This window comes from Mirounga leonina, unplaced genomic scaffold (assembly GCF_011800145.1).
Source record: "Mirounga leonina isolate KUSES-001 unplaced genomic scaffold, KU_Mleo_1.0 Mir_173, whole genome shotgun sequence".
Lineage (NCBI taxonomy): Eukaryota > Metazoa > Chordata > Mammalia > Carnivora > Phocidae > Mirounga > Mirounga leonina.
In genome coordinates, this window is record NW_023270447.1 from 76,564,085 (window position 1) to 76,635,335 (window position 71,251).

At 42.8% G+C, this 71,251-nt stretch overlaps 3 protein-coding genes and 1 pseudogene across 14 annotated transcripts in view; 3 read left to right on the forward strand and 1 right to left on the reverse strand.

The window, feature by feature from the left end:
- Positions 1-3,543: 3,543 nt before the first annotated feature.
- Positions 3,544-4,302, forward strand: LOC118019632 (annotated as a pseudogene).
- Positions 4,303-19,378: 15,076 nt separating this feature from the next.
- On the forward strand, positions 19,379-32,114 carry SRSF10 (serine and arginine rich splicing factor 10). 5 transcript variants are annotated; one of them, XM_035019494.1, is made up of 6 exons: positions 19,379-19,555; positions 21,202-21,306; positions 24,868-24,971; positions 26,225-26,387; positions 26,621-26,674; positions 30,243-32,114. In XM_035019494.1, exons 1-6 carry the CDS (start codon positions 19,491-19,493, stop codon positions 30,301-30,303), a joined length of 552 nt encoding a protein of 183 aa, XP_034875385.1. In that variant the 5' UTR covers positions 19,379-19,490; the 3' UTR covers positions 30,304-32,114. The 5 variants fall into 5 exon arrangements, with proteins under 5 accessions (XP_034875385.1, XP_034875386.1, XP_034875383.1 ...); XM_035019495.1 differs by having other exon boundaries at positions 26,624-26,674; XM_035019492.1 differs by having other exon boundaries at positions 26,808-31,800.
- Positions 32,115-33,842: 1,728 nt separating this feature from the next.
- PNRC2 (proline rich nuclear receptor coactivator 2) lies at positions 33,843-38,238 on the reverse strand. Of its 3 annotated transcripts, none has more exons than XM_035019498.1 (3): positions 37,893-38,238; positions 36,190-36,395; positions 33,843-35,914 (listed from the first exon to the last, which is right to left on the reverse strand). In XM_035019498.1, the coding sequence occupies exon 3, from the start codon at positions 35,894-35,896 to the stop codon at positions 35,477-35,479; it is 420 nt and encodes a 139-aa protein (XP_034875389.1). In that variant the 5' UTR covers positions 35,897-35,914; positions 36,190-36,395; positions 37,893-38,238; the 3' UTR covers positions 33,843-35,476. The 3 variants fall into 3 exon arrangements, with proteins under 3 accessions (XP_034875389.1, XP_034875388.1, XP_034875390.1); XM_035019497.1 differs by lacking the exon at positions 37,893-38,238 and adding an exon at positions 37,291-37,505; XM_035019499.1 differs by lacking the exon at positions 37,893-38,238 and adding an exon at positions 37,005-37,242.
- A 21,920-nt stretch (positions 38,239-60,158) lies between these two features.
- CNR2 (cannabinoid receptor 2) overlaps positions 60,159-71,251 on the forward strand; it is a 30,420-nt gene continuing 19,327 nt past the window's right edge. For 2 of the 6 annotated variants that reach the window (XM_035019502.1, XM_035019504.1), the window contains exons 1-2: positions 60,160-60,532; positions 68,001-69,552. The gene's annotated coding sequence lies outside the window, so the exon portion shown is untranslated. Of the gene's footprint in view, positions 60,533-68,000; positions 69,553-71,251 lie in introns of all 6 variants that reach the window. The other 4 variants (XM_035019503.1, XR_004681768.1, XM_035019501.1 and 1 more) reach the window with 4 other exon arrangements.

Sequence of the window (71,251 nt, forward strand, 5' to 3'; positions counted from 1 at the left end):
CCAATCCTCTTCTCAATTTAAAGGTCCTTGTCTTGATACAATCCAAAATAATAGGTGGGGGAGGGTTGGGGTAGGGAAGGAAATGCCCTTAATGCCCTCCTTGCTGGTAGACTTACTTCCTTGAACTGGCAGGTAATTCTTACAGAAAGTCCTCTTGAAAGGCCTGACCCTCTTTTTGGAGGACTTTGCTAAAAGGGACAAGAAATCACCAGTACACAGAAACTTTCTAATTTTTTTTTCTACCATTTCCTCTACTTTTGATTGTCATGACTCTGTCCCAGTGTATAGCAGAAAATTGTTTGACTAAATGCCACTAACAAGGGTCCCCAGCTTTCCCGTCTGCAGTGGTTAGGACCTCATTAACTACTACCCTGCCTCCTCCAAGTCAGTCAATTCTACAACGCAGGGTCTGGAATTTCCAGAAACTACCTTAAAATACTAAAATCTAGAGATTCCCTACTGTATGCAACAGAAACTGACTCTGGCTGATTAAGCAGAAAATGAAAGCATTAAAATGACATCAAGAGCCCATAGAATTTGTGCGAAACTAAAAAAAGAAAAAAAAAAAATTGGGGGTTCCAGATTAAGCTTCCAAGGAAAATATCTAAAACCAAAACCCTGGCCTCAGGAAGAAACTGCTGCTTCAGGGGCGCCTGGGTGGCTCAGTCGTTGAGCGTCTGCCTTCGGCTCAGGTCATGATCCCAGGGTCCTGGGATCGAGCCCCTCATCGGGCTCCCTGCTCCACGGGAAGCCTGCTTCTCCCTCTCCCACTCCCCCTGCTTGTGTTCCCTCTCTCGCTGTGTCTCTCTCTGTCAAATAAATAAATAAAATCTTAAAAAAAAAAAAAAAAAAAGAAAAAAGAAACTGCTGCTTCTGTCACTGCCATGATGCCCTTTTGGCCATCATTGGTGCTGCGGCCGGCATGTGCCTGACTCCAACCGTCACTGTGCCAATAATGCTGTCCCTTCCATGTCAAGAACTCAAGTCAACTTGCAACTACCGCATCCCTGAAAGCCACTCACCTCTGCCACCACCCTGGCCAGGAAAAAGGCATCCACTCCAAGCCTCCTTCCTCAGATTGCTCCCTCCTGAATCGAAGCCTCACATGGCTGGGTCCCACTGGCACAGAATAGTTCACCGACCTGAAGCCTGACCACAAAAGACACTGGGAAATACCTTTCTGGGTTCCTTGGTAAATGGGACTCATGTGGCTGGAAATTCCCCAAACAATAAAAAATGCTGAGAAGCCAGAAAACAAAGTGTCTAAAACAAGGTTTATGTGGGTCACTCAAGTGGAGCAATCCTGTAGATGATAAACATGCATATCTGTAGTTCAGGAGAGCGAGGGAGCATAGAGATGGTGTTATGGGTTCAATTGTGTCCCCTGCCCCCATATTCATATGTTGCTGTCCTAACCTCTAGTACCTCCTTACAAATGTGTCCTTATTTGAAGATAGGGTCTTGGGGCGCCTGGGTGGCTCAGTTGGTTAAGCGACTGCCTTCGGCTCAGGTCATGATCCTGGAGTCCCTGGATCGAGTCCCGCATCAGGCTACCTGCTCAGCGGGAAGCCTGCTTCTCCTCTCCCTCTCCCACTCTCCCTGCTTGTGTTCCCTCTCTGTCAAATAAATAAAATCTTAAAAAAAAAAAAAAAAAGCTATTAAAACTGTTGAATTCAAGTAAGTATATTATAAATTTTATAAAGAAAAGTTTGGGGGTAAAAGTAAATTTGGTGAGCTGGCCAGTAATAGACCTGTTTGCTGAAAATCTCTCTGAGCCTTTTATTTATTAAAAAAAAATAGAGGGGCGCCTGGGTGGCTCAGTTGGTTAAGTGACTGCCTTCGGCTTAGGTCATGATCCTGGAATCCCTGGATCGAGTCCCGCATCGGGCTCCCTGCTCAGCAGGGAGCCTGCTTCTGCCTCTGACCCTGCCCCCTCTCGTGTGCTCTCTCTCTCTCTCATTCTCTCTGTCTCAAATAAATAAATAAAATCTTAAAAAAAAAAAAGACCCATTAAAAAAAAAAAAAGATAGGGTCTTTCCACAGGTAATCAAGTTAAAATGAGATCATTAGGGTAGCCCTAATCTAATATGACTGGTGTCCTTATAAAAAGGGGAAATTTTGACACGGGAAGAAGGCCATATAAAATGAAGGCAGAGATCTACAAGCCAAGGAGCAACAGAGATTGCCAGCAAACCACCAGAAGCTAGGAGAGAAGGACAGAACAGATTTTTCCTCACAGCCCTCAGAAGGAAACAATCCCTTGATCTTAGACTTCGAGCTTCCAGAATATGAGACAATAAATTTCTGTTGTTTGAGCCACCCAGTCTGGTGTTTTGTTACAGCAGCCCTAGGAAACTAATAATAGATTGTGACAATGCAAGAGCATAGAGCGGGAAGGCAAGGGAGGACCAATATCTGGTGGACATAGTGAGGAGAAACCATCTCTTCCTTTGTGATAAGAGGAGGAAAAGCTGGGCGTGGATTGTCTGAGACTGGATTCCCCAGAAGCCACCCCTGAGATGAGGACGCCTGTGCAGGGATTTACTAGGAAGCATTCCCAGGAATAACCTGAAGGGAAAGGGGAAGAAGGAGCAGGAAGGAAAGGGGGGAGCAAGAATGCAATGACAGCAAAGGGTACTGAAGGGCAACCTGACGTGGGCTCACCCCATAGGGGAGCTCTTACACCTTAGCGTTGTCCCAGTCTGAGGGTAAGTTTGCTGGAGTAGCTAGCTATACTCCCAAGCCACCAGTCAGAGGTTAAGGGCTGCCCTTTGGAAGTGGGAGTGGGGTTAAATTCCCAGCCACTTCTAGTTCTCTGCAGCAAAGCGCTTCAGGCAGCCCGAGGGCAGTCCTCAGAGACAGAGGTGCAGGCTGGGCAGTGAAAGCACAGGGGGAATTGGTGTGCCCCCAGATGATCAAAGAATCCAAAGCCACACAGATATGGATTGGGAGACCATTAAGACATTAACACATGAAAGGTTCTAGATCCCCTTCTGTTCTATATAATGAAGGGGGGTTAAAGTATAAAAGAGAAAGCTGACAGGAAACCACAGAAAGATCACCAGACAACACTGAAGACCCAGCTGAGAGAGACCATGACCTTGTTATAGCACCAAACACCAACAGCAAGCAGGTGTGACGGGATAATGGGGGAAAGAGGAACTTAGAACAGAGAAAGCGAATAGAGACAACAGAGAGGCCAGGTGGCTGGCAGTTTTGGTTTTAACAAATTTGAAGAACGGGTCTAATGGGAACAAGTGGGTGGGAAAATGGGGAAGGGTGAGAGGGAGTGGCCAGAGGGAGCTGTGTGTTTTTGAAAGTTAAGAAAGGAGTCCTGGGTGATGGAAGGCCCAGGGTGTGGCCATGGCAGTGGGTACCTTAGGTGGAGCAGAGGTGAAGGTCACTGGAATTGAGGAGGTCAAAGAACTAACAGGCCACCCTTGCTGCATTGCTGCCTGCCTATGCCGCCCACTCCTCCTCACCTCTCCTCCCCCTGCAGAAGCCCAGAGGACCAGAGCGAGAAGCCAGGACCGTGTCACAACCATGTCACAACCAATTGTCAGCTTCATTTGCAGCAAAGATGACACATAATTTAGAAACTTTATTATTTAACTCAAAGACTTTATTATTTAGCTCATAGGAAATCAGACTCTACAAGACTGAAGACAGAAGTAATTTAAGAAACATCCACAGCAGTGATGGGTCCAGTTTCTTTGAAAAGTATCCCAGAGATGTTAACTGTCCTTTCAAGATTCAAGATGGCCAAGAAGCAACAGACTACCTTCTTGGTTTAGCTGTTAGACTTGAGTATGGAGATAATGCTGAAAACTACAAGGACTTGGTACCAGATAATGCAAAACATATTGACGGTGCAACTAAAAACGTGGAGCCATCTGTCAGTCTGGATGTAAAGAACCCTGGTTTTAAGGCTGATGTGCTGGTTTTGGCTAACCATCTTCGGGAAGTCACGGTGAGGACCTGGTAATGCTTCAGGCAATTTGCATTTTTGTCCAAGAGCTCCTGGAAGCAGGATGCAGTTGCCAAAGCAAATCAAACAAAAGAGGTCTTTGCCTGGTGCCTTAGTCAAAAACATCTCAGAACAGGAGATGCAGTTCTTAATGAAGTGGCTCAAATTCTGCTATTGCCGCACATAGAGGAGCTCAGAGAGCTACAGACAAAATGCATGAAGTCATAGCAGCTGCTCAGGTGATTCTTGCTGATCCAAAGACAGACCAAGGACAGGGGCGGGGGGACAGACCAAGACTGGGGAGACTGGGGAAAGTTGGAGGACGAACATTGTAGGATTTCAGCTTCTCACCTACTTCGTACAATTGGGAACCACGTACGCTCTGGCATGTGTCTGGAAATCAAATGCCACACTTTCAAGGGAAGGATCCAGAAGATTGATGAAGTTCTAGTGATTTGCCATCATTGCTTTTTCTTTAATAAAGTTCAGGAAAGCGGGGAGAAGAAAAAGGAACAGGGGCACCTGGGTGGCTCAGCTGGTTAAGTGTCTGACTCTTGATTTAGGCTCAGGTCATGATCTCAGGGTCCTGGAGCCAAGCTCCACATCTCCCTCTCCCTCTGCCCGCTCCCCCCCAGCTCACACTCTCGTGCTCTCTCTCTAAAAGAAAGAAAAAGGAACTAACAGGGTGGATTTGGAATGGATCATCTGCATGGACACTAAAGACTCAGAGGAAGGTTGAGAGCCAGGTGCGGAACACAGCAACACTGACCCTAATAATAATCACTAACATTTTCTGAGTGCTCACCATGGGCCAACGCTGTGCTGAGTGCCCCCATATATCTGTATCCCATAGAGTCTTTCTTCTCTTCCTTCGGGTCTCAGCTTAAGTGGCACCTCCCTCCCCAACATAGCCCCTCTTTATTCTCCACCTCAAGCCCTTCACAGAATATACATCAATTTATAATTATTTTAGGCTGTTTACTTTCTAGCTGAATGAGTGTTGGGTGCCAATAACTACTCTACAAGGTGGTTACTATTACTATTCCATTGTACACCTAAGAAAATTGAAGCCCAGATATTAAGTAAGTTGCCCAAGATCACATAGCTACATAGTGGCACACCTGAGTCTGGACCCAGGAATACGTGACTCCTAAAGCCTACGTTCTTGATGATACCAGCTCCAAAAAAGTCTTCAGTGAGTGAGAGGAGATAACCAGGAAGTTGGGAGAGGACGGGGCAGAGATGGGCATATTGGGTGATACAACAGTTGTAGGAACAAGGCCTTTGTGCTAGAAATGGTTCAGAAGTAGCACTGGGAAGGAAGGAGGTCTCCTAACCCACCTCCTGCCCCCAGGTGTTGGAGAAGTGGACAATGAGGACCATCCTTTTGAAAGAGCTGCAGAGAAAACTTTTAGAGGAGCAGTCAAAACCTCACAGCTTAGAGTTTAAGGACCTGCCAAGCTAGACCAAAGTTCCTTTCATGATTTCACAATATTCCATTTGGATCAATCCATATTTTATGTCCCAAATGCATCTTGTATGTTTCTCCCACCAACTTTGAAGCTTGTCATTCCTCCCACCCCAAATACATTCCCCATCTCTTCTTCACTCCCTCCTCTGCTGCAAGCCTACCTAATTTCCAAGTCACGGCTGAGGTTCAATTCCTCCACTAGCCCTCTCCTAAAGGCACCAGCTTCAACCAGCCTCGTGATTCTTTCTATTCTCAGAACTCCGCTAGCCTATGCCACCGACAAAGACCAACTAGCCTTCCTGGCGTCCCTGCAGCACTGACTGGCATGTTGCTTCCCACATATCCATCTCCTGGCTGATACCTGGCTGTGGAGGAAAGGGAAAACGAATTGGCAATGCATAGCTGGCTATTAACTGGAAGTCCAAGGCACTTACTGCCCAGTATCAGCTCCCAGCAGCGTCCCATAGGCCCCACGAAGTTTCTGCCTATTTGATTCTGAATTATAATTTGAAGCAGTTTATCAATTCTTTTTTTTTTAATTTTATTTATTTATTTGACAGAGAGAGAGAGCACAGGTAGGCAGAACAGCAGGCAGAGGGAGAGGGAGAAGCAGACTCCCCGCTGAGCAAGGAGCCCGATGTGGGGCTCGATCCCAGGACCCTGGGATCATGACCTGAGCCGAAGGCAGACGCTTAACGACTGAGCCATCCAGGTGCCCAGTTTATCAATTCTGCTCAGCAAACTTCAAAGGAGTTCAGTTGGCCTCCAGAGACACTGTTCTCAGATTAATACCAAGCTAACAACCTAGTTGGGTGTATTAGTAAACTACATAGCTGGCCAACTAACATCAAGTCAAAAACAGAAGCAAGCAAGATGCTTTCACGAGCTGTTGCTCAACAGGGATTGTTTCCCGAGAAAACTTTCAAGACACTGAAGTGCAAAGACCCAGAACTAAATAAATTTCTGCTTACCTATCCTGAGTCTGTTCCTGGCAAAATTTAGAAGAAGCAAAGCAGCTACAAATCTTCTTTCTCTATGGAAGTTTTAAGATATGGTACAGCATGACAACTCCTATCAACAAAGAAAATTATTCATAAACACAAAGGGCAATTAGTAAAGAACCTGGAGACATGATTCTTGTCCCAGTTCTGCCCTGGATGATGCCTGTCCCTTTCCCTCTCTGGATCTGTTTCCCCACCTGAAAAGTGAGGAAGTTGAACCATATGATCTCCAAGGGACCTTCCAACCACAAAATTCTTTAACTGCTTTCTGCTTTCCTTATTACAAAACATCCAATTATTCATTGAAAACCATTAAACATATGTTATCCTCAAGGCCACCAAATATGACTGTTCAAGTTGTACATTGAATGAATCCAGAGGTCCACCATTCACATTACAGTCTGTGTAAACTATACCCACATATTGGGTGGTGCACAACCTAAACATCTGTACATCGCAACCTTGATTATGCTCTTCAATCTTGTAAATATTTAATGTTTCACTTTTTATTTTCTTAATACCCATTGTTTCCCAACCTTGGGTTCCTACCAGCAGGGATAAAACTACATTAATATCTGGTACTGGGCAAAGTACTCTCTTATGGATTAACTCTTACTTATGGACAGGAACTGAGGATAACAGCACTAATACACTCAGTTTATTGATCACCTACCATGTGCAATACACTTTACATGTATTACTACATATACATATTTAATCTTTATGAAATCCTATGAAGTATAAATTATCATCTTTATCCTTGGATTAAGTAAGGGAGATTAAGTAAACTGCCTAGGGTTCATAACCATAGCTAGAAAGGGGCTGGGACAAGGATGCAAATCCACCTCTGACTCCAAAGTTCATCCTTTTTTTTTTTTTTTAAAGATTTTTATTTATTTATTTGAGAGAGAGAGTGAGAGAGAGAAAGAGCACAAGAGGGGGGAGCGGGAGAGGGAGAAGCAGACTCCCTGCTGAGCAGGTAGCCCGATGCGGGACTCGATCCCGGGACTCCAGGATCATGACCTGAGCCGAAGGCAGTCGCTTAACCGACTGAGCCACCCAGGCGCCCGCAAAGTTCATCCTCTTTTAACTCCACTATCCATTTCACCTGTCATATGCTCCAGAATCCCCCTACAAACCTGATGGTCTTGTGACATCAGTGAACAAGTGCAAGTAATTAGAACATTCGGTTAACTGGAAACAGCAGTAACAGAGCATAATCACACTGGAAAGAAAGCCAGCACTCACCAAATTTCCACCTTGATGTCACTAACTAGAGATGTATTCACCTCTCTGTGGGTCTCAGTGTTCTCATCTGCCAAATAGGGGTGATGGCTTGGGTCCTTTTTAGGATATTCAAGTATCAGCAATTCCTATAGCAACAACTATTTAATTATTTGCATTCTCTGACTTTTAAAGTTTATTAGTTTTTTGGCCCCAATTAAACTCTTGTGCCACTCTTATGACCACTTTAGCCACCACGGAGAATTCCTTGTAGTCCCTGCTTCTTTGAGCCTCCCTAAGGGCATTCATTCCTGTACTTTCCCCCTTGCTCTCAAGACCCCAGATTTGAGAGTTTGTTCCATATAATTTGTAGCCTTTGAGACACTTGCTTATTATCATCAGCATCCTTGTTTCCTTCCCTCTCACGTCTCTAGGTTTTGGGAGATCTTCCCAGTGAGTCATGCACTGCATTCCTATAGAGGGTTGACGTGAGAGTTATGGTCAAGCAGGGGTGAACTGGAAGAATGGAAACTGTTTGCTCTTCACAGACCCTGTCTTTTGACTCAACATCACTCAACAGAACTAGAAGACATCTGAATGAGCAAATGCACAAATTTCAGATCCAGACCAGGATCTGAGGTTCCTGGTTAGGATCCGAAGTTCTGAATAGTCAAGTCACTGTGACTCTGATTAGGAGGGTGGACACAAACAGAGATCTAAATAAAATTAAAACCTGTGCATTATTTCCCAGGTATAGCTAATATTTTATGTTCCATAATACTTAGATGCAAGATATAATCCTTTCCTTTTTTCTTTTTTTAAAGATTTTATTTATTTATTTGAAGAGAGAGACACAGCGAGAGAGGGAACACAAGCAGGGGGAGTGGCAGAAGGAGAAGCAGGCTTCCCGCAGAGCAGGGAGTCCAATGCGGGGCTCGATCCCAGGACCCTGGGATCATGACCTGAGCCCAAGGCAGACGCTTAATGACTGAGCCACCCAGGCGCCCCCTTTCCTTGTTTTTCTACACCAAATTATATCTAGCTCTGAACTCTTACCTATCTGGATGGAAAAATGTAATCCTTGTTGCAGGGAGGCCTGCATCCTTCCCAGAATTATACTTGGGTATCAGGGCATTCAGGCAATCCTGAAATTTGGGGGAAGATTCTCTGATCTCATTACCCAAAACCATATGGCCCATTAAAAGATGTCAACCCAGGGCGTCTGGGTGGCTCAGTTGGTTAAGCGACTGCCTTCGGCTCAGGTCATGATCCTGGAGTCCCGGGATCGAGTCCCACATCGGGCTCTGTGCTCGGCGGGGAGTCTGCTTCTCCCTCTGACCCTCCCCCTTCTCATGCTCTATCTCATTCTCTCTCTCAAATAAATAAATAAAATCTTTAAAAAAAAAAAAAGATGTCAGCCCAGGGGGGTGGGGGGATGGGTTAGCCTGGTGATGGGTATTAAGGAGGGCACATATTGAATGGAGCACTGGGTATTATAAGCAAACAATGAATCATGGAACTCTACATCAAAAACTAATGATGTAATGTATGGTGATTAACATAATAAATAAAATAAAATAAAATAAAATAAAATAAAATAAAATAGGGGCACCTGGGTGGCTCAGTTGGTTAAGCGACTGCCTTCGGCTCAGGTCATGATCTTGGAGTCCCTGGATCGAGTCCCGCATCGGGCTCCCTGCTCGGCAGGGAGTCTGCTTCTCCCTCTGACCCTCTCCCCTCTCATGTGCTCTCTTTCTCATTCTCTCTCTCTCTCTCAAATAAATAAATAAATAAATAAAATCAAAATAAATAAATAAATTAATTAATTAAATTAAAAAAAGATGTCAGCCCATAGCATCCACTCCCTCCATGCCCAGCCCAGCCATGGAATGGAGACCCCACTCACTCCCAAAACTCCCATGATGCTTAGGGTTTGAACCTCGGGGCTCCATGCAGCACTTACAGCAGAGTTGCTCTCCGTCCTGGAGTGCTGAATGGTGACTGGCCAGGCACTGGTTTCTGCCACTCTTGAGACCTCAACAGCCACGCGGGAGAGTTCTCTGTGGTCCCTGCTTCTTTGTGGCTCCAGCCTATGCTGTCCAAGTCCTGAAAAGAGGTGTGTGGTGGGTGAAGCCTAGATCACAGGTTCATACCTTAGCTGCAAGTGATGCTGGGAAAACAAGCCGTCGGGCTCTGTAGTATCTAAACCATGAGGCAGGCTTTGCCTCTCGCCAAGACACAGGAAGTGGGGAATCCCCCGAACAGGGCATGGGCAGGAAATAAGAACAGCAAATGTCTACACAGCTTCAACCTGTGGATCCTGGGAAAACCCCTGTCCTCTTTAAGCCTTCGCTCCCTCCACCAGAAATAAGGATAACAGCACCTACTTCCCAGGGCAAAAGTCCAGGAGACAAGGCAAACCTGGGGGTTCTGGCCTCACTGTCTCATGGGTATGGCAAGATTGGGGAAAAGGAGATTGGATCCCAGGAGGGGGATGAGCCAGCTGTAAGGAGCATAACTAGAGGTGATTATGTTTTTATCATCAGGGCGAGGAACTAAGACGAAATGCCCATTAAAAGTGGATATGGTCCAGGAGTGCCTGGCTGGCTCAGTTGGTAGAATATGCAACTCTTTATCTAGGGGTTGTGAGTTCAACCCCCATGCTGGGTGTAGTACCTACTAAAAAAAATTAATTTTTTTAAAGATTTTTTTATTTATTTGAGAGAGAGAGTGAAAGAGAGAACATGAGCAGGGGGAGGGGCAGAGGGAGAGGAAGAAGCAGACTCCCTGCTGAGCAGGGAGCCCAACTTGACTTGGGGCTCCATCCCAGGACCCGGGGATCATGACCTAAGCCGAAGGCAGATGCCCAACCGACTGCCACCCAGGCGCCCCCCCCAAAAAATTTTTAAATAAATAAAAGTGGGAGTGGTCCAGAAGTCATTCCTTTCCAACAGTTATCAGTGAGCAAAGAGCATTCTAGAAAGAGTCAGACTTAAAGAAAGGAAAAAGAGAAAGAAAAAGATCCTCTAAAGTGGGACACACTATGCATAGGAGTCAGGACAGAGAGGAAAGTCGAAAGATGGGGCAGAGGTCATCTTGCCCTAAATCAGAACCAGGTAACACCTTCAACTTCTCACCAAGGACTCCAAGTCACCTGATCTTCCCACATGCCAGCAGGCTGTGCGGTAACCAAGTCATGCAGCTGTGAGTACAGTGAGAGTAAATCATTAAATCTCTGTGTCTTTGCTTTTCATGCCTAAGGTCTCTCTGTGTGGAGAAAAAAAAAAAAACCTAATGCAATTTTTCCCCATAACAGTGTGCCTCCTCTCGTGTTTCAGGCACCAACATAAATAATAATTGATTATGAAATATGGTTCCAAAAAGAATGTTAACAAACTTGTTTACTGGTATTTTTTTTAATCTCTCCATAGTTTAAGCCTAAAAATAACAAGAAAACTATGATTACTCACAATGAGTGTATATGTGTGTGTATATTTAAAAAAAAACTCTGCACAATACTCTGCTGCCATATATTTATATGCCATAATCAGAATATATGTAAATATATACAAATTCTATATTACATATGCATATATGTATACATACATAAGTACATGTGCATACATATACACATACATGCATATGTATACAAACTATACATTTTATTTTAAATCACTGAATTGTAGATTTATAATGAGCATTATTTTATAGTATGTAAATTAAACCTCAATAAAGCTGTTTTTAAAAACCACCCTGCATGAGATTTGAATGCAAACTACAAACTAGCTAAATATATTTGCCACAAAAATAACTGAATAGAGCCATCCTTACAATAAAAAACCCCTCAGGGGTGCCTGGGTGGCTCAGACAGTTAAGTGTCTGCCTTCGGCTCAGGTCTTGATCTCGGAATCCTGGGATCAAGTCCCACATCAGGGTCCCCGCTCAGCAAGGAGCCTGCTTCTCCCTCTCCCTCTGCCTGCTGTTCCCCCTGCTTGTACACTCTCTCTCTCTGTCAAATAAATAAATAAAATCCTTAAAAAAAAAGAACCCCTCAAAATACTAAGAAAAAACCTTTACATCCCAACAGGGAAATGGGCCAAAGAAGAAATACAAATGATCAATAAATATGAGAAAAACCATCTTCTCTAGCAATCAAATATTTTTTTTAAAGATTTATTTATTTATTTTAGGCAGAGAGAGAGAGAGCACTTGAGTGCACACACTAGCACCAAGTGTGAGTGGGGGGAGGGCCAGAGGGAAAGAATTTCAAGCAGACTCCTCGCTGAGCTCGAGCCAGATGCGAGGCCCCATATGGGGCCCGATCCCACGACTCATAAGATCATGACCTGAGCTGAAAGCACCAGTCAGATGCTTAACTGACTGAGCCACCCAGGTGCCCCTCAAATAAACATGGTTTTAAGAAGTAAAAATTTGGGGACACCTGGCTGGCTCAGTGGGAAGAGCATGCTACTCTTGATCTCAGGATTGTGAGTTCAAGCCCCACACTGGGGGTAGAGATTACTTAAATAAGTAAATAAACTTTTTAAAATATTTTATTTATTTGAGAGAGAGCATGAGTGGCAGGTAGGGGGAGAGGGAGAGGGAGAAGCAGGCTCCCTGCTTAGCAGGGAGCCTGACGTGGGGCTCTATCCCAGGACCCTGGGATCATCACCTGAGCCGAAAGCAAATGCTTAATTGACTGAGCCACCCAGGCGCCCCATTAAACTCTTTTATTTAATGTTAAAAAAAATAAGTAAAAGTTTTAATTTATAAAAATGGCAACTTCCTTTTTAAGGTTCTATCCAGAACTGGGGAGGGTGACTGGCCCAGCCTGAGAAAACTCCTGGGTCTCCCAGATATCATCTCCTTTCCCAACCAAGACTGAATTAAGTTCTCCTGCTCACATTTCCGGGTCACCCTAAATTTATATCTATTATACCTTCTCATTACTGGCTGTTACATGACTGCATCACCGAGTTAGATTTCAAACCCCTGAGACTGTGGCTTATTCTTCAGTTTATCCCCGTGGCAGAGTATAAAACCCCACACATATTCGCTGTATGTTTATTGAATGAATAAGGAGGGTGAACTGATACAAACTTTGCAAAAGGTATTTCGATCAAATATATTAAGTCCTTAAATTCAAATTCTTTGACTCACCAATTCAACACTTAGGAATGTGTACTAACCAAAATGTATAGAACGTTGGATATACAGTGATGTTCCTCTCAGGGTTTTAATAATGGAAATTTGGAAAAATGCAAATATCCAGCATTCAGCAATGGATTAAATTTTTTTCTATCTTTATAGTCTGTTTTTTTAATTGTGGTAAAATATACATAACAATTTGTCATTTTAACCATTTTAAAGCATATTCAGTGACATTTAGCACATTCACAATGTACCACCATCACCACTATTTAGTTCCAGAATATTTTTATCACCCCAAAAAATCTTGGATCTGTTGAGTAGTCACTCCCCATTTCCCCTTCCCCATCCCCCGGCAACCACTATCTCCTTTCTGTATAGATTTACCTATTCTGGATATTTCATATAAATGGAATCATACAACATGTGGTCTTTTCTGTCTGGCTTCTTTCCCTTAGCATCGTTTTCAAGGTTCACCAATGTGAAAGCATGGATTGGTACTACACTTCTTTTTATGGCTGAATAATATCCCACTGTATGAATATACCATTTTATTTATCCATTCATCAGCTGGTGGACATTTGGGTTGTTTCCACTGGTCCTGGGAATAGTGCCGCTATGAACATTCATGTCCAAGTTTTTGGTTGAACACCTGTTTCCAGTGCTTTGGGGTATATACCCAGGAGTGGAATTACTGGATCATATGGTAATTCTGTGTTTAATTTGTTGAGAAATTTCCATATGGTTTTCCCCAGCAGCTGCACTATTTTACATTCCCATCAGCCATGCACAAGGATTCCATAGATTAAAATTTTAATCCACAGTTTTGCAGTGCAAGCCATCCTGGCATGAATAAAACAAAGTCCCTGCTTTTAAGAAACTGACATTTGGCCTAGGGAGTCAGGGAATAAACAAGTAAATATATATTAATCTTCTTCTGATTTTTTTCAACCATTTAAAAATGTAAAACCCGGGCGCCTGGGTGGCTCAGTTGGTTAAGCGACTGCCTTCGGCTCAGGTCATGATCCTGGAGTCCCGGGATCGAGTCCCACATCGGGCTCCCTGTTTGGCGGGGAGTCTGCTTCTCCCTCTGACCCTCCTCCCTCTCATGCTCTCTGTCTCTCATTCTCTCTCTCAAATAAATAAATAAAATATTTTTAAAAAATAAAAAATAAATAAAATGTAAAACCCATTCTTAGTATGCAGATCACACAAAAACAGGCTGCAAGCCCAATCTGGCCCAAGGTGCTATGGTTTTCTGACCCCTGGCAGATTCCCACATCAAAGCTGACCCCTGATATGATTCCTCACAGTTGGTCACAATCTACCCTATCCGTAGGAAGAGGTAGGGTTATTATTCCACCACTGGGGGTTGGGAGGAACATGTATGGAACCCAGATGATCCAGTTAGATCCCTCTGGATATCCCTGGACAGTTGTACTGTGAAGGGGCAAGTGCTGTAACCCTGACCTGAGAAGGGCATGGTGACCAGGGGCTCAGATCACCACTGGGTAAGCCATCAGGATTTGAAGAAGCACTAGTGAGGATGAGGATAGAGGAGGAGGGAGAGGATGAGTACCAGCTGTGGCTACAGGGGCCCTGGTTCATCCCAAAAGCCTCCCTCTTCTAAGTTTTCCCCTTAGTAAGAGACACCCCTGGGACTTACGAAGGAGCTGCTATGCAATAATGTACAGAGAAGGGGATCTGCATAAGGCTTGAACTTTGGCCACCACGGAAGTGTGCCACTCAGATCTCCCATCAGGGGTGACCCTACCCCAAAGGGTATAGTTAGCGGGCAGTCTCAGGCACTGTGGCTGAGATCCACTGCAACGTTTGATCCGAGGCCGTGCTCTTCCCAGGCAAACCCAACCAAAGACTGAGCACAGTGGGGATTCTAGGGCCAGGCCATTTCTCTCCAACAAAGGACTCCTCCATGGGCGATGAGTTGATAAAACTTTCTCTGAGCTGTACTTCAGTATGAGGTGCTTCCTAGTCCTTCTCTTCCTTCCCCCTTTCTTTTCACAGGGTCAGATCTGGTCTGAAGACCTTCCCTGCCCTCTCCGGCTCCCTTTCCCCTTTTTATTTCACAGGCATTAGCCCCAAGAAATCTCTTGCATTTCTCACCCCATCTTGGTAACTGCTTCCTGGAGGACATAACATATAACCCAGCAACTGCCTTTCTAGATATTTACTCACGAGAACTGAAAACATATATCCAAAAAAAGACTTGTGCACAAATGTTCATGGAAGTTTCACTCATAATGGCCCCAAACCAGAAACAACCCAAATGTCCAGCAACAGGTGAATGGATAAACAAATTATAGTACAGCCATATGTGTTAGTCAGGGTACTCCAGAGAAATAGAACCAATAGAACGTGTGCATGTGTATTTATCCATTTATTCATGTATTCATTCATATAAAGAGATTTATTATAACAAATTGACTCACCTGATTGTGGAGGCTGAGAAGTTTCAAAATCTGCAGTTAGTAAACTGGAGACCTATGAGAGCCAATGGTGTAAGTTCCAGTCTCAGAGCAGGAGAAGACCAATGTCCTAGCTCAATCAGACAGGCAGGCAAAATTCCCTCTTATCCAACTTTTTGTTCTATTTCAGTCTTCCACTGAGTGGATGAAAGCCCACCCACATTAGGGAGGATAATCTGTTTTACTCAGTCTACCAATTCAAATGTTGGATGAGATCGTCCAAAAATACTTTCACAGACACAACCAGAGTAATGTTTGACCAAACGTCTGGCATCCCATGGCCCAGGCAAGTCGACTGTGTTTGCTTACTTCATGTGTTTCAAACAGTGCCTGACTACAGCTCAGTGATACTCAGTGATACTCAGTGCGGAGTCTCCTTGAGATTCTCTCCCTCTCCCTCCCCCTCTGCCCCGCCCCCTGCTTGCTTGCAAGCTCTCTCTCTCTGACAAATAAATCTTAAAAAAAAAAAAACTATATTTACTAAAACTAATGGCCAGGGAAGATATTCTTTTTTTTTTTTAAGATTTTATTTATTTGACAGAGAGAGACACAGCGAGAGAGGGAACACAAGCAGGGGAAGTGGGAGAGGGAGAAAGAGGCTTCCCACTGAGCAGGGAGCCTGATGCGGGGCTCAATCCCAGGACCCTGGGATCATGACCTGAGCCAAAGGCAGACACTTAACCGCTGAGCCACCCAGGCGCCCCGGAAGATATTCTTTATAAAATATTTGGTGGGGAAAAACACACATTATAAAACTGTATATACGGTATGATTCCAGTTTTAACAACTACATAAATGCATAGAAATGCATAAAGGTTTAATAGTAATTAGTCCTGGGGTGCCTGCGTGGCTCAGTCGTTAAGCATCTGCCTTTGGCTCAGGTCATGATCTCAGGGTCCGAGGATCAAGCCCCGAGTCCGGCTCCCCGCTCCGCGGTAAGCCTGCTTCTCCCTCTCTCACTCCCCCTGCTTGTGTTCCCTCTCTGTTTCTCTCTCTGTCAAATAAATAAATAAAATCTTAAAAAAAAATAGTAATTAGTCCTGAGTGGTAGGATCGCAGGTGATATTTGTTTCCTTTACAGTTTTATTTCTGAAATTTTAAAAAAATAAACACTGGACATTGCTAAGTAAGGAAAATGTTATTTTAAGACATTAAAATGAGGCCAAGATAGAACAAGTGATTTTACCTTAAGCAAATTCAAGGTAGCAATCTACATGCTAATAGATCATCTAAGGAATATAATGAACAAATGTGTGTATTCACAGTGAATTCACCCACAGAGAAGAACTAGTGAAAGCCAGAGGTTAAAAGAACCTCAACTCAAGTAAATTGATAGTGTATTATGTTTGTGCTATTAAGTTTCCAACACACAAGTAAGGAAATGTCTAAGCTATATCCTCCTCAGTCCAGGGAACTTGGCCTGTTGCCTACTCATTAGTAAAAAGCCTTATAGGAAACATCAGGAATGTCTTATTAAATAAATTTAAAAAGCATGCTCCTAATTGTTTGCCCATGGAGACAGAGACCCAGTGCTGAGTACTGTCTGTGACAATTGCCTGAATTGAACGGTTGTACCAGTAAAATTAATCTTGATATATGGCTCAAGGTTTTGGTTCTGCTTAGGGAGACAGGCTCAGAATTCCAAGGTTTTAACACACAGAATTTGCACCAGTGAGTCTCCCTCTAGCAAGTAGCACAACTCACTCAGGCATGATGTCTGTGCTACGGCGCATAAATTTTTAAAAAAAGCTGTTTCAGGATCAAGGAAATTCATAGTTGTTTATTTTACATTTTGGTCTTATTTGCGTGTTTCTGAGAATACTATCCAAGGCAAGTCGTTTTCTGACATAAATGCCAATGAAACATAATTTCTCCAAGAGGTGCAGTACCAACAGACCGTTTTCAGAGATTAACATTTGGCCTTGGGAAAAATTACCAGCCCTGGTATTGTGCTCAGAGTGAAATGTGGCACTCTTAACCACACCGGGCAGCACTTTGATGAGGGAGTGTTGTACTTCCACAGTTCCTCGGTGTAGCTTTCTTCTCCCCCACCTGCAGCACATCTATAGTTTGGTCAACTGCCCAACTCAAGCTCCAGCTGGCCAAAAGATGCTTGCTGTTTCTATTTTTCCCAATATCATCTTTTTCAAGGCTCTGGGATCCTCAAGCACAAAAAATCAAAGGGGCATTTGGTATGTGAAGCAGAAAGCAATTCCAGTTAGTAAATATTTGTGCGTCCCTTGTTCCTATTATTTCTCAATCATTATGAGTAATAACAGTAATTGCTAACATCTAGAACAGACTTCATGGGCATGCCACCTGTGCGGGTTACACGGGGCACCACACTCCAAACAACCCTGCATTTGGCTTAGTGCTCTGCTACTGCCATCTTCATAATTTTTGAAATTTTTCATTTTGCACTGGGCCCCAGAGATTATGTAGCCAATCCTATTAACATTGAGGGCAGACTCTGTTTATAAACCTTTACACATACTAAACTGAGTGGTTGGAGTACCACCTGTGTAAATTTCCCTCATCTCTTAAGGTAATCTACAGAAGGCTGTTTTCCAGGTACTAAAAAATGTCTAACTCAAGAGGGGGGAGTGCTCAGCAAGACCTTCCTACACAACCTACACAACCTTCTCTTTAAAAAAAAATTTTTTTTTAACTTTTACACTGCTGTCTTATATCACAAATCTGCAATTACTTCCGTTATTTGCTTATTTTCTATGAAAACCTAAGTTCCATGTTTTTCATCACTGAATTTCCAGCGTCTAGCACAATGTCTGACACATAATGGGTAATGAATAAATGTTTTAATAAATAGTGTCCAAAGCTTCTTGGAAAACATAAATATAGAAAAACAATAGCTCTGCCATCACCACCCATGTCAAGTCATGTAATTGCTTTGGATGCTGACTGATGCAAAAATACTGCTTTTATGGCCTTTTGTAAAATAAAAGCTCATTTAATTAAACAGTACTTGAGTCCCTGCTATCTGCTTGGCATTGTGCTACATGCCAGAGACATTTTAATAGGTGATCCCTCATCTCCCAAAAGTTGAATCTGATAGAGCACGGAACGATTCTTAATCTGTGGTCTGGTAAGGGTCCCTAGGACCCTTTCAAGGGGTCAAAATTACAGTAAACATGATTTGCCTTTTTCATGAGCAGTCTCTCCCAAATACAGAGTGGAGCTTCCCAGAGGCTACATGATGTGTGATGAAGGATAGTGGAATGTGTGCTTGTGTGTTATTACGACCTAAAACTTTCTTCATTTTAAATTCTAGTTCACCAAATATTAACAGCTATAACCCACATAAGCAGAACTCTTTGGCGTCTTCCATAATTTGTAAGAGAGTTAAGAGGTTCTGAGACCCAAAAGTTGGAAGGACCGTTAGCAACAAAGAATACCTGTGGATGACTATGGAGACTAAGATGTGAGGTCTGGGTTCCAGTCAAAAGGTTGAGAGTGGCCTTTAATCAGGAGGAATAGGATGGACTGGTGGAGAAAATGACCGAGAAGGGTGTGAGCACGGGCAGCCCCGGCACGGGTCCTCCGGGAGTGCTTCCACGACGTGCAGAAAGCCCTGGGGAGGCAGGCCCACCCCTCCGCAAGGACTCATGCCTCCTTCCCTTTCACACCCAATACGAGAGGATGTAAAATTCTTCCCTTGCTAGTCAGCGATCTAATAAAAGCCAGGGCATAAGTTGGACGAGACAGGAAATCATACGGCGGTCTCTCAGATTTCTAATGTTTAAAACTCTGGTTAGCAATAACTGTAAATTTTAGCGTAGGGGTTAAAACGTCTGCTTCCTGTCTTGGAGGGGGAGGTAGGGGAAAACCGGTGCAAGGCAGAAAAGGGCGGGAAAATAAAGCACTAAAGAAAGAAAGAGCGGGCTTGGGGGAGGGGGAAGAGGCCGCGCAAGAAGCCAATGAATGAGACCGAGGCTGCGGCACGTAGCCCAGCAGCCCGCCTGCGCAGGCGCACGCCCTGTAATCTCGCGGGAAATAACCGTTGCCGGTCCCGGCGTTGAGCCCAGGTAGGAGGGGGGTGGAGGCGGGAGTGAAGTCTCGCGAGAAGAGGCGGTTTCGTAGCGGAGCCCTCTGGCTGAGTGTCTGAGGATCCGCCGCCGGATCCACGGACGGTTTCTGAGCCCGTTAGTACCCCTGCCGAGACTCACGTCGCCGTCATGTCCCGCTACCTGCGCCCCCCCAACACATCTCTGTTCGTAAGGAACGTGGCCGACGATACCAGGTGTGTACAGAGGAGGGACTCCAGGCCTACCCGGGGAGGCCGCAAGCGCTTGGGGAGGACCCGTGTGGCGGCGGCGGCGGCGGCGCGCTGGGCCGGGGGAGGGGAAGGCGAAGATGGCGGGTCCCGCGCGGGCTTTCGGGCCCCAGCTAGGCCGCGCCGCCGGCTCAACCGCCGCGTGGGAGCGAGGGCGGCTCCCCTGGTCCTTCCGCGGGGGAACGCGGGCCGCGTGGCGGGGTTTCGGCCCCCCTCCCCCGCCGCACTTCGGAGCCCCTTCCTCCCCGCTTCCTCTCGGCAAGTCCAGCCCCCGCCGCGGCCGAACATCCGCTCCCCATTGATTTGAAGTTCACGTTCTTTGGGGTACACGCCCCCTCGGCCCCGAGATTTTTTTTGGTTTTGGTAGTTAAAAAATTGGGAAATAACGGGATCGGGGGAGGGGCATGTATGGCAAAACATTCGCAACCCTTTTTTTGTCGTGTTATAGTTCTGATTTTTAAAATGTTGGGAGATGTTTGGGGCGCCTGCGTGGCTCAGTCGTTAAGCGTCTGCCTTCTGCTCAGGTCATGATCCCAGGATCCTGGGATCGGGCTCCCTGCCCCGCGGGAAGCCTGCTTCTCCCTCTCCCATTCCCCCTGATTGTGTTCCCTCTCTCGCTGTGTCTCTGTCAAATAAATAATAATAAAAATAAAATGTTGGAGATGTTTGGAGAGAGGGAATGTCGAAAATTGAAAGATAAAATTATTCCAGTTAGACGGTGCGAACTAGTTCTTCCCATTTCCCGGAAATAACTGGTAACCCTTTCAGAAGTGAGGTTTAGGAATTCTCTACCATTTGGATGTTGATAAGCTAAATTGATTAATCCAGACCTGCCTTTGTTCTCACCAATTGCCTTAATTGCTTGTAGTTGCCGTCAGAATTTTTTGGAAGAGATCGTATCACTAGGAGAGACGTTACGTTTCACAATCACTCTAACCCCCCAAAAGTCAAATTGTATTTTTGTAGCCTTGTGTTATTTACATTTTTCCGTCCTAACTATAAGTAGGAAAGTAAACATCTAGAAAATTTTTCCCTTGTCATTTTGACTTTTTATTATTTAAGGAGTTACATATATTTGTGACTTCTATTTTTCAAACCTTTATCTACCTCCTACTAAGTGTCAAACCCTGTCGCTAAAATTTTAGGATGAAAGTGCTAGGTATTTTTCAGAGTACTAATCTTGGTTTGATACTATAAAAGCAAAACATTAGTAATACTTATTCTATGGAACCTAATGATACCATGCCTTTTATGAAAAATTAAAGATGTGGTTAGAAACAATAGATAAATTTATGACCAAGTTTCCTTAGATGTCTTTTCCTGTTGTTAATGTAAAATAGTAATAGATTTTTATTACAAACTGCATTATCTCCCAGAAATCTTGGATCTTAGCATTCCTTTTTCAAAAAGATAGATTGCCGGCATATTTTTCGTATGTTCTTACAGTTGGCTCTTGATGTTGAGATTTAGAAAGCTTGTCTGTTTCAGGTCACCCGGGGATACACAGTCCCTTTCATTAATTGATAGATTTCAGAAAGATACCTATTTCTTACAAAGAAATTATTTTAAAAGAAGTGAACATAAAAATTGGGGGTCTTTTTATGATGTTTTAGGTCCGAAGATTTACGAAGAGAATTTGGTCGTTATGGTCCTATAGTTGATGTGTATGTTCCACTTGATTTCTACACACGCCGTCCAAGAGGATTTGCTTATGTTCAATATCCTTTCTTCAGATGGCTGATTAGTGAGGGGTGTTGAAGTTTGAAATTCAAGTTTATGTAAGAGGTAACATCTAAAAAGTAGTTTACTTTTGTCCTCTAATAAATGTTTAATGTCTTCAAATTTTTGAAAATTAATTCTGACTCACACATTGCTCTTAACTATTTCTTAAAGTTAATCCAAAAATAGTAAAATATTTCAATTCCCATTCATGCTGCTGAAACTCAAATCAGTTGATTATAAAATGTGATTTAAATTTGAATACACTCTGGTTGCTACCACTTTTAATGTAAGTCAAATTAAAAGTTAATATGTTCTTGTGCTTAGCAATTAAAGTTTGGTATTGTCTGTTAATTTGAATCACTTGATCAAAAACAAATTGTATAACAATGAGGTAAACTTCTTTAATATTGTCCCCTAATTTGCTGTCCTCTGTTGTTACCTCAGAGAATGTAAAGCTGTACAGTTATGGCGACCCCAAAGAGAAAGCATGAAAGAACCTTTAGAGTAGAGTTCAACACTTAAGGCAAGTAGACAAGCCAAAGACCTCTTAAGGATCAGGCTTGAAGAGAAGGGAGAGTTTGGGAAAAGAAAAAATAAAGAAAAGCTGGAAGAAGGACAAGCCTAATGGGAGACAAAGCCTCGCTTTATCTACAAAAGGGGGAAAAGGTTGTTTTTCAAAGTTAAAGATAAAGCCATCTGTCATATTTGGCCAAGCATCTCATGACAAGTCCTTCTGACAAGCACTTAAAGAGTTAAAGGTCAAGATGAAGTTGAATGATGGCCAAGATTAAAGGAGTCATACCTGATGTATCCTACAGAATAACTATTTTCCTTTTTGTTTTTTTTTAATGTTTTGTAAGCAGTTAATTTTCAAAACTATTCTGGTTTGGTCTAGTGACAAAACCTGTAACTTAATTTATGTGGGCCTTTGATGTTGTGATTGTGGTCTTGTATAAATGCACTCTCTCTTAGCTTGTCAAGTTAAAGTGTACCAGGATATAATGTTGTTAAGCTTAAACTCAGCATATTTCTGTTTTGGACCAGATGGTCAGATCCCATAGATAGTAGGCAGTGCTCTTTGGAGTAGCATGAGGTTCTGGGGTCAAGCTGACTCCACAGAGCCTTGCTTAAAGTGGGGACAGGTGCTAGCACTGGGAACTACTTAGGAACAACTCTGGTGGTCTTGTAAGGTCAAATCCACTGGAGATACTACCTGTTTATAGATTTTAAAGTGGCTGTGGTGGGGGGGTGGCCACACACATATTCCAGACTTCTAAACTTAGCTCTGTGAAGCCTGCTGGTCCTGCACTGCTTTAGCACATACCATTAGTTTGCCCTGAGTGGATTGCAGAAGGCCTTATCCCTTGTATGGGTACCTAATCAGGATCTACGGGAAGTCATTTCCTGACCCAGAGTTTAAGGTGACATCTTCAGTGAGACAGCAAAGGTTTGGGCTGTTGGCGTCGGCCTAGGAAAAATTGTTACTGCTTAAATTCAGTGGGTCTCTTGAAACTTAGCAGGGGTCCTAGTGAGACTTAGGGAGAATGTTGAAAGCTGCTACTTCAGCAAAGCTAGTTATCAAGGACAGTTGGGGGAATTGGTTGCAAAGCTCTGTTACAGAGAGGATAAGAGCAATAGATGGCTTGGTTTAAAAAAAAAAAAAAAAACGATGCTTTCTGGCTTACAATGTTGACCTGATTTTACTGGTTTGGGGTGGCCTGGGAATCAAGATCAACAGTAGTTTGACTCAAGAGTATGTGATAGTTGGGCCAGAAGAGAGTCGTCATCTAAAGGCGATCTATACTTCTTATATATATATAGTCTTTCTATGGTCTTAAAATAGTTAAAAAGAAGTAGGTCTCAGGATTTTGCAAAGATCCCGAGTACAAACTTCTCCATAACTAGCATCTGAGTGATATTTGACCCTGTTCCCAATTAGCCTTCTCTTGACATGTATAGAACTTTGCCATGGTTCATCCAGCCCAGGATTCTGTTTTTGAGGGTAGATCCAGAGAATGAGTTAATCTCAATAGTTTTTATACCTTTTAGTTTTAATCCTCTAAAAAGTAAATTATATTTTGCCTCTTGGCATAGTAAGTAGTATACCCATTAAGTGAACTTTTTCTTTAATATTTTAGAGCCCAACTACATTACCCTTGAGGGGTATTCAGTTTATAGCACTCAAGGTTCTAAACTCCCTATCAGCCTTGGCCTTTTCATGTTGAAAGCCCCATGATTTAGGACTTGGGGAAACCTGTCTTTCATTAACATACACATAATAGCTTCAGGAAGAGAGAGCTAGGAGCTTGCTGTGGTCCCTCATTCCTTTCAAAACAAAAAATAGGAAATCTGGTGAGGCAGACCTTTTAATATCTGGAATAAACAGTAGTATCAGTCTTAAATGGAGTGTGTCTCTTCAGGGGTGTTGTTTAATCAGCTCAAGATCGGCACTCTTGTCTCTCAAATTTGAGAAATATAAATGGACAAGTTAGAAGAGTGATTTTTAGGATAGAATGAAAATCTACACCCAGACTTAACCCAGTCCCCTTTCCAAAACTTTTATGTCAAACACTGCTCTGAATATTTGCTTGGCTTCCATCAGAATGGTGGATTTAGGAAAGGAGCTAAATTTGGGCAGAGTAACTTTGTAAAGCCAAGAGTTCTCATAGTATTACACTGACCGTGAAGGAAGAGGGCAGGCAAGGCAACAGCCTCTCCAATCAAAAACCAGTACCAGCAGTTCCTTTGTCAGGTTTATAAATGTTATCTTGAAATTCTCAAGTTGGAAACGAGTCCCAGACCCACTTCTTTGCAGGGAGCTGAATGTTTAGTATTAGGATAGGGCTTTCCAGTCCAGGAATATTTAGAAATGGTCTGTTATTTCTTGACCGCATGCTTTTATAGTCTGTGCATGGGTGTAATACGCTTTTGGTATAGTGATATCTTCAGTATTTATTGCTTGATTCTATCTTGATATCCTCAAGTGGATAGCATACCAGTCTTCCCCGTATGGTAAAAGGAAGACAACTACATAAAATAAAAGTGTTAGATATATCGGAGAAAAACAGCAAAATAAATTTGAAGTTAATGCTTTATCTCTTGTAAGGTAAGGTATATTCTGCTTGCTTACACAAGAACTATTGGCATTTTCTTTTTTTCCTTTGAAACAAAAATATGAGAAACAGTTTTGGTTTTATTTTAAGAAATTTTTGTTTTAGTATACAACATAGAACTGACATGTTTTTCTTTTTTGTTTTGTAAAACTTAAAACTCAGGAAAATTTTTTGATAGGATTACTTGGTAGTTCAGCTATAACAGATCTTATTTTAATAACTTTATAATATGTAATCACATGTGTTTTCAAATGTATGCTAAGGAAATCACAAGTGATTTAATGCTGTGAAGTGTCTATAGCTGAATCAACCAACCTAAGTAAGTGAGGTCTGGATGATTTTCTAGAATAATACTGAGAGACTGAATTGTTCCAGACTTACCAACTGAATGTTCATTCATTATCAAAGTATGCAAAACTTCCCAAGCCCCTTAACATTTAGCACATTTGAGGATGTCCGTGATGCCGAAGACGCTTTACATAATTTGGACAGAAAATGGATTTGTGGACGCCAAATTGAAATACAGTTTGCACAGGGGGATCGGAAGAGTAAGTACCCTTATGCTTAATATATGTATATGTATGTCATTTTTAAACAGTGCTTTGATACCTCTTTTTGGAAGTATTTGCAATTTGTCCAAAATCTAAAAAGAGTTTTTGAAAAGATAGAGTATCTCACATGCTTTGCAAAAACGTAGAACGTGAAGATTAGAATGCCTGAAATGTGTTGGACTTTTTAAGAAAGTGGTTCGATACTATCTGCTGTGACATGTTTAATATACTGGGGGTGAAATGAAAAGGGAAATAATTTGGAAAGTATGGGGGTCTTTTCAGCCATTTCTTTTCATACAGAGATCTTCAAGGTATAATTGGGTATTTGGATGCTTGGCTGTGGAAATGAACAGATAGAATTAAACTGAGAAGGATTATGGGTGAAACCTAGAATCGGTTTTATATTAGTCTGTGGTTTTTATTATGCAGGCAAGCACCAGGTGTTAGCCGCTAATGAGGCAGGAGTACAAGCTTTGGAGTCAGGTAGACCTGGGTTTGAATTTGGGCTCAACCATTTTGTTACCTTAGGCAAGATACTAAAAGATAGAGGTGAAAATAGCTGCTGAAGAGAGGAGGAGCATAGAGGTAGACACTAGCTACCAGTAATTCTCTGGCTCTTGGGTTGGGTGATGGGTTCTTGGATATTTGCTGTGGTATTTATATAAACACACACACTTCCAGTATCTGCTTCATAGAATCGAATGAGATAACAGGAATTGAGGACTGTCCAGGGATGCTGGTATGTCTAAGGCATCCAATAAGTGCTCTTTTCTACTTTTGTTGTGATCTCTCAGACCTGTATAACCATATATCACTGCATTTTGATACTAAAACATTGTTCGTAGGCTACCAGTGTTTTGTCATTGTTAATTGTGTTCCTAAAAAATGAAAACCAAGCAGAATAATTCCAAGTTAGCATATGGTTCATTCATATTTTAATTTGGAAATTTTAATGTAGTAAATTTTCTTAATGTTGAAGTAGTTGGCTTATTTTTGGACAACAACATTTTCACCGTCTGAAAAGGTCTCTGAAAAAAATATTTGGGAAGATAATTGAGAGTATCATTTTTAACATAAAACGGTATTCTCATAGACATCCTCAAAAACAAATACCTTTTCCAAGATTTAGTCACCTTGACACAATTTGGGGGTATAAGGGAAGAGAATACAGAAATTTTTCCTATAATTTGAAGACTTAAAATAATAGGTTTTAATGTTTCTAAATATTTCTGTTCTATGTATTTCATTAGCTCCAAATCAAATGAAAGCCAAGGAGGGGAGGAATGTATACAGCTCTTCACGCTATGATGATTATGACAGATACAGACGTTCTAGAAGCCGGAGTTATGAAAGAAGAAGATCAAGAAGCCGGTCCTTTGATTACAACTATAGAAGATCTTATAGTCCTAGAAAGTAAGTGTGATGTGTAGTACAGTAATCTGTCAGAAAAGATTTATGTTTGTTAGCTTTTAATTTTTTTAATCTTTTTGTACACTTTAATTACATACGTTGTATGCTTCATTGAAACTAAAAATACTTTAGTGCTTCATTTAAAAAGCATTATGGCTCACTTTTTTTAATTAGAAACTTTAGAAGACTGTAAATAGACATTTGTCACTGTTTGCTCTTTCTGATGTACTTTTTAGCAGTAGACCGGCTGGAAGACCACGGCGTAGCAGAAGCCATTCCGACAATGATAGGTAAATAATTTTGCTTTGAAAAAGACTTAAACGTTTTTCAATTTCAGAGTGAACTTTTGCTCTAAAAATAACAAATTTGATTAATATAGAATCTAATTTTTACTCTAATTGTATTTCTCCTCTGTTTTGAAAGATTCAAACACCGAAATCGATCTTTTTCAAGATCTAAATCCAATTCAAGATCACGGTCCAAGTCCCAGCCCAAGAAAGAAATGAAGGCTAAATCACGTTCTAGGTCTGCATCTCACACCAAAACTAGAGGCACCTCTAAAACAGATTCCAAAACACATTATAAGTCTGGCTCAAGATATGAAAAGGAATCAAGGAAAAAAGAACCACCTAGATCCAAATCTCAGTCAAGATCACAATCTAGGTCTAGGTCAAAATCTAGATCAAGGTCTTGGACTAGTCCTAAGTCCAGTGGCCACTGATAGTATAAACCTTGATATTTTTAGGCATGTATCATTCATTTACTCATAGTTTGGTTTACTTAAATTATCAGGAATACAATGTTGCAATGATGCTTAAAAAACACTTGTCAGTTTTCCCTGTACCAGGCAAATGGTTATAATTAAAATGATATGCTGTTGAGAAGCCACTCTTAAGAGTCCAGTTTGTTTAATGTTATGGGCAGCTACCAATTTGTGGTGTCTCTGTATATTTTTGTAAAGATTCTCATTTTTTATGCTTGAAGTATTGGTGAAAAGATGTTGGTTGACCATAATTTGCAACATTGTCTTATTAAAAATAAACTTTCATATCCATATTTGGTAGAACTGTTAACTAGAAATGTAGCTTGCTAATAAGATAGAATGATACAAAAGTGAAGTTGTAGCCACAGTACAACACTGACTGATCAGACACATTTAGGTTCAGGGTGGACCTTTTTGTCTTGTTAAGATGTCTAGGCCCGTGATAATAGTTAATTTATAACAGAGCGTGGAATAGTTCTTTTGTTAACCCCACTGTCTTGGGGAATGATGCCAACTGGGTTAAGTAGGATTTGGGGGAAGATTGAGTTTTTGACTGAAACATGGAGCCTTCACTGCTTTTTTCTGGTTTCTTTGAAGATTTGGAACATATAAACATCAGAAGATCTCACCTTAAAATTTGAGCAGGTCAATGATGGCAGAAATAATTTTAAGGGGGGAAAAAAATGCTCTCATGTAGTTACTCTCAACTTTAAGGAGCATTGTTGGTCATATTGCTTAGTTTTCTTACTGCTGTTAAAAAGCAGCAAGTAAATTGTTTCAAAGTAGATTTTGTTTATGCATATGCATAGTGTAAAAGAACTGAATTTTGATGCTTGTAGCACTCGGTCTGTGCATTTGTATCAAAATTTGCCTACCACTTTATGAAGGAGGCTTGTTCTTCACACCTCAGCTTATTTCACGTGAGGCAAGTTGAAAGAGAACACTCCCATTCTAGGTGATTCTGTGGTGCCATGAAATTTAAAATATTTTGGAAAAAGATTAATTAAGAGTCACATCTCTGAGTTTGATTATCAATGTATAGTACCTGGCAGTACCTAACTAAAAAAGAAAACAAGACCCTAACCATTTATAATTCCTAGCATTTCTCTGAGAGATCGTTTGGGGGGAGCAATAAAAGGGAAACGTCCAATCTCATTTCAGAATAAAAGCTAGCATCTTTAAAATTTTTAGATTGCTTGCTTGCAGGTATAAGTAAGAAATATTGTGGGGAAACGATTCCTTTTAGAGGATTACTTTTTTTCAATTTTGGTTTTAGTAGGCCTTGCCTGTAAAGAACAAAAAGATGGTTTTTAAATACTGTTTGTGGAATGTGTTTAAAGGATTGATTCTAGAACCTTTGTATATTTGATAGTATTTCTAACTTTCATTTCTTTACTGTTTGCAGTTAATGTTCATGTTCTGCTATGCAATCATTTATATGCACGTTTCTTTAATTTTTTAGATTTTCCTGGATGTATAGTTTAAACAACAAAAAGTCTATTTAAAACTGTAGCAGTAGTTTGCAGTTCTAGCAAAGAGGAAAGTTGTGGGGTTAAACTTTGTATTTTCTTTCTTATAGAAGCTTCTAAAAAGGTATTTTTATATGTTCTTTTTAACAAATATTGTGTACAACCTTTAAAACATCAATGTTTGGATCAAAACAAGACCCAGCTTATTTTCTGCTTGCTGTAAATTAAGCAAACATGCTATAATAAAAACAAAATGAAGGAAATAATGATTAACTGGAATTATTATAGTTTTGAATGAGATTCTAAAATAACAATGGAAACAATTCTTTGTAGATTTAGGAATATTTTTAATCAGTGTTGCACTAGGCACAACTAACTTTTCTTTGGAAGCGATAGAACTTGCCAGAAAGGTACATCTTTTATATACTACTTAAAAATTCCTTATGTAATGTCAGAGTTGTTTCATGATTGCTTATTAAGCCCCTTGGGTTAAATAACATAGAGATTATTGGTAGTATTAAGATAAGTATTAAAATGAAATTTGAGTCAGCTAATTGTAAATTTATATTTTCATTATTGGATGGACCAGTAATTCTGCTCTTCCTGTCCTAAACAAGATGCATTGGGCCTTATATTTATGGCTTGATTTAAAATACTTTTGCATTGAATGTCAGTGAGCAGTTAATACACTAAGTGATAACCACTTTGGGGAACTGGTTTAGGTATTTTATGGTTTGCATTCTAGCTACTTTATAATGACAACAATTATAGCTAATACTTCCTGAGTATTTATGATGTGCCAGACACAGTCCTAAAACTTGATGTGTTAACTCATTTACTTTTCACAAAACCCTAGGAGAAAGATACTTTGGTTTACCCGATATCACAGAAAAGGAAATTGAGATACAAAGAAAAGGCTATAAAAGGCAGATCTAAGTTTTGAGCCCAGGCCTGGTCCTTATTGATTTTTTTCTTTTAATGGACTATAATTTGAGGAAAGTAGATTGAGGAGATAGCCCATTGAAATTGTTCTCAGTCTTTGTGTAGAAACAGAAGGCCTGATGACTTCATTTTTATTTATGTCACTTAATATGACTCACCCTGTTTCCTTGAGAACTTTATAGGTTACTTCTAAAGTGACATACCCAACAGCTTCAAAAGAACTAAATGATAGTTGAACCCGTGATCGATAGGATCCTGCTCATACTTGATGAGGATCCTTATACAGTGCTTTAATTTTGGGCTGCATAGTTCACAATTACGGAGTATCTACTGTGTGTCTGGCACTGTTGTCAATATTAGAGTAGATCATATGAAGACTCAAGTGAGGACTGACACTTCACCTCTATTTTTACTTAAGATCTCTGCATTTTGTTTTGTTTTGTTTTGAAGCCAAGTAAGCAAGAAGAAAAATGACAGATAATGCTTCAGTGAGAAAGGAAAGGTGCTACATAGAGTATGAGCTGTTAAGTTTACAACCCGGGGAAAAGACCTGGGAACTATTGTACTATTTTCTTGAAAATTTGGCCCAGTAAGCTGCTACATCCAGTTCAACTAACAAAATCCTGTATACCACAGAGAAGAATAAAGAAAACCAAACTGACAAACATCCTTCTTTTATTTAAGACCAAACTGCAGCTGGAATACCCAGTACAGTTCTGCTTACTACACTTCAAGAAAGATCTGAGAAAGCGGAAAAAGAACCAAAGAAGGGCAGTTCAAGCGACCAAAGGGTGGGTGGAAGGTGCTGCAGTATGAATACTGTACGAATATTTTGACTCTGGTCTGAAAAGATAAAAGAATGTTATCGAAACTACATGGAATAATTGAAGTCCCTTCAAGTTTGAAAGTAAGCATTTTAGGACAAATAAAAGGAAATTCAACTTTGTACTTGTGGAAACTAATCCCTAAATCTGAATAGGTTTATATTGATTCATGGGTAACAGGTCCATAATAAATGAATGGAAACTAGGATGTCTGAATATCAAGGAAGACAGCCATAGTCTCTTACAGTGCCTCTGTTGGTCTGTCTCAAACGGAAGTGGGTGAGAAAAGGCATGGTCCAATATAAACTTTTTCTTGGTTGTCTCTTAAAGTCAGTTCCATTTTTGCTATTGGCAAATCTTGCCTTTGTTTATTCCAGTGCCAGTGTTTTTCTGCTTAATGATTTGCTTTGTTGGCATCTAAGTTTATTTACTTGTATGCCATGTGCAGTTTACATCTTCCTTATGTTCTCTTTCCCAGGTAAATTCCAGTTATAATACTTGACATCTAGCTAAGAGGGTCCATCTTGTCTCACCTCTGTCCTAAGTCAGTATATTCAGCAAACATTTATTTACTGAGCCCTTACTGTGGGCAAAAATTTTACTGGGTAATTGGGGAGAAAATTCACTTACTTAATGTCTACTGAGCACAATCTAGTGAATCATTACAGTATGGCCTCATTGTTTTGAGGTGTATTCGTAACTGTTTTACACCATTCATATCTTAATGTAATTATAAAACCCAGAATACTATCAAAGATAATTTTGTGATTATCTGCCATTTAAAAGTATCCAGTATTTCTGTTTGCATCCCATTAATACAAATAATGAAAAAATGTTTTAATCTGTAATAAACTGATTTATTGTGCAGTGACTGTAATATACTAGAGTTATATTAAATTGTTAACTCTGCCTCCTCAAACACATATTAGGAAATAATCCCCAAAATAAGTATTTAACTTTGCATTAGATATAAAGGAGACTCTGGGTGCTATAATTAGATTATTTTGAGGCAGACAGAGAGCTGTTATCCCAACTGATTTAGTATGTTCTGTAATTGAGAAAATGTTCACCAGATTATACTTTTTAGTGATTTACATGTACATTTTATAGGGGACATGTTCTGTGTATAGTGAATAAATAACTTTTATAGTATCACGAAAATGTTTTGGATTCCTTAGTTCCTTATTAGGATATGAAGTTTATCTATACGTTGACTCTTCCATCACTCACACTTGATTTTTGTCCTATTTCTGCCACATATTTTAAGCTTTTCGTGTAAAGTTATTCATCTAAAAGTACGGAAGTGTTTAAGCCTTTGTTAAAAATGTTGAAAATATTGCAGAATACACATAACTATGGGAGATACGAAATGGAGGCATTTTTACCCCCGTTTGATTAAAAAATTTTTTTCAAACCTGCCTAAGATCAACAGCAAATAAGTGGCAGATGCAGGTTAGAGTTCATGGTTTTTTTCATTTGGTGGTTCCTGTTTACTGTTTTGTGCCTTTTTTTTTTTAATCAAATGGGAAATTTTTTATAACAAAAGTAATATAATGGACTATAGAGTTCACGACGAAGGAAGATTTAATAGATTTATGAAAAATTTAATACCAAAAATTATTTTGTTTGTAATCTTTCTGGATGAAAAAGAGGATAAATAGAACACGAGATCTCACAGCTATTGTGACTCAGGCTCTCCATCCTGGCTTTCCAAATTTCAATCTCCTTGTATTGCTTTTTGGCCATATGGTTTACAAAATCCTGAGATACTTTGAAAAAGGGAGGCTATGATTTAAGACAGTGCAGTGAAAGCTGAGGAATAATCTTAACCGCATTTCTGCCAGAAGGTCAGAGCTTTTTAGGAGTAAACGTTTCCATTGATAAATGAAGTAAGCAGCCTATTTTCATTCAACTATTGACATCTGTAAGATGGAAGTAGTTGCTATAGAAAAGTTTCCTTCTCTTGGGTTTTTTTCCTCTGCCCCTCTCCTCCAACAGTGTTGGTTATGTTTATTGCATTCTGTTTCTATGTATCCCTAACACTTGTTTCACCCTATTGAAGTCGGGACTCTTATTTGGAATAAAAAGCAAGGCATGTAAAAATTCCTTTCATTGATAACTGACAGAGTAGTTTGTAAAGAAGTGAAAAAAAGGCCTTTGTGTCTAGTTTTTTGTAGATCCCACCTCTTTGAATGCTAGAGTGAAATAAACTTGGTCTAGGAGCCAAAAAATTTGTTTTTTTTTTTGTTTTGTTTTTCTTCCCTTAGTTTAGCTCTGCCTTCCATGTTTGTGGCTGGGTAGGCTTTCCTCATTTGTGTTAAGAGGCTTTTGAGATGTACTCTCCCTCCTGTTTTACAGTGAATTGCCAATGAGAATGCAATTAAAGAAACTAGAAAACCAAAACCCTTCAGTTTTTTTTCCACCTTGTGCTTGCTGTTGGGAAGAACAGAACTTAACCAGAAATTAAATCTAGGATAGGTCATGGACCCAGATTCCATCATACTATACACTGCCATCAGAAAGATAATGACAAATTAAAATTCTAACACTGAAGACTCACGCTTTGACTTCACCTTAGGTTCTCTAATAACTTTGGTTCTCACAAGTACAATAGTTTGGGAAATTCCTGTAGGCTAACCAAAACTATTAGTACCTCTCCAAGGAATGAGATGTTGATCTGATGGTTGACCTTTTCTTTAGGGTATCCCTAGGTATTGAAAACTTTATGGTTAGTTAGCTTTTTGTACTCCCATCCTCAAGTCTGAACACTTTTATCACTTGAGTCAATCCCAAACCAAAAACCTAATATATATTGTGTCAGTCCAAAACTAACACACATGGGCTGCAAACTTAAATCCAGTGAAATTCCAGTGCAGTTACAGAAAAGAATTTAACAGTCCTTGGCACTGTTCATAGACCTTACACTGGGAATAGGACAGGGAAAAGACTCAAATTTTGGTTTCCTCCAAATTATTTCCTATGGTTTGCATGATAATGTAATGGCCTTACCTTGGGGTTCACCACCTATTGAACAAGTTGGAACGTCTTAGCAGGTGTGGTTCTTGTTACACGTTTTTTCCCCCCAAAGCCCCCTGGTGGAAATTATGCTTTTATATATAACATACAAACATCAATCAAGGGTTCTTGTCAATTTGAGGAATTCTTTTGTTTTCTATAAACCTCAGTCACCTTAGAATGTAGAAAAAGGGAGGAGAGGCAGGTAATTAAACCTGCTTTATTTGACTTGATAATGAATCAGAAGCTTAGTTTCCAAAGTATTCTGTGGCCTTTTACTGTTAAACCTGCTGGGGGTGGGGGGGATCATGATAGAATGTCTCTTATCAGGCACATTGGTTGCCTCGTAAAAACCAACAGTCCTTCCATTTTTTCAGTTGGGTTAAGTATGCGCATTCTAAGAATAAGATAGTCATAAGTTTTTTATAAAATACAAATAAGCCACTGGGGGGGAAGAAGCAATTTTATTTTAATTTCATGCTTGAAATTCACATGTGTACATTAAGTACTATGTAAACTTGAATTTAGGATAGCATTATTTGACTTGAGCAATATTATTACCTCATCTAAGTTTACTTGGAGAAATACAACTTGGCCATTCGGCTTTAAAATGTCAAAAAGCTGCCAAATTAGAATAGGGCACTTATAATCAGAAACTTTAAATTGACTCGCCCACACACATTTGCAATTTACTGTTGGGTTAGCTGTTATACTTAGGTAAAACATGGTATCAACAAGGTATTATGCAAGAAATTACATCTTTTGCATAAACGGTCCCCTGGGTTGCACTTTGACTAGTAACAAAAAATATATATACTGACGTACACTATATTCGTTATAGATTACAAAAGTTATTGAAAGCCAAAATGAATCTTTAAGGTTGGAGGGACCCTTTAATAGTTAATCTTTGGGCTTAAGGAAGAAAAATTAAAACAGTCCCATACTGCATTTCACATCTCTTAAAAATAGGAAGTGTTTTAGCAGCTTAAAACCTTTACAGTTATATAAACTTATTACACTAGGATTTACTTTGAAATATAGTTTACAACCAGATCAATTATACATACACTGGCACTTTAGCACAAGGGCAAACTTTAAAAACAAATTATTTTGGACCTTTAAAATCAGGCCATAGTATAAAAGAGTCCATGGTCTTACATTCAGCAAATTCATACTAAAATATTCTATTTTTGTAGGATAAATGCCAACAAAACTTTACATATGCTACAAGTTTATTACATATATTTACATGGCTCTTTCCTAGGTACTTAAAACTTTCACATTATATAGCTCCCCACTTTTAAGCAAGCTTTGCGGGGAATGATTTGAGACCAGATCACTGTCAGAATAGCTTATGCAGTGCTGTAATACAAAAATGTATTTTGAAAGCTACTCAGTGACCACCAAATACTGTCTCTGTAAAAAATGGTTTTGGTGCTTTAGTTGGCGGATACCCACTGCATGAAAGAAAACGGCCATTGGGGTATGTGGTCTCCTTCTAAATGAGATAGCCCCTCGTGCCCTTTCCACATTCACCAGCACACAGTTTACTAAAATGCAACCGTTCTCTAAGAAAAATTCACATTTTCTTTTTGGCAGTGCATCAGGTTGTTGGCATTATTACTGGTTTGGGTGGTTCTAGGGCTTTAAACTGTCAAATATTCAACTACTTTTCAATCCCTGTATGTCTTTTAACTGGATGCTTATAATCAGATTGACTAGCTTTCAACAAGTAAATCTGATCCATGAATGATATTCTTAAATTAGTACTTTTGCCCAACAAATAGGAAAAGCTGATTACCATTCCCCAAATCTAAACTTGACAGGTTTCATTTAAGAGTTACTCCATTGAGAACACAATATCAAGTACAATTACCAATAATTTAGTTAATTTTAAGTTGCACTGATACTATCATTACAACACAGTGCACACAACATGTAAAACAGGTAAAGATGAAGTCTATATTTTCTACATTAATTAGCAGTTTTACAGATTAATACCCTAGTGAATTTGGTCTGGAACAATGGACAACTACCCTTAAATATAACTAAATTTAAACATTAGTATTTTATCTTATTTTATACCTGTACTTTAAGTAAGGTTTTAAGTTGAAATGTCATTATTTCCTTATCAGAAGGATTAAAGGAAACTGGAACCCAGTGGCTTGGTGGTTTAGGAAGAACACTTGGTGATGGTGGCTCACTAAACTTGGCTCCAGCGTAGTTCTGATTAGTTTGAGACTTAAAAAGTAAGCTAGGACTTGATAAGCTAGAGTTCCAGTTTTGACTATTTGAAAAATTTTTGTTCTTCCCCCCATTTTGCATGGCCTGCCGTGCAGCTGCTGATGAGGTATAAGTATGTCCTCTTTCTTTTTTCTTATGAACAATCTTCATTTGGGAATTCTGATCCTTGGTCTTCTGTCTGTTAAGCTGTTGCTGGTTCTTACTAACGTTTCTTGATTGAGGGGCTGGAATGTTATACCTCTCTCCGCCACCCATCTTCAGCTTCTTTGTCACCTATAAGTAAGTGGAAGTGAAATACTGAGGACAAATCCAGTAAGAAAAGTTCAAAACTTTAAGAGAAGGTTCTGCAGCCCCAACTTGTAACTCCAGAATCGTTTTTGAAAAGACTCAAAACTGCTATTCAACTGCTTTAACTTCACTGTACGTTCACAATTCTATGCACAACCTTTATTACCTTCTTTAAAACGCTTATCTGCAAATTTGAATAATCACCTTAAAAATAAAAACAATTAGTTTAGGATGTTTGCCCCATAACATGAATTTTATACCTTTCAGTCTGCTTTTCGGATTGCAGGATTTCCACTACCTGTCCCCTTCCTTGCTGCCAAGCCCAGGATAATAGATGTTGCTTTCTGCCGGATCCTTTCCTTTGTCTCAAAACAGAAGTTTTCATGGGCCGATCTGCTGAGTTCAGCCTAGGAGCTGAGGCCAACATCTGAGTCTCCTCAGCACACAAGTTTGAGAGAAGTCCTAGCTAGAAAAGTGAAGATTATTTCATTACTTCAATTAAAATAAAATTTAAAAAAAACGGGGAAAAGCGATCATTTATATATATTTACTACAGAAATAGTTTAGAATGGCTACTTCCTGAACGAAGACAGAAAATAATCTTGTAACTGTCATCATTTAAGAACTCTTCTCAGCCTTGCGATCCGGGAGCTGGGGAACTGGGGGACGGGGGTTTGCAAGTGCCACAACGAGTTACCTTTTTCCCGGGGGAGGTTTTCAGAATTTCACGCAGATTTTGTCCCCAAAATGTTCAAACCAGGGAAGCACAGCTTTCACAGCCATGCCAAGAGACACTTAAAATGAGTTTCCTAAGGAGACCACGTTTTAAAAATCTTACTCGAATTTTCCAAACTTGCGACACATTACATATCCTTTTTCAAAAAGCCTCCTCTCCCAACACGTCTACGTCATGAAAAGTGTCTCCTTTAGTTACTCTCGACTCCTCCGCATCTTAAAAGTTTTCACAGGCCATAACCTAAGCCGATTTTCCATCTAAAATATACCCAAAAATGCCTCCTTTGAGAGAGGATTAAACATTCCAGGTTTCATTTACTATCCCAAGAAATCGGTTTACCAAACAAATAAGCCGCCTTCTTTTCGGAAGGGTAAGGGCCTTGCAGACTTGTTTTAACAGCCCTGGAGTCCTCCACCGCGCGAGCCCAGAAAGTTCGGGGCTTCCGACGCGGCCTGGCTTCCGAGCGGCTCACCGTTCTCGAGCCCGGCCCGGGGCCCGGGGCCCGGGTGCCCCCCGGCCGCCCACGCCCGACCCGGTTTCCGGATCTCGCCTCCCCTCGCCTCCTTCCAACAATGGGGAGCGCGGCCGCCAATATGGCCGCACCCGCGGCGCCGCCGCCACTCACCGACTTCAAGCTCGGGCGGCGGCGGCGGCGGCGGCGGCGGCTCCTGCTCGGCGTCGAAGCCCCCCTCCCCTTCCAGGGAGAGACGAGGCACGGAACGAACAAAGCCCACGGACACCGATGAGCTAGCTGCTGACCACCTCGGCGTCCCGACCCGACCTCCTCCTTCCGCCTCTACCGACAAAATGGAGGTGGCGACGAGGGCCGAAGCAGGGCCGGGAGGCACGGCGGCCAATCAACACACGCCGACGCGCCGCCCAGCCAATGATACGCGCGCCACCGCCTGTTGCTGGGGCCGGCCGGGGCGAGGGAGGCGAGCTTGTGGCCTAGGGTTTGAAATCCTCCCCCGAGAGGAGCATGTCGGGAACAACTGCTGCGGCGCTGGCGGCCGCCCGCCGGTCCGCGGACGCGCCCGCCCCGGGGCTCCCGGCCCCGCAGGGTGCGGCGGCGCCCGCGACCCCCGGGGCCCGCCTGGCCCGCGCGCGCTCGGCGCCCCGGAAGGGGCGTCAGCCGCCCTCCCGGCCCCAGCTCTAGCCCGGGCGCCCGGCGCGCGGGCCCTGCGGCCCTAAGAGCCCGACTGGTCCCCAGCCCCCCGGGGGCATTACCGAAGCAGCCTTGGTTCCCCAAGTGGGTTCGCTGGGCCGCGTGACCAGTTTTTACAGCCAGAAGATCCTCAACAAAGTTGCCTCCCGAGGCCTGGCCCCTGCGCACTTTGCTCCTGGCGCCCCGCTCATTCTCCTCGGTCGCGAGAACTTCTTTGCTGCCCCCAAAGCTTGCGGTTCCCCCGCGGTTCCCTCTTGAGTCCCCGACCCCCGCCAGAAACTTTCCGAAGTGGCCTCTCCTGTGAAGGCGTTTCCCACACATGCGCGGATCAAGCCAGTCAGTTCCCCCTTTGTGTCCCCACTGGTCCTTAACTTCAGTTAGAGCCCGTCGTCGTCCCGCCTGATGACTGCTGGTGTCCGTATCTGTCACCACCCCCCGCATCACCACACTCTCGAGGGGCGAGGCCGGGTTTTATTTTTCTGAACACAGTATGCCGTACATTGTCAAGTGCGCAAGAAAAGTTTGTTGAGAGAACGGGGGCTCCCTTACTCCCCTTTCTGCCCAGTTCTAAGTGGAAAGGGGGAGTAAAAGCGATAGTTCCGTTGATTATGCCAGCGAGGTGCAGGGAAGAGGGAAAGGGCAACTTTTTTTTTTTAATTTTATTATGTTATGTTAATGACCATATAATACATTGTTGGTTTTTCATGTGATCCACGATCCATTGTTTTCGTATAACACCCAGTGCTCCATGCAGTACGTGCCCTCCTTAATACCCATCACCGGGCTAACCCATCCCCCCTCCCCCCTCCCCTCTAAAACCCTGTTTGTTTCTCAGAGTCCATAGTCTCTCATGGTTCATCTCTCTCCGATTTTCCCCCCTTCATTTTTCCCTTTCTTCTCCCAATGTCCTCCATGCTATTCCTTATGTCCCACAAATAAGTGAAACCATATAATTGACTCTCTCTCCTTATTTCACTTAGCATAATCTCCTCCAGTCCCATCCATGTTGATGTAAAAGTTGGGTATTCATCCTTTCTGATGCCTGAGTAATATTCCATTGTATATATGGACCACATCTTCTTTATCCATTCATCTGTTGAAGGGCATCTCGGCTCTTTCCACAGTTTGGCTATTGCGGACATTGCTGCTATGAACATTGGGGTGCATATGGCCCTTCTTTTCACTACATCTGTGTCTTTGGGGTAAATACCCTGGAGTGCAATTGCTAGGTCATAGGGTAGCTCTATTTTTAAATTTTTGAGGAACCTCCACACTGTTTTCCAAAGTGGCTGTACCAACTTGCATTCCCACCAACAGCGTAAGAGGGTTGGGGAAAGGGCAACTTCTTTGGGGTAAATGGATAAGCCGCCCAAAATGAGTGTTTTAAAAGAGACGCCAAATTCTATGAACATAGGAACATGTTCAGTGCAGGATTTATATATACTTTTTATGGGTCCCACATAATTCGTTTTTTAATCTTCAGTTTTTTGCTACCATCATCCCCCACCCCTATGTCTTTCTAGCCACGGACCTTAAGTTTTCTTAAGAAATCTTCCTTAAGCTACTGCATTTTTAAAAGAGAAGTTTGTTAATCAAATTAATTTGGTAAAATATATAGAAGAGATATTTTTGAGCATGGGGCTTTCTGGTGCTAATCATATTGTAGTCAAATAAGATGTGTATAATAAGCAACTGCCAGCTTACTGAAAGTGTAATCTGTTTCCTAAAACTCAAGAAGCTGGCTTAGACATCTGGCCAGATAATAGCCAGGCTGTATTTAATGAGTTCAAGACTTTAACTTCAGAAAAGACCCTTACTATGACTTTTTTTTTTTTTTTTAAGATTTTACCTATTTATTTGACAGAAATAGAGAGAGCACAAGTAGGCAGAGCGGCAGGCAGAGGGAGAGGGAGTAGCAGACTCCCCCCTGAGCAGGGAGCTGACTCGGAACTCGATCCCAGGACACTGGGATCGTGACCCGAGCTAAAGGCAGACGCTTAACCGACTGAGCTACCCAGGTGCCCCGCTATGACATTTTTTTAAATATAAGGGCTTGTAAAGTGAACAGTCTGGTTTCAGTCTGAGCACTTTCTTTTTCTAATTCTTTTTTTAATAGCAAAGATTTATGAAATGCTAAGGGCTTATCACTGCATTTTACATATTCTATCTCATTGAATACTTACATGAAAGTGTATTTTATATTTCTAAATGTGTTCTTTTTTAATTTAAATTCAATTAGCCAACATATAGAACATCATTAGTTTCAGATGTAGAGTTCAGTTATTCATCAGTTGCATATAATATCCAGTGCTCATCACATGCCCTCCTGAATGCCCATCACCCAGTTACCGCATCCCCCCACCCACCTCCCCTCCAGCAACCCTCAGTTTGTTTCCTATAGTTAAGAGTCTCTCATGGTTTGTCTCCCTCTCTGATTTCTTCCCATTCAGTTTTGTCTCCCCTCCCCTATGATCCTCTGTGCTGTTTCTTATATTCCACATATGAGTGAAATCATATGAAATTGTCTTTCTCTGACTGACTTACTTCGCTCAGCATAATACCCTCCAGTTCCATCCAAATCAATGTAAATGGTAAGATTCTATCCTTTTTGATGGCTGAGTAATATTCCATAGTATATATATGCCACATCTTTTTTATCCATTTACCCATCGATGGAGATATGGGCTCTTTCCATATTTTGGCAATTGTGGACATTGCTGTTATAAACATCAGGGTGCAGGTGCCCCTTCGAATCACTATGTTTCTATCCTTTGGATAAATACCTAGTAGTGCAATTGCTGGGTTGTAGGATAGTTCTATTTTCAACTTTTTGAGGAACCTCCACAGTTTGCCAGAGTGGCTGTACAGCTTGCATTCCCACCAGCAGTGTAAGAGGGTTTCCCTTTCTCCGCATCCTCGCCAATACTTGTTTCCTGACTTGTTAATTTTAGCCATTCTGACCGGTGTGAGGTGGTATCTCACTGTGGTTTTGATTTGTATTTCCCAGATGATGAGTGATGTTGAGCATTTTTTTTCATGTGTCTGTTGGCCATTTGTGTGTCTTCTTTGGAGAAATGTCTGTTCGTGTCTTCTGCCCATTTTTGAACTAGATTATTTGTTTTTTGGGTGTTGAGTTTGACAAGTTCTTTTTAGATCTTGGGCACTAGCCCTTTATCTGATACGTCATTTGCAAATATCTTCTCCCATTCAGTAGGTCTAATTCTTTTTTATTTGTATCATCCAAATATCTTTCAAATTCATCCCCACCACACTCCCACTCCTTTCTCTCTACACCAATTTGATTGTGTTACTATTTATTTGTTTGTTTGTTTTAGAGGGGGGTGGAGGGGCAAAGGGAGAGGGAGAGAGAATTTTAAGCAGCCTCCACACCCAGTGTGAGCCCCACGCAGGGCTCGATTTCACAACCCTCAGATCATGACCTGAGCCAAAATCAGGAGGCTGACACTTAACCAACTGAGCCACCCAGGCACCCCTGTGTTACTTTAAAAAAAAAAAAAAAAAATTCATTGGCTCCAAATTGTATTACAGAATTCAGTCACCTGTTCTCTGACTCTTACCTGTGTAAGACACTTACAAACACACACAATGTTTTGGATAGTTTCTCTGCCTTCCCCTTCCCTGGGCTAACATTGCTTTTTGCTTATCTGCACAAATTACAGGGTAGGTGCTATTTTGATCTCTACTGTGCAGATGGAAAATGTGAGGCCCACAAAATTTAAAGCAGACAGCCACATGCTAAGACTCCAGAGCCCAGGCTCTGTGTCTCCTGCGGTATTTGTGTCTGAGTCGCCTCTGTCTGCCCGTGCCTGAAAGGCGCTCTGCCCATAGCAGACACTGAGTGGCTGTTGACGGACTGGCAGGGCTGCTAGGGCAGTATGAAGCCTCCGTTCCTGCCCGGTCAGAGTCAGGCTGCTCTCAGGAGAGCACTGTTAAAGCCTTTACCATGTCCCAGACTCCCAGCAACTTTTCAATATAGCTCCAGCCTCATCCTTCATTAATATTTACCAAGTGCTGGTAACAGCTCAGAACTGGAGAGCAGGAGCCAAAAACATACCCTCTTCAGGACATCTGATGCAGCCTCTGCCTATCCCCTGCCAGTCTTTAAAGTCGATGCCACCAACACACTCCAATTAGTGGTTCTCAGTTCAAATAGGAAAGTGGTGGTACAGAGAAACAGCGCTCAGGATGTAAATCAGCCACCAAAACTGGGAGCCAAATGCATAATAAATACGTGGGTGTTTAATACAAAACATTTATTTAACCAAGATTTATCTGGTGCCTTCTTTGAGGCAGGCACTCTGCCAAGCCCTGAGGATACAACAGTGAATGAGGCTCCATCCCAGCCGTAAAAGACTCAAAGGCTCTTCCCCTGACAATTTATCAGGGAAGAAACCTGGGTGTCTGGGAAGATTCATTTCCTCAGTTCTTCCCCTGAGAGTCAAGGACAGACAATGCCAATTGTAAACACAAAAATTGACCTGCTAACATTGCTACAGAGTTCAGGTTACAAACATTGAACCTGGGCTCCCGGGAATGGAGGGGAAAAGGAAAGGGATCTGCACACTCTGAAATCCTTTCCCAAGGAGGATACATTTTGAATTCCATACCAGTGGGAGCCAAAATCAACAGAATCTGTTACGTAACGTTTACCTACCTGATCTGTAAGTACAAGTGGGGCAAAAAGGTGTTTCAGAAAGTCTGGCTTTGCAGGATCGGCAAGTTGCAGGCTGATACTCGTATTTTAAACCCCACGAGTGGCCAGGCAGTGAGGCAATCATACAGGTTTGCCACACCTTCCAAGCACGTCTCTAGTCTGACCCACTGGCTTTTAGGCTGGATCATGCACCTCCCAGTTTGTCTAACTCAAAGCAAGCAAGTTCTTGGAACTTGCCAAGAAAGCAAAGTAGAACACCTGTCTGATGTTTTGATGTGCCTTAGGGCTTTAATCTTGTTGCCAGACTGGTATCAAAACACACACCCCTCCACACACCGTGAATGTGTTTCCTGGGGAAGCATCTGCCTCGCATTCCCCAGTTGCTCACCCATTCCCGAGCCATTGCAAATCAGTTCTCGGTCATTACAGCCAATTCGGTGTAATCACTAAATGGGGTACAGGAAGTCATGCTAAACTCCCACACTTCCTGTGACTCTGACCCAGGGCTCCTCAACCTCTGGGACCTTTACATGATTCTGATGCATGGACTCCCACCCCAGAATCAGAATCTTTGAGGATGGCTACTTGGGTGCTCCAGCTCCAGCTAAAGGGTGGCAGAATCTGCCATGGTGGCATAATAATCCTTATTTGGAACTAAAAGTACTTGAAAAACAACAGGTGCAGAAGGTCACTCTGACCTCCCCTCCCTTTTTCTTCCTGAAAACAAAAAAGAACATTTCCCATGTGAAAGATGTCCTCCTACACCAGGAGGAGAGAAATATTATTATCACCAGAGATGGGGACGGAGGCTGAGAGAATTCTGTACAAACAGACCTGGTCAAAATAACTCTTACCTTCCTTTAGATTCCCCATATATTTTAGTTACTTTCCCACAATTGTATCTCTTGTTCAACCTATTATAAAAGCATTTAGGCTTTGCCACATCTTTGGGTCCTCATGTCCTTATCACTTAAAATTTACATGAAATTAATCTGTGTGCTTTTCTCCTGTTTTTTTTTTTTTTCAAGATTTTATTTATTTATTTGAGACAGAGAGAATGAGAGAGAGAGAGCACATGAGAGGGGGGAGGATCAGAGGGAGAAGCAGACTCCCTGCCGAGCAGGGAGCCCGATGCGGGACTCGATCCAGGGACTCCAGGATCATGACCTGAGCCAAAAGCAGTTGCTTAACCAACTGAGCCACCCAGGCGCCCCTGCTTTTCTCCTGTTAATGTCTTCTGTCAATTTAATTCTCAGGCCAGAGACCCTAAGAAGAAGGTTTTGCTTCCCCTACACAGCTAATTCTGTCTCACTCTGGTTGAGAACTACTGCTCTTAAGTTTTTCTAAGAGGAATCCCCGATGTGGGAGTGTATGCATGAAGGGGACCCCCTTTATCCTCTGTAATCCTCAAAGGTGGTGATTATACCAAACAACCACAAAAAAAAAAAAAAAAATGAGCGCCCAGAGTTACTTTAGATCAGCTTTGTAAAGTGTTCATCACACAGGTGGGCTCCTGGGGTGTACGCTCAGTTTCCTTGCTAGTCTGTTCCAAGCTTTCCATTTCCTGGCCTGCTCCAAGGTCTGAGCTCTCAGTACTTCAGGCCAGCAGCTGTGTGAACAGAAAGATGGGTGGCAACCTTGAGAAGAACAACCCAAACAGGCTGAGGCTGGCAACCGGATTGATAAAGAAAGGAAATCTGGGACACCCAATACTCACTGAAAAAAAGTAGTGGAACATGGGAGCCATCTACTTCTATGTAAGACCGTGACTGTCCCTGTCTCCCAACTACTCACACCCATGGCACGAAGAAGAGGCACACTATCCTTAGGTTTCATGGAAGGCTCTAAAGTGAATCCAGTGAGATATGAAGCCACTCAAGCTCCCACCATGTTCTCTCAGCTTGACAGTCGTTGAATTCCTATAGACATTTTTCTCTTACGTTGCCTTCTTTTGCAGCATCTTGCATTTTTAACATATTCCACATCTACAATAGCAGAGTTTTTTCACATCCATTATCTCACTCAATCTTGGCATTCGCTCTCCGGGATAAGGCATTATTACCATTCTATAGGGGAAGAAACTGAGACTCAGAGAGACTTGTTCGGGGTCTGCAACAAATCTCTTCTATCTTAAACATTTTTATTGGAGTTTGTCTTGTTACATAAGTGACATGTATCAACTGCAGCAAATGCAGGTCAACAACAACCCCAACAACCAAAAACCACTCCACGTCTTACCTCCCAGAGATAACCACTGCTGAGGTTTTGAGGGAATGTCCTTCCAGTCTTTTTTCCATACTGAGAGGCAGTGTGAAGTGAGAAGAGCACAGACCCCGGAGCCTGCCCACAGGCTCAGCTCCGCAGCTCACTAGCATACGATATCGGCAGGCTTTCCAACCCTCTGCGTGGTAGTTTCTTCATCTGTAAAATGGGGATAATAACCGCACCTAACAGCGTAAGGACTAAACAAATCAACATCTTTGAAGTACTTAGAACAAGTACTTAGAAAGCCCTCAATTACTGAGCTTTGGGTTTTGTTTTGGGGTTTTTTGTTTGGTTTTTCTAAAAAATGGTAATGGTAAAGATGGTACATATTCTTTTGTTACCTGACTCTTATTTTTCATGTTTTAAACTCAATATATTGTGAGCCTGGTTCTGTATATATATGCCTACATACCTACATCACCAACCGTATTTTATGTTACGGCTTATCTGTCATTAATTTTACCATCCCTGACTGCTGTTTCCAATTCTTTGCTATTATATGCTGAGCTGAATATCCTTACAGATAAATCTCCCTTTTCTCAAAAAAAAAATTTCCCTTCAATAAATTCCTAGAGGTGAAACTACTATGGTAAATATATAGTTAAGACTTCTGACTTACCCCACCCCCACCCCCACCATCAGGTGTAAAAGTCAAATCTCAGGCCTCTGGCTCTACTGTTCTCCCTCCTGATTACTTGTAGCTGCTTCTCTAACATCGGCTTTGTCAGAGGAGTGGGTGAATTAACGTAGAAAAGAATTAGTCAAAAGAATTTCTGAAAAGTTTGGTTTTATGGACCACAAGTTATGTATTGCCCCCACTTCTAAGAAATATGCCTTTGGGCAGCTCTTTCTTCAGGGAAGCCTGATGCTAGTAAGATCCACTTATTCAAAAAAAAAAAAAAAGATCCACTTATTCATCGCAGCTGACAACCTCCGTAGCTGTCAACTTGACAAACGTCTGGATTTTTCCATTGACTCAGGCAGGCCAATGTTTGTCCTCTGGCTGACTGGGTTTGGGCAGACTGCGAGTTGAGCTTCTGTGGCACAAGAGACTACGTTTGGCCACAACTGACAAAAACGCGCAGCTTGACATAGTTTTAATAGATGATTAAAAGCGCTTGGTCTAGTTGACTCCATGGGGTGACTCCCACTCGTGAGAAGAGCAGGCACGAAGGGTGTCTCTGTTAAACCCACAGCTTCTAAGGCATGGGGACAAACAACCTGCCCAGGGACAGCCTGATCTCTTGACTCCAGTTCATCATGGCTGAATTTTTATATCATCTCCTTACCTTTAACTGATATATCTTTATTTTATTTTGTTATAACTGTCACCTTGTAGGATTCAAAGGTATGATCTTTTGCATATTCTAAATGCGCCCCTCATTAGATAATAATATTAAGTATTGAGCACTTTGTTATGAGCAAGACACTGTGCTAAGCAATTTATATGCATTATCTTATTAAATTTTCACCATAACCCTACCGAGGTCAGTAGTATTTCTATCCCCATTTAACAGATGAGAAAACTGAGGCTCAGAGAAATAGGTTAAGTGATTTGCCCAAAGTCACACACAGAGAACACAAACCTGGGTCAGGGTGATACCAAAACCTCTGCTCGTGGCCCTGTTACTGCACTGCATAGTCTCCAGGGCCCTTATTCCTAGGAAGGGCTCAGAACAGAGCTTGCTGTGGGATGGGAGCCTTTCTGAGTCCAGGCTATCAGCAGCCCAATAAACTTGCATATATATTCTTAACGCCTTTTAGAAAAAAAAAAAAAAGGGCAAAGAAAAACCAGAACATTTATATTCCTCCATATATGGGGTTATTTTCAAAGGCATCCTGCCCACGAAGGTACATCCTGCTACGAGAGTATATCCTGCCATGAAAGGATACTGCGAAGAGACAGCTTAAGGAGCTTCTGCAGCAGTGAGCTTGAGGGGAAACACCACCCACTGCAAAGAAATTGTAACCAGGTGAACTCATGAAGAGGAGTTGCTGAAGAACCCCCAAAGGTGCCCATGATAGAAAGAGGCAGCTTTAGGTATCCATCAAGCAAGGAAAACACAAAGCCATCTGACAAGATTTTTGGTCCAGAAAGAATTTCTTGCTCTCCTTTACCCTTCTTCCCTGACTGCAATCCCAGAGATGTCAAAAACTAGCCAGCTGCGGAAGGCAGAATAAGGAAGCGCAGAGCATCCAACTGTCAATCAAGCTTAGAGTTCTGATTATTACCTGGGCTGACCAATTTTAATTACTGAATCAAAATTGAATTTAAAATTTAAAGTGACATGGGGCGCCTGGGTGGCTCGGTCAGTTAAGCATCTGTCTTCGGCTCAGGTCATGATCCCAGGGTCCTGGGATGGAGCCCTGCATGGGCTCCCTGCTCAGCAGGGATCTTGCTTCTCCCTCTCCCTCTGCCCCTCCCCCTCTGCTCATGCTCTGTCTCTCATTTCCTCAAATAAATAAAATCTTTTTTAAAAATAATAAAATAAAAAATAAAATTTAAAGTGGCATATCCAAAATCTATAAAGAACTTATCAAACTCAACACCCAAAAAACAAATAATCTAGTCAAGAAATAGGCAGAAGACATGAACAGACATTTCTCCAAAGAAGACATACAAATGGCAGACAGACACATGAAAAAAATATTCAACATCACTCATCATCTGGGAAATACAAATCAAAACCACAGTGAGATACCACCTCACACCGGTCAGAATGGCTAAAATTAACAAGTCAGGAAACAAGTATTGGCGAGGATGCGGAGAAAGGGAAACCCTCTTACACTGCTGGTGGGAATGCAAGCTGTACAGCCACCCTGGAAAACTGCGGAGGTTCCTCAAAAAGTTAAAAATAGAACTATCCTACAACCCAGCAATTGCACTACTAGGTATTTATCCAAAGGATAGAAACATAGTGATTCGAAGGGGCACCTGCACCCTGATGTTTATAGCAGCAATGTCCACAATTGCCAAAATATGGGAAGAGCCCAGATCTCCATCGATGGGTAAATGGATAAAAAAGATGTGGCATATATATACTATGGAATATTACTCAGCCATCAAAAAAGGAATGAAATCTTGGGGCACCTGGGTGGCTCAGTCAGTTAAGCATCTGTCTTTGGCTCAGGTCATGATCCCAGGGTCTTGGGATTGAGCCCCGCATCAGGCTCCCTGCTTAGCAGAGAGCCTGCTTCTCACTCTTCCTCTGCTGCTCCCTGTGCTGTGCTCTCTCTCTCTGTCAAGTAAATAAATAAAATCTTTAAAAAAAAAAAAATGAAATCTTGCCATTTGCAATGACCTGGATGGAACTAGAGGTATAATGCTAAGTGAAATAAATCAGAGAAAGACAAATACCATATAATTTCACTCATATGTGGAATTTAAGAAACAAAACAGATGAACAAAGGGGAAAGGAAGGAAAAATAAAATAAGAGAGGGAGACAAACCATAAGCGACTCTTAACTCCAGGGAACAAACTGAGGGTTGCTGGAGGTGGGGGTGGGAGGATGGGGAAATTGGGTGATGGGGATTAAGGAGGGCACTTGATGTAATGAGCACTGGGTGTTATATGCAACTGATGAATCACTAAATTCTATCCCTGAAACTAATACTAGACTGCTAACTAACTTGAATTTAAATAAAAATTTTTTAAAAATTTTAAGTGACCACAGGATTTTATTACCCAAAAGAAAGGGTGGTAATGAAAATATCAACTAGTGGGGCGCCTGGGTGGCTAGTTGGTTAAGCGACTGCCTTCGGCTCAGGTCATGATCCTGGAGTCCTGGGATGGAGTCCCACATCGGGCTCCCTGCTCGGCGGGGAGTCTGCTTCTCCCTCTGACCCTCCTCCCTCTCCTGCTTTCTGTCTCTCATTCTCTCTCTCTCAAATAAATAAATAAAATCTTAAAAAAAAAAAAAGAAAGAAAAGAAAATATCAACTAGTTTAGTACACACAAAATCCAATCAGACATTTGATTAGTCAACATTAAACAGCCAGTAGGGCCATCAGGAACATACTGGTTAAATGTCAGCCCTCCCTAGGAGTAAGCAAAAAAGTCACCTGGCCATGAAAATGGATGTTTTGTCCATTGGCTGGAGAAGAATTATCAACCTTGAGCATATTTAAAAGAAAAATAGGGGTGCCTGGGTGGTTCAGTCAGTTAAACATCTGACTCTTGGTTTCAGCTCAAGTCATGATCTCATGGGTTGTGAGATTGAGCCCCCCTCAGTGCAGAGTCTGTTTGAGATTCTCTCCCTCTGCCCCTCCTCCCACTCACACTCTCTCACTCTCTCTCTAAAATAAATAAATAAATCTTTAAAAAGAAGAAGAAATTTGTGGCACCTGGCTGGCTCAGTCAGTAAAGCATGTAACTCTTTTTTTTTTTTTTAAGATTTTATTTATTTATTTATTTGCGAGAGAGAGAATGAGAGACAGAGAGCATGAGAGGGAGGAGGGTCAGAGGGAGAAGCAGACTCCCCGCTGAGCAGGGAGCCCGATGCGGGACTCAATCCGGGGACTCCAGGATCATTACCTGAGCCGAAGGCAGTCGCTTAACCGACTGAGCCACCCAGGCGCCCAAGCATGTAACTCTTGATGTCCGGGTTGTGAGTTAAAGCCCCATACTGGGTATAGAGATTACTTAAAAAATAAAATCTTGAAGAAGAAGGAAACGGAGGAGGAGGAGAAGTTGTTTATGAAACTAGTGACAGATCATTAAATGTATGAACCAAAAATTGATAGAACTGAAGGGAAAAGACATTTCCACAATAATCATTTGAGACTTCAATACCACACTCTCAATGATGGATAGAACAACCAGATGGAAGGTGAGTAAGGAAATAGAGGATTTGAACAATATAATAAAAGAACCAGATCTAACAAATATGTAGAGGACACTCTACCCAACTACAGCGTATACTTTCTTCTCACATGCACATGGGACATTCTCCAGGATAGACCATCTTTTAGGTCACAAGTTAAATCTCAATAAATTTAATAGTACCACTGAAAGTATCTTCTCTGACCACAGCAGGATGAGGTTAGAAGTCAGTAACAGAAGGAAAACTGAAAAATTCTCAAAACTGTAGAAATTAAACAACATACTTCTTTCAGAAAGTGCAAAATTTATTTCAACTGTACATAACAGATTTTTTTAAATAAAACAAACTCTTCATTGCCATAAGCAACCACTAACAATAATATGCATACTGTACAACATGATGCAAGATTCAGGTATACACCCAACTGAGTCTTCAAATGGTAGTCACCCACTAAAAAACGGCTCTCCCTTTCACAGAGGAAAAGCACAATATATAGATTTTTTTCAAGGAAGGTCTTATACCACTATATACCATTACTGTATTTTGGCCATTTTATGCGAAGCACATAATTAATATAGCTTATATACTATGGCAAGCTTAAATTCAGTGTTAACACCATGTAGGCCCCCTGCAAAAGGCCTGGAGATGGTTTACACCTACCTTCTGGCTCAGGGTCTTCACCCTCGCACTACAACACTAACTGTACACATGGCCACGATAGATAAACAACACACTCTTAAACAACTAATGGGTCAAAGAATATATCATGAAACAAATTTAAAAAATACTTAAAGTTGAATGAATATGAAAGTACAAGCTACCAAAACTTCTGGGACTCGGTGAAAGCAGTGCTAAGGGGGAAATGTTTAGATACAAAGACATTAAAAAAACAAGACAGATCTTAAACCAACCATCCAACTTTACAACTTAAGGAAATAAAGAAGAACAAACTAAACCCACACCTAGCAGAAGAAAGGAAATAATAGAGATTAGAGCAGAAAAAAAGAGAGAGAGAAAATCAATGAAACCAAAAGTCGTTTCTTTGAAAAAAAAAATCAATAAAACTGATAAGCTTTAACTAGATTGACTAAAAAAAAGAATACTCAAATTACTAAAATCAGGAATGAAAGTGGGGACCTCACTACCAATTTTACAAAAATAAAAAGATTATGAGAGAACTATGAACACTTGTACTCCAAGAAATTGTATTACTTAGATGAAGTGGAAACATTCCTAGAAACAGAAAATCTACCAAGACTAAATCATGAAGAAACAGAAAATCTGATTGGACCTACAACTAGTAAGATTTAATCAGGAGATTGAATCTCCTGAGAAAGAAAAGCCCTCCACCTAATGGCTTCACTGGTAAATTCTACCAATATTCAAGAACTAACACCAATCATTCTCAAACTCAAAAAAAATTGAAGAGGGGGGAGCAAATCCAAACTCATTCTTTAATATCCTGATATCAAATCCAAAGACACTACAGGAAAGGAAAACTGCAGACCAATTTCTTTTATGAACATTTCTACAAAGCCCTCAACAAAATACTATCAAACTAAATCCAGTAACATAGTGAAGCAATTATACACCATGACCAAGCAGAATTTATTCTGGGAATGCAAGGATGGTTCAACATACAAAAATCAATCAATGTAATACACCACATTAACAGAATGAAGGAAAAACACATGATCATCTCAATTGATGCAGAACAAGCATTTGACAAAATTCAACCCTTTTTCATGATAAAAACACTCAACAAACTAGGAATAGAAGTAAACTATTTTTAACATAATAAAAGTTATATCTGAAAAACCCACAGCAAACATCATACTCAATGTGAAAGACTAAAACCTTTTCCTCTAAGAGCAAGAACAAGGTAAGGATGCTCACTTTCACCATTTCTAGTAAACATAGTCCCGGGAGTTCTAGACAGCCTGGGAGTTCTAGACAGAGCAATTAGAAAAAAAAAATTTAAAAATAAAAGGTATCTAAATTGAAAAGGAACGAGTAAAATTACCTCTGCTCACAGATGATATGATCTTATACATAGAAAACCTTAGGGTTTCCACCAAAAGACTATTAGAACTAACAGATAAATTTGGAAAAGTAGCAGAATACAAAGTCAACACTCAAAAATCAATTGCATTTCTATACAGTAATAATGAAAATATGAAAAGGAAATTAAGAAAACAACTCTATTTACAATAGCATTAAAAAGAATGAAATACTAAAAAAAAAAAAGAATGAAATACTTAGTAATTAAGTTAACCAAGGAAGTGAAAGACTTGTATAATGAAAACTACAAAACATTGCTTGAGGAAATTAAAGAAGACATAAATGAATGAAAAGATATCAATGTTCATAGATTGAAAGATTTAATATTGTTAATTTAGTATTGTTAAGATGTTAATACTGCCAAAGTGATTCAATGCAATTGTTATCAAACTCCCAATGACATTTTTTTTCAGAAATAGAAAAATCCATCCTAAAACTTATATGGAATTTCAAAAAACCCGGAATATCAGCTAAAATAATCTTTCAAGAAAAGCAGAAGAATGAAGCTGGAGATCTCACACTTTCTGATTTCAGAACTTAACTATAAATCTATAGGATTCAAACAATATGATAGCAGCATAAAGATAGATCTGCAGATCAATGAAATAGAATAGAGAGCCCAGAAATAAATCTTCACGTATATGGTCAAATGATTTTCAACAAGGGTGCCAAGACCACTCAGCAGGGGACAGACAATCTTTTCCACACCTGGTGCTGGGAAAACTGGAGATCCACATGCAGGAGAATGAAGTTGGACTCTCCTCTTATACCATAGACAAAAAATAACCCCATAGATAGATAGAGTTAAACAAAAGAGCTAAAACTCTTAGTAAAACTTGGAATAAAAGCTTCACCATATTAGATTTGGCAATAATTTGTTGGATTCTGACATCAAAGCCTCAGTTGGTTGAACTTCTGTCTCCTGATTTCAACTCGGGTCATGATCTCTGAGTCATGGGATTGAGCCCCATGTGGGGCTCCACGCTCAGCTCGGAATCTGCTTGAGATTCTCTTTCCCTCTGCCCCTTCCCCGCGCACTCTCTCTAAATAAATGAATAAAATCTTCAGAAAAAATAGCACAGATAACAAAAGAAAAAATAGGGAAACTGAACTTCATGAAAACTAAAAACCTCTGTGCATCAAAGGACACTATCAGTAGAGTGAAAAGGCAACCTATGCAATAGGAGAAAATATTTGCAAATCATATATCTGACAAGGGCTTCATATCCAGAATATATAAAGAACCCCTAAAAATCAACAACAGAACAACCTAGTTCAAAAATGGACAAAGAGGGGCGCCTGGGTGGCTCAGTTGGTTAAGCAACTGCCTTCGGCTCAGGTCATGATCCCGGAGTCCCGGGATCGAGTCCCGCATCAGGCTCCCTGCTCAGCAGGGAGTCTGCTTCTCCCTCTGACCCTCCTCCCTCTCATGCTCTCTGTCTCTCATTCTCTCTCTCGCAAATAAATAAAATCTTAAAAAAAAAAAAATTAAAAAAAAAATGGACAAAGGGCTTGAATAGATATTTCTCCAAAGAATGCAGATGGCCAATAAACACATGAAAAGATGCTCATAATAACTGATCATTAGGGAACTACACATCAAAACCACAATGAGATACCCCTTGACAACCATTAGGATGACTATTATTAAAACAGAAACACAAGCAGAAAATAACAAGTTTTGGCAAGGATGTGGTGACATTGGAACCTTTGTGCATTGCTGGTGGGAAAGTAAATTGGTATGGCCACTGTGGAAAACAATACAGTGGTCCCGGAAAAAATTAAAAATAGAATTACCATATGAACCATCAATGCCACTGCTGGGTACACACCCAAACAAATTGAAAGTGGGGTCTTGAACAGATATTTGTTCTCAGCAGCATTATTCACAACAGCTTATTTGTGGAAACAACCAAGTATACATTGACAAATCAATGGATAAGCAAAATGTGGTATATACATACAATGTAATATTATTCAGCCTTAAAAAGGCAGGAAGTTTTGATATATGCTACAACATGGAGAAAACTTGAGGGCATGATGCTAAGTGAAATAAGCCAATCACCAGAAGATACATGCTGTTTGATTCCATTTACATGAAGTTCCATAAGTAGTCAACATCAGAGAGAGAAAATAGAATGGTGGTTACCAGGGACTCAGAGGCTGTGGGGTGTTTGGGGAAAGGGCAGGAATGGGAAGTTATTATTTAATGGGTATAGAGTTTCAGTTCTACCAGATGAAAAAGTTCTGGAGGTGGGTGGTGCTGACAGTTGTATTTAAAAATGTACTTAGGGCGCCTGGGTGGCTCAGTTGGTTAAGCGACTGCCTTCGGCTCAGGTCATGATCCTGGAGTCCCTGGATCGAGTCCCGCATCGGGCTCCCTGTTCGGCAGGGAGCCTGCTTCTCCCTCTGATCCTCCCCCCTCTCATGTGCTCTCTCTCTCTCATTCTCTCTGTCTCAAATAAATAAATAAAATCTTTAAAAAAATAAAAAATAAAAAATTAAATAAATAAATAAATAAATAAATAAAAATGTACTTAATCAGGTTGCCTGAGTGGCTCAGTCAGTTAAGCAACTGACTCTTGGTCTTGACTCCAGTCTTGATCTCCAGGTTGTAAGTTCAAGCCCCGAGTTGGGCTCCATACTGGGCATGGAGCAAATCTTTTTAAAATACAATACAATGCAATACAATACAATACAATACAATAAAATACTTAACCACTGAACTGCACACCTAAAAATGGTTATGCAGGTAAACTCTATGCTATATGTATTTTGCCACAATAAAAAAAATTGAAAAAAAAGTAAAATAAAGATACGTTTTCTTTTTTTTTTTAAGTTTTATTTATTTAAGTAATCTCTACACCCAACGTGGGGCTCAAACTCATGACCCAGAAATCAAGAGTCGCAGGTTCCACCGACTGAGCCTGCCAGGTACCCCAATACTCCTTTATGCCATGGATCTTCTTTCTCAACATACCATTACACATGCTTGACATATATGGGGTCCGAGGTAAAGGTACAAATGGAGACCCACGTATCATTTGTCTAAATATTTAAATGGGACAAGCTAAATTAAAGCTATTCTATATTCCTACCTCGTCAAATGGACGTTTATAACAACAAAATCAACCTCAAACCTTCATACCATTGGGATGAAGTTGCCTTCTGTTTCAAGGCGATGGGGCTGTGGAGAAGCATTTCCCTGGGTCCTGCACAGTGCTCATCTGAAGAGTGGATGCTGAGGTTTGGCTTGTCCTGAGTCCTGAGTACCAGAAGTGCCCACGTGCTGTTTTCACGTGGAGCAACCCATGTGGCCACACAGCCATTCAACCCCTGGCCGACAGAAAGGTTTACTCAGATTTCCTGGTTTGCATTCCTGTATTCATTTCAGAAAAGGGTGATAATGACCTGCTTGTGTACTTCATTGTTAACGATTATTTTGTGTAATTTGACTTTGAGGGGTGCCTGGGTGGCTCAGTCGGTAAAGTGTCTGCCTTTGGCTCAGGTCATGATCCTGGGGTCCTGGGATCGAGCCCCACATCTGGCTCCCTGCTCAGTGGGGAGCCTGCTTCTCCCTCTCCCTGCCCCCAGCTCGTGCTCTCTCTTGCTATCTCTCTCTCTCTCTCTCTCAAATAAATAAAATCTTTTTAAGATTTTGATTTTGATATTTCAGTTTTACCTCTTATTCAATAAATGTATTTTATGCATGGTTGTGATACAGGGCCTTCTAAATTGTGGGGCCCAGAGAAAGGGTCTCTCTTGCCTGAAATAGGAGGTGATGTATCTGCTTATATATCCCTAAAATCTAGTAGAAAGGCAATCGAGATCTACGGGGATATCCGATAGTCCTGTGGCCGCTATGTCCATCAGAAGGGCCCTGGAGCAGGCAGTGGGCACCTAAGGGCCTTGGGTTGCCTTTTCACTCTGTTGATAATGTCGTTTGATGCACAGAAGTTTTTAGTTTTCATGAATTCCGATTTGCCTCTTTTTTCTTTTGTTGTCTGTGCCTTTCGTCTCAGAATCCAAAAAATCATTGCCAAATCTAATGTGGTGAAGCTCTTATTCCAAGTTTTCCTAAGAGTTTTAGCTTTTATGTTTAGATCTTTATCCATTTGTGGTTCTTTTTTGTCTATGGTATAGGATGACAGTCCAACTTCATTCTCCTGCAGGTGGATCTCCAGTTTTCCCAGCACCGTGTGTGGAAAAGATTGTCCGTCCCCTGTTGAGTGGTCTTGGCAGCACCCTTGTTGAAAATCATTTGACTGAGGTGCCTGGGTGGCTCAGTCAGTTAAGCAGCTGCCCTCGGCTCAGGTCATGATCCCAGGGTCCTGGGATTGAGGGGAGCCTGCTTCTCCCTCTGCTTGCCGCTCCCCCTGCTTATGCTCTCTCTCTGTCAAATAAATAAATAAAGTCTTAAAAAGAAAAAAAAGCAAGAAAGCAAGAAAGCAAGAAAGCAAGAAAGCAAGAAAGAAAGAAAGAAAGAAAGAAAGAAAAAATCATTTGACCTTACACGTGAGGATTTATTCCTGGGCTCTCTATTCTATTCCACTGATCTGCAAATCTGCCTTTATGCTGGTATCATATTGTTTTGAATCCTGTAGTTTTGTAGTAAGTGTTGAAATCAGGAAGTGTGAGACCTCTGACTCTGCTCTTCTATTTTCAAGTTTGTTTTGGTCCTTCTGAGTCCCTAACACCTAATCCCTTTCGCTATATTCTGTTTGTTAGAAGCTAGTCACTGAGTCTGGCCCACAATCAAGAGGAGATTACACAAAGGTTGGGAATACCAGGAGGCAAAGATTACTGGGAGCCATTTTAGGGGCTGCCTACCACAATAGCTAACATTTATTGAGGACTTAATACTTAAGCAATATGTATATCTACTCATTTCATCCTGACAATAACCCTGGGAATCCGGAACTCTTATTATACCTAATTTTTACTAGAAAGAATTGAGGTTTGGGCGCCTGGGTGGCTCAGTCGGTTAAGCGACTGCCTTCGGCTCAGGTCATGATCCTGGAGTCCCGGGATCGAGTCCCGCATCAGGCTCCCTGCTCGGCGGGGAGTCTGCTTCTCCCTCTGACCCTACCCCCCTCATGCTCTCTCTATCTCATTCTCTCTCAAATGAATAAATAAAATCTTTAAAAAAAAAAAAAAGAATTGAGGTTTAAAGCGATTAAATCATTTTACGTGTGGCCCCATGGTTACAAATGATGGAGTTGGGATTCAGACCCAACCTGTCCAAATCCAAAGCTATACTTCTAAGTGTTGTACTTACTATCCACACACACTTGGCCGCCTCAGTATTTCAGATGAATGTAAAATGTTATTAGTTCTAACTTAGAGCTTACATTTACAATTGGCTAAATCTCAGATGACCGCTCATGAGTAGAATGAACTCTTTTAGCTCTATTTAGCACTAGTCAAATGAATTTGAGAAATAGTTCTATTTTGGTTCAGTGTCAGCGTGTTATGGAAATTTGCTACCCACTGTGGAAAAGGAAGGACAAACTCGCTAACACAGACATGCTGAAGAATTTCCCTTCTTGCTACCCTGGAAACTAGATTCCCCAGGCTTCTGGAAGCAGGACCTCAGCTTAAGGGAAGCTTCTGGACCTGACTTCATGGGCAGCTGCTTGAAAACATCAAATTTCTCTTGAACTTCCCCAGAATTTCTGGGTCAGGCCACACACAAGAGAACTCTGTGAAAACAAGTTTCCACAGAACTTCTTGGCCTAAGAGAATTCTGCTTTCAAATAATCCCACACCCCCCACCTCCCCAGTCAGATGCCGCCGCCTGCGATGGAAGACCTCCTTCCCAGCCTGGGGAATGTGTTGGGGAGTGTCTGATGGAGTCACGAAGACCCTTGGCTTCTCGCTCTCCCCTTCTTTTGTGACCACATCTGAGAACTCTCAGAAGGAAAACACTGGGTTGTGTTTTAAAGCCCAGGATAGAAAGCTTGAGTTAAAAATGTTTCAGGGAGGGGCGCCTGGGTGGCTCAGTTGGTTAAGCGACTACCTTCGGCTCAGGTCATGATCCTGGAGTCCCGGGATCGAGTCCCACATCGGGCTCCCTGCTCGGCAGGGAGTCTGCTTCTCCCTCTGACCCTCCTCCCTCTCATGCTCTCTGTCTCTCATTCTCTCTGTCTCAAATAAATAAATAAAATCTTTAAAAAAAAACAAAATGTTTCAGGGTGCGACGCCTGGGTGGCTCAGTCGGTTAAGCGTCTGCCTTCGGCTCAGGTCATGATCCCAGGGTCCTGGGATCGAGTCCCGCATCAGGCTTCCTGCTCCGCGGGGAGCCTGCTTCTCCCTCTGCCTCTGTCTCTCATGAATAAATAAATAAAATCTTTAAAAAAAAAAATTTTTCAGGGGAAAAAAGAAAAAATTGTTGCAGAAATGTTGAGAATGTTTTTAAACTTGTTTTTAAAAGGTGTTCTTGTTTTCATTGTGTTTTGGGGAGCAGGTGTAATTGCCTTCATGCTTCAGCTTAAAAGGGGATCCACGTTGTCCCCATTTTTATCCCAGAGGCCCAGTTCAGTCCCTGGAGCTGGGTTGGATGCTGTGCAGGAACAGAGACAAATTAAGACATCGGTCTTGCATTTAAGGAGCTTTGACAGTAGTATCCAGACCTTGATCGACTAGTCCTGTCTACCACCGACATGTCACTAGGAGACTTGGGCCTTGCATGCACCTTCCCAACCTCAAGTCACACCTCTTTTCACATGGGAGGATATCTGGATGCGAGCAGGGTGAGGATTTTTGTCTATTTTGGTCACTGTTATATCCCCAGCACCTAAAACAGTGCCCAACAGGAATTAGGATCTCAGTAATGAATGAGGCAGTTATGGGATAGAGGTTAAGTGGGCTCAGTCCAAGGGCGTCACCGTTCTGGGTTTGAATTTCAGTGCTGCCCCTTGCTGGCTGGATAACATCGGGTAAATTATTTAACCTCCCTCTGGCTCAGCTAATTCACTCATTCATTTCTTCATTCAGCAAATATTAGCTGAACAACTAATGTGTACCAAACACTGTTCTTGGCACCAGGTAGGTAGAAGTGACCAAAACAGACACGGATCCCTGTCCTGGGGGTAGTTTCTATTTCAAGGAGGAAAAACAGACAAATGCACTAATAAATGCAATACATAGTGGTTTCAGATGATAAGTGCTCTGGAAAAACCGGGAGACGGGGACTTCTGGGGTGAGGTGGGAGGAGCTTTGCCTCCTGGCCTATGGGACCATGAGAAGGTGAGAGTGCAGGGCACAAAGGACTTACCAAAGCACCTGGAGCTTGTCCTACCTCCTTCCTGGGGAATACTATGCTACGTTTCCATATATAACATCGCATGGGTAAAAAAATCCTGACTGCTAAGTGTTGTGAGGATGAGATGAGAAAACATCTGTGGTGAGTCTAGCTCTGTGCCTGGTACAAGCTCACCACATGGCGATTACTATCATTTTCCTCTCATGCACTCCATGAACTCCATGCACATTTCAGTACCAGCAGAAAGTCAGACCTGGATAGCCCATCCCATTCTCTAATTTTACGGAAGAGGGAGCTAAGGCCTAGACTTGTTCAAGATCACATGGCCACGACGAGGCCAGAACTAGAACTTGGTCCCTCATCCCTGCACTGGGATTCCCCACCCCACCCCCCACCCCCGTTTGTTGATTGTCTCCTATGTCCACTCGTGGGTCTTGCAAGCTATTGTTAAAGAAAATTATTCACAACACTTATTGAAGGTGATAAGGGGCAGCAGGGTTGGGGTCCATGGGTAAAAAATGGCAGAGAAGAGGGGCGCCTGGGTGGTTCAGTCAGTTAAGCATCTGCCTTCAGCTCAGGTCATGATCTCAGGGTCCTGGGATCGAGCCCTGCATTGGGCTCCCTGCTCAGTGGGGAGCCTGCTTCTCCCTCCGCATCTGCCTGCCGCTCCCCCTGCTTGTGCTCTCTCTCTCTCTCTCACTCTGGCTCTCACTCTCTATCTCAAATAAATTTTTAAAAAATCTTTAAAAAAAAAAATGACAGAGAAGAAACAGCAGGAGTAAGGAGGGATTCTGGTTAACCTGGCCTAATGAGATTCTTACTGCAACTGGACAATGCAGGAATGAGCACAGAAACCCAAAAGTCAAGGCCTGAGAAGTTCAGGGGAGCCTGAATAGAGTTTGGTCAAGGGGAGGGTGTTTGTCACTATTCAGTTGATGATTTAATACTATGAAATAACTTTGTTTTCCTGGAAGGCTCAAGATAAACCAATCCATACTTCTCGAGCCAACTCGGGGTCAGGAGTATTCAGCCGACTGGACGCTTTGGCCTCTGCCCAGAGTGGAAACGGCAGCTGCTGACCTCAGGGTTGCTTAATCACCAGGGGCCCAGCCAGCCAGGCGGCAGGAAGCGCCTCCCTCTGACCCATTTCCTTTGACCCCTGCACTGGGACCTTGGATGTAGGCCCCTCTTTGTTCAGGGGACAGTTCTTCCTGCTCCTCCTCCAGCCTAGCGGCTCATTTTGTCCCCAACCCTTTGTTTCCCCTTCCTCCACTCCCCTGAATTCTTTCAGGCAGGGGTGCAGCTGGGGAGTGAAATGAGGGCTTCCTCCACCTCCAGGAGGTTGTCACCCCCTCATAAGCTGCCTTCTCACCGTCCCTATTCACTGAGTCTTGCTCACTCCAACTCAACACCTGGACCCTGAATGTGTCTTTGGCCTTTTTAACTCCTCCACTGTCCCAAGAACAGGTGGAGACACCTGAGCACAGAAATGGTAGATAGGACCCTTTACGAAAAACAAGCCAGACTGAGAACTGGGACTGGTGCTGTGATAGAGAAGACCCCCTGTGGGAGGAAGGACTTGGATTAGGCCTGGAAGAGTCAAGATCAAAGAGGTAAGCAGGAGTGATGGGCCTGCAGGCTGGCAGAAGGGCAGAACCCAGACTCGGAGGCAGGAATACGTGGGCAGCCTCGAATTCAGATGGAGACCTGAGGCCCTCTAACGAATGGTTTGCAAATTTCAGATCGTGACCCTGCAGTGGGTGATCAGAATTGTTTCTTTGGCTACAAAGAGCATTTTTTAAAAATGAAATAGAGTAGAAGTAAAGAAGATAGAAATGAAAATGTCAGAGGGTATCCCACATCATAAGGATTATTACCATTTCCTGAAATTGACCTTGCAATTTTAGATACAGTATGTAAGTAATAGAGGTGGACTGGGTCATGATGTAAAACGAATTTGTCATGGATTACACGTAAAAAGAATTTAAAAAAAAAACAAACCTCTTACCAACCCCTCCTCATTTTACAACTGAGAAGACTGGGGCTCAGAGAGGCAGCTCAGGCAGAACAGGGACCTGGACACCGACCTCCTGCCCACGGGGCTCCTTCTCTACACTCCGTCCCACCTTCCCCCGCTGACGGAGCAGACCGAACTCGGTTCTTCAACACTCTGGCCCCTATTAGTTTTACCATCCCAAGGACACTCCACTTTTTTTTTTTAAGTTTTTATTTAAATTCCGGTTAGTTACCAGACAGCATAATATTATTTCAGATGTACAATATAGTGATTGCACACTTCCCTGCATCGGCCTGCGCTCACCACAAGTGCACTCCTTCATCCCCATCACCTATTTCCCCCATCCCTCACCCACCTCCCCTCTGGTACCCATCAGTTTGTTCTCTAGAGTTCCGAGTCTGTTTCTTGGTTTGCCTCTCTCTCTCTCTCTCTTTTTTTTTTACCTCTGCTTTTTTGTTTTGTTTCTTAAATTCCACATATGAGTGAAATGGCATTTGTCTTCCTCTTACTGACTTATTTCACTTAGCATAATACTCTAGCTCCATCCACATCACTGTACATGGCAAGATTTCATTCTTTTTTGTGGCTGAGTAATATTCCATTGTGTGTGTGTGCGTGTGTGTGTGTGTGTGTGTGTCACATCTTCTTTATCCATTCATCAGTCGGACACTTGCGCTGTTCCCATAGTTTGGCTACTGTAGATAATGCTGCTAGAAACATTGGGGTGCATGTATCCCTTTGAATTAGTATCTTTGTATTCTTTGGATAAACATCCCCTAGTGCAATTGCTGGATCACGTGGCAGTCCTATGTTTAACTTTTTGAGGAAACTCCATACTGTTCTCCAGAGCGGCTGCACCAGCTTGTGTTCCCACCAACAGTGCAAGAGGGTTCCCCTTTCTCCGCATCCTCGCCGACACCAGTTGTTCTTGATTTTATCCATTCTGACAGGTGTGAGGTGGCATCTTATCGTAGTTTTAAATTGCATGTCCCTGGTGATCAGTGACATTGAGCGTCTTTTCATGAGGGACACTTCACTTTTATTCATTCCATGAACCCTTGCTGAGGGCCTACCCTGGTTTGGGTCTTTGTGCCAGGTACCGGAATAGTATGGAGTTTACAATGCAAGTGTAGGATTTACTGACTGATACCAGTTTTCTCCTGAGTTAACTTTTAAATTTTTGGTTTCAGATTGGGGATGTTAAAAAGTATTCTGATAGGGGCGCCTGGGTGGCTCAGTCGGTTAAGCGTCTGCCTTCAGCTCAGGTCATGATCCCAGAGTCCTGGGATCGAGCCCCGCATCGGGCTCCCTGCTCGGCGGGGAGCCTGCTTCTCCCTCTCCCTCTGCCTGCCTCTCTGCCTACTTGTTCTTTCTCTCTATCTCTCTGTCAAATAAATAAATAAATAAATCTTTAAAAAAAAAAAAGTATTCTGATAATTGTTTAAATAGTAGGGAAGGGCGCCTGGGTGGCTCAGTCAGTTAAGCGTCTGCCTTTGGCTCAGGTCATGATCTCAGGGTCCTGGGATCGAGCCCTGCATTGGGCTCTCTGCTCAGCAGAAAGTCTGCTTTTCCCTCTGCCTCTGTCCCTCCCCACCTCCTACTTTCTCTTGCTCATGCGCTCTCACTCTTTCTCTCAAACATAAATAGTCTTTTTAAAAAATAAAAAAGAGTAGCGAAGACTTGATTGAAGAATACTGCGTTAGGGGTGGGAGATGGGGCTCTACTCCCAGTACAGGACAGACAGCTGGGGATTCACAGCCAAGGAGCAAGGTGAGGGGTCGGTTACAGGAGACCTCCAGCGTAGGGGCACTCTAAACCACCTAACAGGGTTCTTGCTGAAGGCAGGCCAAGGACTTGGACATCAAAGGTGAGAGATGAGGAACTTAATGAGCATCAGGGGTGGGGGGATGATTTAGCAGGATTCTTTGCTAAGACCTGGCTGGGCAGACTTAATACAAGACAGGGGCCAACATCAAGGCCAACTTGGAAAAAGGGTTCAGAGGAGCCCAACTACAGTTCCATCAGAGTCTTTGTCAGTGACAAGATCTCTCTCTACCTTATGTATCTTGTGTTTCCACTCGTCCCTGGTCCCTGATATTTATATGCTATATACCTAGCATGTAAATGCTAGGTAGTATCAGTAGGTGGGAAAACTGAGATTTAAGGAAATCAAGTCCCTTGACCAAGGTCACACAGCTGTTCGCCGGGAGAACTGGGAATAGAGACCCAGGTCCATCTGTGCTTAGAGCCCAGATGTTTAACCGGTGTGCTATCCTGCTTCTCAAAAATCCATACCCAGCGTTCTGTTACTGAAGATGCCGGGGTGTTACCCGCCTATGCTTGAACCGCTGTCTGAGCCCGTGATGAGCGCCCAGGCTATTAATGAATGCTTTGAGAGTCTCGAGGCTCAGATCTGCACTCACCCCAGCCCACGCTGGTTATTTATAGCATGGGTTGTTTACTGCTAGGGCTGGGCTGGCCACAAGGGCAAAGAACAGACTGAAATACCCCCCTGCGGGGGCTGAGCACCCAAGCCCAAAGTTTGGCTCCAAAGTCCAGTTCTGTTGATCACCGCTGTAAGGTATCTCTTCAACTGTCCTCTCTCCTCTGTCCCCAGGGCCCCCCTGGGCATGCTGAGTCCCTCAACACCCCTGGCCTGGATGCATGGCAGCTTAGAAAGAAACACAGTTAAGAGTTAGTGATGGCCACCTCCTCCCCTGTGGCAGGTTCTGGGGGCATTTTTGTCTTCTTCCTTATATTTTTCTAAATTTCAAAAAATGTCTGCCTTGAAAATTATTACTTGTTCTGGGGGACCCTTGGGCGAGTTTACTGTCTGAAGCAGGCCCCTTCGGTCTGTAGCTCACCATCATTGCACTCTGGGCAAGGGCCCTCTGCTGTATCAATTTTACTGATGTACTGAATTTCTTTTGTCTCCTTTCCTCCCTCCCCTGCCACAGGTAACCCCTCTGCGTTACCTCCTGGGTCCCTAAGTCTCCTTGACTTTAATGTATCCTTGTAAACTGTGCTGCACTGCTTTGTAGGAGCAGGTGTTTTCTAATCTACAAAAATAGTCCTGTCCTACCTGTCTTACTCTGCGTCTTCTCTTTTGTAACTTGACAACTCTGTGGACATTGTTTGTTACTGTTTACTTTCATAATCAGGAAAAAAAAAAAAAACCCTCACAACTAACCAAGGTTGAGTCTGAGGGATGTCAGGGGGAGCTGTGAAGGGATGTGAAGTCACATGTTTCCTTCTTCTGAAACACAAAGGCAACGCCTTGGAAAAGAGGAGGTACCCCTGGGGAGGGGAGGTATGTGTATTCATCTAGAAGTTTCCAGCTATCCTCGCTGGGAGGGGCAGGAGGGGGAGCAAATGGGCCCAACAGGAAACGCCAGAGCCGGCAGGGCGCATAGGACAGATCCAGCCCCACGGACGGACGTGTGCTGTTTGCCCCTCACCGTGTTCGATTACAAAATCAAGGAATTCCACTTCTTTTGAGAAATCCTATAGTCTGGCCACTCCACTCTGAAGTTACAACCAGCTCTCCACCTGCCCTTGCACCAAGCTGCGTTTGCCATACTGGCCTTAAATTTTATCAGATCCTTAAACCTCTTTAAGGGTTTAAACCCTGACCCCCTGGACACCTTAAGAATTACATCCCAAGGATGACAAAACCTGGCCTGCGGACTACTGTGACCCCTCTTACGCCACTGCAGACCTCATTAATTGATTAATTGATCAGACACATTTTCCTACTGAGCTTGTACTCAGCTTCAGAATCCTTCTCAACACTATGGTTGGGTAACAACCACCAACGTACCAGACTTGGCGCTGAAGCTAAAATCTATCTGTCGTTCCTGGAAACCCGATCATTTCATCTTTTAGAGGAGACTAAGACCCAGAGAGAGAAAAGGACTTGCCCAAGGTCTGCAGAGCTTGAGGACAGCATTGCCTAAGGATTAACATGATGCCCACCAAGTCTTCCAACTTGCCTCCCAAATAAAACTTGAGTGACCTCATCAAAGTCTACTTGGTCACAATATTTTATTGAGCACGTACTAGGTGCCAGGCACCACAGCCAATTGCAAAGGATACAGCAGTGAATACGATAGGGAGACCTGTGCTGTGATGGGGTGGACAGCCATGTGAGAGGGAAGGACAAGAATTATAGTGTAAGAAGTGCTTATGACAGTGGGGCTTAACCTTGCCTCGGTAGTCAGGGAGGGCTTCCCAGGGGAGGCAATGGCATTGCAGTTCACATCTGAATGATGGGGGGAAGCCATTTCTAGTCGAGAGAACAGCAAACGGTCCTGAGGATGGAGAAAGTGGGGCATCTTTAAGAAACTGAAATAAGGCCCCAGACCCCAGTGGCTCAAATATAGAAGGGAGAGGGGAAAGGACCTGACCCCCTACCCCAAATCCCTACCTCCCACCCCTGCCCCTGTTGAGCACCTCTTCATATATTTAACATGTAGATATCATCTCATAATATCAAAGCTTTTGCTGTTTTCTCTTAATATTATATTGTGAGCATTTTCCAAAGTGATTGTGATTTTTTTAAAAACAATTTCTAATAGCTGCATTACATTTCAGCACAGGACGTACCATAATTTATTAAATAATTCTTCTATTATGGAATGCTTAGAATGGCTCCTGGTTCTCACTATCATAAATAATACCAATGTAACCATCTTTGATCATATGATTAATTTCTTAAAATAGATTTCTATAAGTTAATTACTATTTCAAATGCTATGAGCATGTTTAAGATTCATGAGAGCGGGTGCCTGGGTGGCTCAGATGGTTAAGCGTCTGCCTTCGGCTCAGGTCATGATCCCAGGGTCCTGGGATCGAGTCCTGCATCGGGCTCCCTGCTCAGCGGGGAGCCTGCCTCTCTCTCTCTCTCTCTCTCTCTCTCTGTCTCTTATGAATAAATAAACAAAATCTTAAAAAAAAAAAAAAGATACATGAGAGCAACGACAGCTTTGTGCGGGGCTGTCTCACATAATACCTGCAATCACCCTTTGAAGGTTCCCAGGTGAGGAAGCTAAGGCTTGGAGGGGCACACGACCCAGGTGTCACATAGGTGACAAGGGAGCTGATTAAGAAATGTGGACTGTGAGGCCCATCTGGACCTGTCAAATCAGCATCTCTGTACTTTGAGCGCTTGAAGCTCTCCTGCTGATTCCGATGAAGTTAAAGTTTGAGAAACATCGGGCGCCTGGGTGGCTCAGTTGGTTAAGCGTCTGACTTTGGCTCAGGTCATGATCTTGGGGTCCTGGGATCGAGCTTCTTCGCGCTCCGGGCTCAGCAGGAAGTCTGCTTGTCCCTCTCCCTCTACCCTTCCCCCCACTCATGCTCATGCTCTCATTCTCTCTTTCTCTTTCTCAAATAAGTAAAAATCTTTAGAAGAATAAAAATTAAATTAAAAAAATAAAGTCTGAGAAACACCGACCATCTTCAAGCTCCTTGTTTCCAGTTGAAGAAATTAAGACCAGAAAAAGAAAGTGCTTTGACACACAGAACATAGGTTCTCCCCGGGCCAGCAATGAAACCTAGGTCTAGACCAGTTCCAGAGGCTCCACTCAAACCACCAGCCCTCACTGTAAAACCTGCTGTCGGCTTACTTTCAGGTCACGCTCCCACTAAGTGTCCGAGCGTGTCTGTCTCAGCACATGCTTGCCGACGGTGCTATTGGTTTGGGTTCTTTTCTTAGCTTGATAAGTGAATCACCACGTTTTAAACATGCCTTAGGCAACCACCTAAAAGAGTACCTGTAGTAGAACTTTGTAAAGATACACAATCCTTTTCCATATACGCATCACCACCAGCATTTGCCTTTAGTAAATTCAAATAGCTGGACATCGGGTTTTTAAAAGTTAAAAAGAGTAACAGTTTGGTCAAAACTTATCCCACGTGCTTGCAAGTGCACATTGTTTTCATGTTCCTAGGTTAATTCAGGCACCAACATGCATATGGGAAACTGAGTCATCTGAAGGGGTCAGATGGCCCAGATTTTAACAAAGGCTGCTTCCCCGGGGCCTGCTGGGAGAGACGCCACCCTGAATGTTCCTCCCTCCCTCAGGAGCTAAATATAGCACAGCCTGAGGCCCAGCATGGGATAGATGCATCCAGTAGGTGGCGGAGTCTCACAGGGCATGGGCTGGTGAAGCTGGCTGTCCACACTGGAAAAACCAGCTTGAGAAAATCAGCTCCGGGGCGCCTGGGTGGCTCAGTTGGTTAAGCGACTGCCTTCGGCTCAGGTCATGATCCTGGAGTCCCGGGATCGAGTCCCCCATCGAGTCCCGGGATCGAGTCCCCCATCGAGTCCCCCATCGAGTCCCCCATCGAGTCCCCCATCGAGTCCCCCATCGAGTCCCCCATCGAGTCCCCCATCGGGCTCCCTGCTCGGCAGGGAGTCTGCTTCTCCCTCTGACCCTCCTCCCTCTCATGCTCTCTGTCTCTCATTCTCTCTCTCGCAAATAAATAAAATCTTAAAAAAAAGAAAAAAAAGGAAAAAAAAGAAAATCAGCTCCTGGGCCCTCCTGTGCAGATGCACCTAGCCCTGTCTGGGGAAAAAGAGAACAGACTTCCTGAGCCACCGGCCGGGCTACCCAAGGTGTGTCCAAGGACCAACAGCATCCCCTGGGAACTTGTTAGGAATGCAGATTCTCAGGCCTCCCGGAGCTGACTTCAGCCAGGAATCTAGGGTGGGAGAGGCAGCAATTTATGTGTTAATGAGCCCTCTGGGTGATTCCAATGCATGCAGAAGTTATAGAAACACCAATTAACTCCAACTTCCTCATTTTAGGAATGGGGAAATACAGGTGAGACAAAGGAAGTGACGTCACAGCCGGACAGGAGCCGAGACCCCACTAGAACCCAGATTCCTGGTGTTTGTTCCCCCTTAGTCTTAAAGTATCTTCTTTGTTCCCTTCATTCATTCGTTCATTCGAGCATCATTCATGCATTCAGCCCGCCATTCCCCACCGCCGGCTGCGGTGGGGCCTCGGCATCCAGCACTGTGGACACTGAGCCTGAGCACACCCTTGCATGTTTTCTAGCATTCTCTGTCGCCACTCCCTGGATGTCAGTAGAACCCTCCCAGCGGTGCCGCTTCGGATGGTGCCGGACGTCGCCTCTGTGTAAGTTTGCCAGAGAAAATACAGAATGCCCAGTTAAATTTCAATTTCAGAGAAACAACAATTAATTTTTTAGTTTGTGTGTGTCCGGTATTGTCATCCTATATTGTTACTTGCTGAATCTGGCAGCTCTGCCTCAGGGGCAAAATCTCCCTTCCTGAGAACCACTGGCCCAGGTCCATCCCTTGGGGTCTGGGATAGGGGGGCAGTAAGTAAAAAGATCTGACGAAATAATCAAATGCCATTCACCAGGGAGGGCAGGAACCTTATCATACTCATCTCTGTACCCCTAGGAAGAAGTAGGTTTTCATGTTACCTATCTGATAAACCATAAAACAGACTCTTAACTATAGAGGACATACTGAGGGCTGCTGGAGGGGAGGTAGGCGGGGGGATGGGTTAAATGGGGGATGGGCAGCAAGGAGGGCACTTGTAGTGATGAGCACTGGGTGTTGTATGTAAGTGAGGGATCGCTAAATCCTACACCTGAAACTAATATTACACTGTATGTTAGCTAACCGGAATTTAAATAAAAACTTGAAAATATGTATTCTATCTGATAACAGGTCTGAAAACACTTTTATGTGGACCAGGTACCTGTGTATTTACTAAGCCCAGGACTGGGCATGAGGGACAAGATCCCTGCCTTCAGGGAGCCCGTGGTCTAGCAAATATAAATGAAAAATGGGATTGGTTTTGACCCACATAGCCTTTTTAAAAGATCTGACTTTGTGGTCAACATTCTAAAATTGGAAGCCATTACATAAAAGTCGGGATTTCTATTCTCTCTTGGAAAATGGGGCACATGTTCCAAATGCTCGGAAACTGGCACTTGGGTCTGCATTCCCATGCAGCAAGTCTGGCTGTCCTTGAGAGATGCCAGCGCCTTTGACTGGGTCACGTGTCCCCGTCCCCCCACAGTCCCCACCGCTCTCTGTTGCACCATACCAGCACCCTTCACCCATCTCTGTTATCTGGCGGGCGCCTATAGGCATTGGATTTCAAAGCTCTGATCTGATAGGCAAGAGGGATCGGAATGGAATGTCCTTCCAGGTGGTCTGCGTAAGGCTGATGCAGTACCTCCATTTTGCAGATGAAGAAACTAAGGTTTAGGAAGATGAAATGAATTGCTCAGGGTCACAACAGCTCCGCTGGAGTAGAACCCAGGTCCCTTGACTCCAGGACCTATACCTATGCCCTGCCCTGGCCAGAGTTCCTTGTGAGAAAGAGCTCAATTACAGGCACAAGAAGCCTGTGGCACTGGGGCGACCCAGAGGGGAAGTGGTGACAGGGACGGAAGGCCAGACGTCCTCATGCTCACTCATCTGTGAGAAAGAGTAAAAGCGAGAGAAAGCTGCCTTGGGGTGGCTGTTGAACAGGAGCTCTGACCGGGACCCAGGGCCAGCTCCTAGACACACAACCACCAGGACTCCTCAGCGCCCGGCAGGGTCAGGGAGCTCAGCCACAGACTACCGTGAGTAGCTTTCTGTTGTTGCTTTATTTGGGGCCTCTTCCTCATTTCAGAAAACCTGTGTTGTATGAAACCTGTGTTCCTACTTTACCCCGTCCCCCTGCCGGGATGTAAGAAGCTGGGGGGCCTGTCTGGGACCAGGAAAGTGATACCATATGAGGAGGACTCCTAAGGTGTATGAGGACAACTCACAGGATGGCTCGGGGCTGGTGCGGTCCTCGCCCTCGGACAGGACCATGAATCAGCACGCACAGAAGGAGGTAGTCACCGACATGCAGACAGCCTGATGGGGCAGCTTGGCATTAGCACCACGCTAGACCCAGGAGGCCAGGGCTCCGCTCCATGGAGGTTCTGCTCAGCAAGCCAGTAATGTTTACGAGCGTGCCCCGCACCAGCACCCAGGGGAATCGCAGCACTGGTAACCCCATGGCCTCAAGAAAATCAGTCCCCCTCTTTCCCATTCAGCTCCCTCTTCTGAGAACCTTGGGCCCGAGACCAGCACTCACGGGCCCGTGGTGAGGGCTGGCTGGATAATGCTGGGGCCAGATGGGCTCCCGGGCTCGGCAAACGGCTACGGTGGAGATTCTGATCCTCACACCGTCTGCCGCTGCTGGCGAGTAGAGATAAGGATGACGAGGCTGCAAGCTGTTTTTCCCTCAAATGGGTGGCAGGTAGACACCTTGAGGACACAAAGGCCAGGACTGAGGCAGAGGAGGGGCTCGAGAGGAATCTGGGTAGGCCTTGGGAGGCAGTGCCCCAACGACCCTGGCCCCAGCATTAATTTCTACCAGTGAACCACATTTTGGTGGGTTAAGACCAGATGGTTAAGGTGGGCAAAATGGTAGCACGGCTCAGCTGAGCAGAGCCCTCCAGTGGGTCTCTTCTCTTCCCTCCACATCTCGTTGCACCTGTTACTCTTACCCTGTGCTCTCAGATGTACACAGAATGTTCTTTCGTTCATTCTTATTACAGCACCTTCAATGGGACTCAGAGCTCTCACCCTACTGGGCTGGTCAAAAATGGAGTCTCAGTGTGTAGTGAGCTTCTCTCACTCTCCAGCATTGCACATCGAATCCTAGGGTCTCATACAGAGCACAGAACAAGGGAAGGCACCTGGCCTTCGTGCCACCCTGGCTCCCCCTATAAGGGATGCCCATTGTCCAAAGGGATTTGACCCCTGAAGTCCAGCCCTGTCCACTTCCCTAATGTGCCTAGAGTCCAGATTCTTTGCCAAGATTTGAAATCACTGTGCCTTGGGTTTAAGCTCAGGATTGGGTTACCAGCCGGTAACTTCACCCAGAGGCCCCACCACCTCCTCAAGGCAGCAGAGCCCAGGATGTCAAAACTCAAGGGACCTGTGACCCTGGGACCCTCTCTCCTGCATCCTTGGCTTTGGATCACTCTTCTCCCCAGCCACCTGAGATTCTGGCTTTAACCTTCTCACTGAACTCAGGTTTTCACAAAGAACCGAAAAAAAGGGCGGTCTTCAGATAGCTTCTGCTTTCAACCCCTGCAAAATGTCCCTGGGCCAGGAGACACCAAGGCTGCTCTTGGAAGGGAGACAGGCAGCCGTATCTTACAGAGAGGAAAATCAAGGCTCAGAGGCAATGGTGACTCATTCAAGGTCGCCTGGCCAAGGAAGAGTGCATCCAGTGTCAAGTCCAGCTCTGTGGACTCCAAAACTTGTGCTATTGATCACGGG

What these genes read in the sequence shown, in the direction of transcription:
- SRSF10 (XM_035019492.1), top strand. Translation starts at nt 19,491, where the DNA reads ATGTCCCGCTACCTGCGCCCCCCCAACACATCTCTGTTCGTAAGGAAC. An exon ending in AGAGGATTTGCTTATGTTCA is followed by an intron (nt 21,307 to 24,867) that starts ATATCCTTTCTT and finishes AACATTTAGCAC; the next exon opens with ATTTGAGGATGTCCGTGATG. An exon ending in AGCCATTCCGACAATGATAG is followed by an intron (nt 26,675 to 26,807) that starts GTAAATAATTTT and finishes CTGTTTTGAAAG; the next exon opens with ATTCAAACACCGAAATCGAT.
- PNRC2 (XM_035019498.1), bottom strand. Translation starts at nt 35,896, where the DNA reads ATGGGTGGCGGAGAGAGGTATAACATTCCAGCCCCTCAATCAAGAAAC.